The sequence below is a fragment of the Pungitius pungitius genome, chromosome 11 (genome assembly GCF_949316345.1).
Source record: "Pungitius pungitius chromosome 11, fPunPun2.1, whole genome shotgun sequence".
NCBI classification, from domain to species: Eukaryota; Metazoa; Chordata; class Actinopteri; order Perciformes; family Gasterosteidae; genus Pungitius; species Pungitius pungitius.
The window spans coordinates 16526879-16595953 of NC_084910.1; the positions used below are offsets into that span (position 1 = coordinate 16526879).

A 69075-nucleotide genomic window follows, 5' to 3' on the forward strand; every position below is an offset into this window, starting at 1 on the left:
TTTTTTCTTTTCTCTTTAAAAAAAAAAAAAAAAAAAAAAGAGGGTCACACTCTTGTCTCTGAGCTTGTTATCACAAGGGTCCACGTGCGTGTTGAGCGTTGAACTTGTTCCGGCGAGGAGGTACGTGGCCAGCGGGGCACGGCCGATGCCTCTCACCCCAAACTGTTGATTTAGTCAACAGCTCCCAGCCGAGGGGGAGGGAGGGGGGGGGGGGGGGGGGGCGAAAGGATGGAGGGACAGAGGAGAGGAAGTGCAACGGTGTCCAACGATTACATGGGCCTTGAGCTGGTGCGCTGGGGGGAGAGGGGAGGGGAGGGGGGCAAACAGGAAGCAGATGAGTGATTTAGAAGGAAAATAGTCAAACCGGATGTTTGTGTTTGCGAACTAATGAACCAATAAATCTCTGTTCAACATTTGTAGCTTTGCCTTTAGAATTAAACTGAATAAAGTCCTCCTGAACCTTAAGATGTCACAGCTGTCTAATCACTAACAATATTTCCTTTTTACGGTCCAATCACCTTCCCAGAGAAACCTCTCCTTCGGCATGGTCCTGCATGGATGCTGTGAGAAGAGTCAGTGGACATTTTAACCCCTGTCCAGATGCTCCTCAGAGGAGCAGCGGGCCACCAACTTGACATGCACTTCTCCTTTTACCTTTCACATCTGCTCTTTGCTCTCTTTTCCCTTCTGGCCTGTTTGGTCCTGTCCTCAGTATGCACTGTCAAGTACACCTGTGTGTGTGTGTGTGTGTGTTGACTCTCAACCTCAGCGTCACAGCGCCCACCAGCAGCTGTCTGTGCAACCGTGTTATTATGTGGATTACTCTCCTCCGGGCTCCACCTTAATGAGAGGGAGGCATCTAATGGCGCAGGCCTCCACTGTTGGACACACACTCACTCACAAACACACACACACACACACACACACCAAACTCTTGTGAGGAACATGGGCACCGTGCAGCCGAGCTCCTGTTTATGTCAGAGAGAGCTTCGTTGTGGGAAAAGCACGAGCGGAGACTGCTTTGTTGACGTGTTACCAAAAGCAGTTTCTCTGTCATTATGTGGAGGCTTTACAATTGTTTGTGGTTAAGAGCAAGAACCGCACACATCTCTGCTCGATGTTTCACATCGACACGAACGCCAGCGAGGGGCTTGTGTTTTCCCTTCATGCCCGTGGGAGAGTTCAGTCTCGGAGGGCTGTTTTTATAGACTGTGAGGCCCGGGGGACCCTTTGGGAACTCGCTGACGTCACGCCGTGGGTTCATTTGGCACCTAGTTGGCGTGTTGATCCTCGTGGGAGGGTAAATAAAACTGAACATATCTGTTCATGATACATAATCAGACCTTCTAAAGCCCCACTGCCGTCGTTTACCCCGTCTCGCTTTTTTGAACCTTTGAACGATTGAACGATTGAACCTCGTCGTTGTGCGTTCAAGAAGAACACAATCGACCAATGGGAGTTGCGTTGGTGCCGTTAGCTCTTCTTCATCATGAGGTCTTCACGTGTTCTTTGAGGCCAGCGGCTCTCGAGTCGAGAAGCAAAAAAACACTTTTCTTGTTTTCTTAAGGGGCTTATTAACTGCAGGCTGGAATACAGAGTCCTTTGATGGTCGTGTCGGTTCATGTGGGACAAAGGTCCCAGTGTGCAAGCGTGAGTGACAGCACGCGCTGTGACCGCCGCGCAGACAGAGGACATTTTCAAACTTTTCACCATCACTAACGGAGACATGAGTATGAGTTTAATGAAGTCCTTTTGCTCACGTGACGCAAAGCCGATCGCTAAAAAATCCAACTGAAGACCAGCTTCACACGACACGCAATGATGTCACACACTTGGGCGACGTGATAATAGGAATCCTATAAAATGAAGATGGAGATGTTCTAATGCTGCCTAGAGGTGTTTGTGCATCGAGTCAAATGTTCACCGATCCATTAAAGAAATATATAAATGAATACAAGAACCTCAATATGCAGTCGCAAGATCTAGTTTAGCTGTTCACCAGATGTGAAGCAGATGTGTAATACATTATTGAAAACAGTCCAAGGCAATAATTCACCTTTGCTAATGCCAACAAATAACTTCCATGTTCATGAAGCGTTGCTTGTCTTGTACATTGGAAGTATTGTTAGTGTTGTTAGTGTCTGCTGTGGAACACAAACAGTTAAGCATTTTAAAAAGGATACAGTGCCATGTTTGTGATTAGGTCGGATTTATGTGTGTGCTTTCGGAGCTTTAAAGTTGCAACACGTGAAGCTCAGGGGCCGGACCTCAGTGGGAGAAGATGTTCCCTTCAAAGTAGATCTCACAGTGGAGTTTCATGTCTCTATACTTTGGGCTCACCCCCCTGAAGCTGAGGATTCAATCACCAGTGTCAACATGGTTAACACCGTGTCCGTGTGACCCGATGTGCCATGAAGTTAATTCAATTAAGATGGAAAATATCAAAGGCCACGAGAGGAATCGGAGCTGAGTTGATCTTTTTCTTTCTTCTCCTGTTGGCCAGTTGTTGCACTGAAGGATTTGCCGTTGTGCATCTATTTTTTCGTGTCTAAGTGTCGTAGCGCCTCGACCCAAAGGGAGGGGGGACGCGTGCCTGTAGGCCAGGTCAATGGTGGAGGCAAAGGGGGGGGGGGGGGGGGGGGTCACAAAGGCTGGGGGTCAAAGCAGCAGAATATCTGACCAATGGAGTCAAAACATTGGGACAGTCAACAGATGCTCTCTCTCTCTCTCTCTCTCTCTCTCTCTGCCATTCTGTAAAAAAGAAAAAGAAAGAAGTTGTAATCCTCAAAAAATGCTTGCTGTAATTTTTCCTGCGGTGGAAGCCAAGCATCATTCTATTCAGATTTCTGCTTTGGAAATGCACACATACCAGCACATCCGTGACTAGAGAGGGACTCATCAGCAAACATAAACATTTCAGAAAACTCATACTACACAAAATGACTGTAATGGGGAAATCTATCAGTTATGTCTGATTGGACCAAATAAAGAGGACACATGTCAACCGGGATGACCACAAGACAAGCAAAGACACGACTCTTATTGAGACGATGGTTCAACATTTCAATGCAGAAATGAAAAAGGTCATTTCATCATTTCATCTGAACAGCTTCCCTGTTCTGGAACTCTCAGCATTACACGAAGCAAGACATGAACACGGTGCAACATTGTTCCTGCTTATTTTGGGGCATACACTTAGCATCATTCACAGCTCCCTGTGGAAGAAAGCCCGTCATTATGCCTCATTTCTAAATAGATGGTGCTGCTGGCAGAATGGACCTGAAGTGGAAATAAATATTCATTATCTCGCAGCCGACCGTTTTTCCTCTGGGCCCGGTTGGACTGACTCTCTCTCTCTCTCTCTCTCTCTCAATTAACGTGACTGGCTGCTGTAATAAACTTGTTGTTCGGGACTTAATCCGAGTTCACAGAGGAAGCCGCTGCAGGGCTTTGCCGCTATATCCTCTGTATCCAGCACCTCAAGGGCGCTGCAGGAAGCTGGTCAGTAACGTGCTCGCGTGCAGACAAAGAGCTTTTCTTAAATATGCAAAACCACACGGGTTCATAAAGGAGTCGTGCACAGCTTCGGCAAATAGGAACATTCTTTGCAATCGTGCAAGCACAGTCTTCAGGGAATGCAAGATGAAACCTGACTATTTAGATTTAATTTAATAACACTTATTAAAGCGGAAAGGGGAGGGGGGGGGGCTATGTCACTGAGGCGGCAGGACGAGCCACGACGAGTAGCCCAGGTGTCCTACACTTTTGCCTGATAGAGTGAGAGTCGCTAGGTACTTATCCTCCGCCCGCATTGGTGGGGACACTACTGCCTGCTCTGTGGATGGGGGGGGGGGGGGGGGTCCAAAATCCTCAGAGTGAAGTGACTGGATTTCTGGTCCCGACGGCCACCGCGCTGACAACCTCAATCCGGCAGAAAGCATTTCGATGTATTGTGACTCGTTATTTATGCACGCAGAGGAAGTGGAGAGTCACAGCAGGATGGAGACCGGACCCCCCCCCGCCCCCGATACAAGCACTCGGGGGTCCCACGTGTCCCATAAAGAAGCTACAGCAGGCAGATGTGCCTACAGTGAGGTTTTTTTTTAGGTGTGTGTGTGGGGGGGACAAAAACAAAGGGTAGGATTACCTGAAAGGGAAGACAGGACCCATCTACATTCACCAAGGAGACCCCCTTCCTTGTCTGCCTATTTTTCTTTTTGTTGTTTGATAACTATATAATTAACATTGACGTAATGCTTCTTAGCAACATGTGTTTACAGTTGGATACCTCGGCATGCTTCGGTTTGAAGAGGCACAGTTCTCCTTTCATAAGATATTCATTTACAGATGAGTCATCAGCGGCTGGTGTTTGAGCGAATGATTCAGCATGAGTTTTCCGCGTCGGATTAGCAGTTTTCTCCAGAAAAGGAAGCCAGTGGTCTGTGATCCGTTTGCTTCTTTGCGTGGTGACCAAACGTCGGCCTCACAGCAGCCTCCTGAGGCCCAGCGTGGGACCCCTTTGGAAAAAAAAGGAAAAACATATGCAAAATCGGAATCTAGGTTAAAGATTCCCCCGGGAACCTGCTCAGAGCGCGTCGCCTCGCTTCACGCCGTGTGGGGCGAGTGCTATCTTGTTTAAATATACCCCCCCCCCCTCCGCACACACACACACACACACACACACAAACAAGCACCTTCACCGCTTGTTTGATCCATTCCCACCTGCGGACAGACCCCCCCTCCACATCGCAGCAGCTTACTCTGATAGAGATCGTGTATTTGCATTGACCTCCACTCGGGCACCATGGGGTTTGTCCGACAAGATCCAGGAGAAGACGCCCGTGGAGACACACGTGTCCTGTAATTAGACGGCTCGTGTTTTCACCTCCTCTCACCATCGTCCACCTTCTCCTTCCTTTCTCTCTCTCTCCCCACGTGTCTCCCTCCGCTCCACGTCTCCTCGTCGGACCCAAACTGGTTTGAATGAGCCTCGGGGACGGGTGGACCTCTTCCAGCCGGGAGAAGATCCAGGCAGGAATGTGATCACTTGTAGAAACGTTCCTGGAATCCTGGCCCTTTTTGGGTTGGAGGGATGATTCAGAGTGATGAAAAACCAGTCCAGCATTTCAACTGAAGTGAGTCAATCAGAAGGCAGCACGCCGGCTTCACATGTGGGATGGAGACCAGGATGTTGTCTCAAGGCCCCAGCAGGGTGTAGCACAATAACACCTCCGCTCTATTCGGGTTGGATGAATACATCGAATGCTTGATTTCAGCTTCTCTTCCTTCGTCACTGTGGCTACGAGCTCAATCTGCTCACGGCGGCGCTTGGTGGCCACCAGGACTTACGGCTGAGCGACACATCCGGAGAAACGTTGGTCGTGAAGCTGTTTGCAGATTATAACACGCGCCCAAATTTTAAAATCGTTCCTGCAACTAGAAGAATATAACGTTTGTTGTTGCCTCAGTTGTCCGGTCGATCATTGGTGCGATCTGCCAGAGGTGTTTTTTTTTTTTTTTTCAGCCTGCAGCTGTTAGCAATTAGGATGTCAACTCCTGCAGCATGGGAGCTGACATATCATTGAGATTACATGTTTGCTGTGTTTTGTGTGAGGCAGCTTCACCAAAACCATATGGCCTCAGCTTTATAGGGGCACACGCCAGCATTTCTGAATTGGAATATAAAATATGAAACTTAAGGGATTGCATTGTGAGCATCATGGCAGCAGAAACGTGCTGTAAAACAATGCATCCTTTAACATCCTGGCTAAGCTGTCACACTTCCTGTCAGCACGACGTAGTTACTGTTGCACAAACATTGACCCGGAGATGAGTAACCGGAGTGTCAAGAGAAGGATAAATGACAAAACCGCGGCGTTATGAACTCTCCTGTAAAGGACATATTCTTACTTATGACAAGAGTATGTCTCATGTAAACATATGCAGCTAGCCTAGCTTAGCATAAAGACCGGAAACCGCCACAGCTACGCTTCTGTTGTCGCTATGACTTTTACCGAGAAAGAGATGAGATGTTTCTGCACTTGTTGTAAAAAGTAGGCTTTCACACAGCAGCAAGCCTCAGCTGCACATGTTGTTGTTTTCCCGTCACACTGAACCGCGCATGGAAAAACCGGAGACATTTTGCCTGGAGTTGCTCCCGGCCGGTTTCCTTAACAACAGAGGGAAAGAACCCTAACCTCCCCCCCCCCCCCACAACACACCCTCACACACACACACACTCCTCCCTCCCCTCTTCCCTCGAGCTTGCCCTTTTTAGGCTGTTCCTTTTTTTTCCATTTGAAAAGGGGGATAGAATGACAGCTTTTCCTGCTTCTTGTGGGTTGGAGTCGAGCGAGAGAGAGAGAGAGAGAGAGAGAGGGGGAGGGAGGGAGGGAGAGAGAGAGAGAGAGCTCTGTTACTCACCCAGTCTCCAACTTTGCGGGGAAGTTACCACCTCTTCCCCAGACTTTGTACACACACACACACACACACACACTCTCATCGGGGTTTTACCAAAGCAGCAACGGGGAATAGAGAGCCAGGACCGCTTGTGATGCTCTGTTTCTTTCTGGATTTGGAGGGAAAGAAGGTTCCGCCCGAAGCTTTCTGTGTGGACTGAAGCGTTTCAGGGGGGGGGGGGGACATTTCTTTTCATCACGGACCGGTGAGTTTGACAGTTTTCAGCGCATGTGTAGTGCCACAGAAACACATTTTGTGTCTTGTAGTTGGTTTTGCGTCTCATCCACTGCAACGTTAACTCGGCAGGCTTGTTTACAAGTGATGTTTTAGACAACTTTGATATCTGGTTTTACATTTTTACTTTTGTGATTGCTTACATATTTTCATAATAATAATAAGTGCGGTTCAACATGCAAGTGTTAAAAGCAGAGTAAACTCCTTCAACAGGGCCCTTTGACGAATGCTGTTATGGAATCTTAACCGAATCTTATGATGCTGTAACACACTGTTAAATAACATATCCACATAGGTCCAAGCAGTGGAGTCCTCAATGTGTGTGTTTCCTGCATGCATTGGATGTAGCGCAGCCGAAGAGGAGCTGATGCTGCAGGCATAGTGGTGACAGGATGCCAAAGCCCTCCTTCTTACCTCGTACCGATTCATTGACACCCTGCTACACCCAAAACCTGTCGCTTTTTGTGTTTTTCGTGAAGGCCAGAACGGCCGTACGTCATCTAATTGAAAACAACTTAAGGATGGGAGGCCACATGCACCATGTGTGCACATGTGTCCACATGCAGCATGTGCACATGGCACACATGGTGCATGTGGGTCTGTTTCTGACTCATAGAAACATTAACGGACAGCAGGTGGCCACATGCTCCATGCACCCGTGGCGCCCTGTCTCAGCTGGACGTTTGTGGTTGGCGCCTCTTATCGGGGGCCAGGTGAGGGAAAAGAGGGAGGTGATGGGTGGAGGCTGCATAGGCCTCGACCTCTCTCCGGGGTCAACTTTGACTCACACGTCCAGGTGGGCCGGCAGCACTTTAGCTGCGCTTCCTCCAGTCGATCAGATAACCTCCTGCAGGATGAGTGCTTGGTTAAGAAACAAACGGGAAGAGGTCACCTCTGGGTTAAATATGCCAGCAGACTTTCCATTTCCCAGAACCCCCACCGACCCAGCTATCGGTCGGCTTTTCTTATCAGCCCCAAGGAAGGGTTGTTTTTTTTTACGCTGTTTACCCAGAGGTCATAAGCTCAGACTGATTTGAACTGCGTGTCCAAATTCCAACGGTACCAATCGGTGCGCAGCGGGAGATACCGAAAGTTTAACTAAACAAAGCTGAGATAGTTCAAGAGAAAATAACCCCAAATAAACACCTAAAGTATATCCTTCTTAATGATCTACTTTACCACTAATGGGAGGATCTTCTACTAATGAACATCATGCTGATTGATGGACGAATATCCAGGGTTAGGGTTTGGGTTCCAGGGCCCAGAGAGGGTGTGTGACGCCCTAAAAGCTGGCGGGTTCATGCTGTACAAGCAGGTAGCTGGACACACACAAAAACTGACTGTTAGTCACAGTCTGGATGCAGAATCAAACCAGACAATCAACATGATTCCACGTTCGAGAAGATAAAAAAACCAAACTGCTCTGATAGCTCTGCTTTTCTAGACTGTATTCTTGCCCCCAGCCCCACGAGCAAATAACTAACACATGACATTCCTCAGCCCCCCCCCCCCCCCCTCCACCCAAAAAACAAAACAAATGACAAAGTGTTAATTCTATCTCTACATCAGCTTCCCAGGAGATACGGTACCGCCTGAAAAGACCCACGAGAAACCATTTCTGTTGGAGAAAATATGATGTCACTACAATGCAAAAGAAAATACTGACTTCTGGTCCCCATTAGAGGTCATTAGAAGTAATGCAGGTCTATCAAATAGCAGAAAACCGCCACCGTCCTTCACTACACAAGAAAATTCAAAGTGTCAAATAGAATTTCTCAACCTCCCCCCCTAAACTCCATAGAAGGAAGTCTACGGACCCGATGGTACAAAGTGCACAGACACACGTGTTTGGTGTCACGCGGTGCTCCGTGTGCTGCTGGATGGTGGCCCGGATCGATGAGAAGGCTGAGATCATGGCTCTGTTTTTTCCTAGCTCTGGGGCTTTAGGACAATGCGAAGATGACGACGGCGTGAAGATGGAGCGTGGGATGTCTTGGATACCCGAACACATCTGGGTGCCATTAACCACTTGCCCCAGCCCCACCGCACAGTCCCTTATCTCCCATTACCTGCCACGGTCAACGCAATGTGCTCCTCACAGGACAGGCAGCGCACCGTGGTTCACTTTTTTTTTATGAACTAAAGACAAACAGGGACTCGTTAGGGCCAAGGGTCGCAGTGACTCTAAAGCCAAGCCGGGTCACGGTGGATTTACAACGCCAGCCCTGCTGAAAAAGTCTGGCGTGTGAAGACAAATAATAACTTGCAGACGATGCTCGCCTGGTGAGATGCTTCGTTCGCTCCTCGAAGCGCTTTTGTCCTTGAAGGAGAAGCTGTATAACAAATAACAAAAGGTTGCTCTCGGGCACTGTCACAAACACTCCACCATGTTCAATGCGTTTTGGCTTGTCAAGGTTTGAATTGCTGCACAACCGGCACGGGTTTTGATCTCGATGGACCCAATCAGGAGAAAGCTTCAAAGGCGTTGGGCAGGATTTGAATTCATTGGAGCTCTCAGCTGCTGGCGTCACGCCGCAGTTGAAACCAGGGTCAACTGTGATCCGATGTGTGTTTGAATCATTGCTTTCACCTGCAGCGAGTGCTATTTTTCACATCACGATAATTGAGGGGTCAGAGTCTAAGTCCGATGCATCCTGTTTCCTAACGTGCCGTCGACAGCGACGCTGTCTTCATTTGCAAACGCAGGAGCGCATCATGGACTTTGTGCAACCTGGGTTAGGGGTTAGGGTGTAAAAGACAGGAATAAACCGTCCTTCACTTCCGGGCGTTTTAACGCGGGCAAGGGTTAGCATCACCCAATTGTTGTGACCTCTGTCTGGAGAGAAGGGAGGAGCTTCTTCAGCTCCTCATCTCACATTGGAGTGTAGCCACGTCATGGCGGGCTTCCACGAGGACGGTTCGCGCAGCTTGAAACCCGAGAGCTTTGGACGTGAAATGTCTACAAAAAATGTCCATCGCTACCTTCTTGGACAACGCGTACCGAGGGGAAAGTAATGTCCGTCCCCTCTGCTGTTCGAGGGGACTGTTTGGAGGTCCATTTTTGATTTAGTGAGCGGACGCCTTCTTCTGGCTTGATAGCAGGTGTGTGATACACGACTCGCAGAGACAAAGACATCCAGCAGATACTTTTGTCGTACAGTTTGAGATTCTTTAAGCAGCAGTTTGAAGGTCGCTCTTAAACTTTTATCAGCTTAGTTCTCCATTATGTCACAGAATAACTGCGCCAAGGCCGTGGTTCAGTACGTTTATTTAGGCGGAACATGCAGAGTTTCAGAATTTGCTCTGCAAACTGAAAATATTGAATGAATTCCCCAGATTGGCTCGTTTGATTCAGTGCGTCATTGAGTCCTGGCTGGTTAGTTTCAGTGGCCACAGAATCAGAGCAGGGACATTTGAATGAACACCATCCCCGAGCAAAGACATAAAAGATAAATACTAAATGGCTGCTTTTGTGACCTCCACCAGTCTGTGTGTGGACTTTTAGTTTTACGATGTGATCAAAATCAATATTTTCATTATGCGGAACGGAGAAAGGCCCCCCACGCTGGGCCGAGAATCGCTTCGTCTCCACTGAAATTCAAGGTATTTAAAATATTCCTTTCCCAATGCGGCCTGGCGTGTGTCGTTACAATGGGGAAATAACGCCGGCCTGCTGTAATCTGAACTTTTCACCCTCGGGGTATTAAAAAAAATGTGTGGCTTGACTTTGTGCGTCGAAACGAGGCGCGCTGGTGTGTGCTTCTATTCTGTCGGGAGGCCACTCATCAATCAGCCGCAGAAGACAGCTCGTTCATTCTGACTTTGCGCACTTATCTCAGACAGCGGCAGCGACCTGACGGAGGGCTTTGACCCGGATGTTTGGGAAAAGAGACGAACCCCGTGGGAAGGACATTGTAATTATCTCCAGTATCTCCAGTACGTTATAGTTTGGGGCTTTTCTTCAGCTCCTCAAACCAAAACAAAGCTTAGACAGAAATAGCCTTTGACCTCTTCTCAGCCACAATGTGTTTATGCTGCCGGCGGCCTGGTCACATTCTCTCCTTTGACCTCACATAAATAACTCACCAAACCAGCCGTTTCTTGGCTGAGATGACTTTTTGTTTTCGATTCAAAACGAGACGAAGAGCTTTTCGACTAGTGCGTTTCCTGCACTTTTCAAGGCATGTCAGGATGGGTTCAGAGATTGTTTAATAGGCAGCAGCTTGAGGAAAGGAGTCAGGAAGGGGATGGCCGAGGGTCTGACCTCAGGATGTGAGGCCCGGGAAAGACGATAAGCCAGCAGGGACACGAACATTAACGTCACGGAAGCTCGGCGAAGGCACAAAAGTCACGTGGCGCCACTCGTGAAACCCGGTCGGTTGGAAACGGTTTGTTTTTCTTTCGTTTTCGTTGCGCTCAAGGTTCTATTAAACATCATAAACGACGCGCTCCAAACTATTTTTGAGAACTGCAGGGTGTTGGTTTTTGCACTCGACATTAAAGTAAAGTGCGAAGCTTTGATTATTGTTGTTATATACTGTATATATTTATGCCAAAGTAACGAGATCACCAAATATCACATGGGTTTGTTCTTTTTTTTTTTTAGTCGCCACGGTTAATTCATGGTTAATGTCAGTGTTGGATTACTTCCGGATCATTTGTTAAAAAAGATGTCTGGTTTCATTCATAATATTTACCAGGCATTTTATATTGCAGCTTAACTTTTAGTAAAACAAGATGGAAATAAATTCTACACTAAATTGCGAATGCATGTTGTAATTGAGGCCTCATTGTCAAGGCCGTAGGGGCAAGGCAACATCTGCAACAGAACATCTGCAACAGGAGGAGCAAACGGGGTCCCTTGGAGTAAATGTCTGAAAGCTGAGTCACGGGACACCAGGCGCCTGTTAATAATTTGACCTCTTGAACAAAAAAACAAATACACAACAAAAAAACAGGGAAGGATAATTAATGTTTGGATTGGCTTCAGTTCTCCAGTCGTCATTAAAACCCGGGCCCAGTGTTGATGAGGACCGGGTCGGCTGGGTGTCCCGTCATTGAGCCGTGACCTTGGCTCACGCCGTTCAGGGCGTTTTTTTATTACCCGCGAGACAAAAAAAGTGGGGACAGGTCTCTGTGGGAGACGAGGAGATCGGGATAGCAGGGAAAGGAAGGAAGCTGGACAGGAAGTCTGTGCGTCGGTCCATCCCCACGATGCTCTGCAGAAACAAAAGGCCCACCGTCTCGCTCCTGTGGGTACGTGAGGGCTGGGGGGGGGGGGGGGGGGCTGGGCCAGGAAGCATGTTACCATAGTGACTCCCCCCCGTGTCGCTCAGCCCCCCCGCGCTCTGTCTCGGGTCAGGCGCGTCGCAGTGTACACAGAATGCGATGAGGTCTAAATCCGCCCTGCAAAGCACAGAGGCTCCGTTAAACCAACCGCAGCTGGCAGGGGGGGGGGGGGGCTTCTTTCTCCACAGGGCGATGAGTTCAAATGACTTTTCACAGCCCTCGACCACTCACCTGAGGCGTAAAAGCACCAACCCGCCAGCTGTTACTAGTCCTTTTATTAGGCATGTGAACGTGATTCAGGGGCTGGTGGAACAGGAGCTTCAGACTGAGCTACTTGGGATGATTCCTCTAGTTTTACTAAAATGACAGAGAACATATAAACAACCAACCATGCCACTGTTGCTTTAACTGGACTGTTCCCAAGTTCAACTTCTGTGGAGCCCTGGTGCGTGTGGCCTGGTGCAGCCCAACACAACAACGCCATTAACATTAAGTTTACTGTCAACAAAGACAGGTTCTAATGCCAGACTTTGCAGTAGTGTTGGATTGCATTCATCTGCATTTGCGTCCCTACAACGTGGAGAGCGTGCATTCCTTTTTTTTTTACCCCCACACAGGCTCAGGGCGGCACAGTGGAACCAGTGAGAACTGAAAAGCCCCCCCCCCCCCCCCCCTCTCTCGTCTCCTGCCGGACGCGTCCACAGGGACGGCCGCTGTTTGCATTGCAGACGCCTCGCTGAGCCTGGACCTAATGTGGCTTGACGTCCGGTCCGTGTGCTGTGTTTGCTCTCTTCTCAGGGCCGGCCAAATGAACGGTTCAGCCTGAGGGCCGAAGACCGTCGCGGGCCCTGATCCAACAGCGAAGGGAGAGGAGGACAGAGAGGCGGGATCCTTTATCTAACTTCTCTCACACCGCCAGCTCCACACGACGACGGGCTTCGAAGCCTGATTTTGTGGTAAGCTTTTTTTTTTGCTTTTTTATTTTTTACATGTTCACTTCTGCTTTTGCATGAGAATGTTGTGTTTTAAAGTCCATTAATGGGATTACGTGGGTTGAAGTGTGTGGTGTTGTGCTTAAATGTAACCAAAAACTACAAATAAGTGACATGCTGCATTAACCACCGAGGTATTTGGGTGCAATTTGGAAGTAAATGCAAACACAAACATGCGAAGCTGTGGAATTTGAGGACATCCAGATGTTGTAATGTGACATGTGGTTCGACTTAAGGAGGTAAAGGTGCTCACGTGAGAGCGTGGCGGCTTTCAGAGTTCACCATCATTTCACCATCAGCTGCAGCGACTGAAGGAACTCGCCTCGTTTTTGTTTTCTCCCCTGCTGCCCTCCTTGTGATTCACGGTGCAACGGCGTGATGTCATCACGCCAAAAGGGGATGGAAAAAATGTTCACTAAACAGTGGAGGAGAGCAAGCCGAGGAGCAACGGAGCAGGAGGCCTCGAAGGAGTGTGCCCGAGCGCGTTGACGACGGAGCCGGTGCTTCAGGAGGTCACGGGGCAGCTTTAGTTGGACACTCGGAAAGCCTCGTCCCGCCCGCACTGCGAAGAAGCGTCGCGGAGGGGCGGGTCCCACATGAGGTGGCGCCGGAGGAAGGGTGCTTTGGGCGACAATCAGAGTATCCGTGTTTGTTGTGTTCCAGGTGGGAGGGATTTCAAAGTCAAGGTCGCCATGGACGTGAAGAAAAAAGAGATGGACCTCTTGAGCAACAGCATCGCGGCGTATGCACACATCAAAGGTACGCGGCGACCAATCGTGTCATTGATGTCCAAAAAGTATGAAGTAGCGAACCTTTGCTCTTATTTACGTGCGGTTGTTGTTGTTTTCTCAGCAAACCCAGAGAGCTTCGGCCTTTACTTCGTGCTCGGGGTGTGCTTCGGCCTGGTGCTGACGCTCTGCCTCCTCGTCATCCGCATCTCCTGCAGGCCACGGACCAGCCTCGCCGCCGCCCCCGCCGCCGCCGCGCTGGAGAAAAAGCACCACAAGGGCCTCGGCGAGGACGAGGAGGACGAGGAGAGCGACGACGAGGACGAGGACGAGGGCGAAGACGGGGCCGACGTGGATGCGGCGGCCGCCCCCCCGCCCTGCACCGAAATCCCCACGGCCGGCCGCGGCGGCCAACCCAACGGGGCGCTGAGCGTCAACGTGTTCGCCTCGGCCGAGGAGCTGGAGCGGGCCCAGCGGCTGGAGGAGAGGGAGCGCATCATCCGCGAGATCTGGAGGAACGGCCAGCCCGACGTGCTGGGCTCGGGGACAGGCACCATCGGCAGGGTGCACTACTACTGAGACACGCCGGGGCTTCCAGGGGACGGGCCTCCCCCCCCCCCTGCCCGCCAACTCCTGTGAGACGTCGCAAGGAGGCGGGACACACCTTTTTGAGGTGTGAAAACGGGTAAAAGTATGAACCCAAGAGGTGTCTCTGAGGCTCATTGGTCCACGTGGACACGGTGCAGTGGGAATGCGGGAGCTGACGGACACTCGAAGCAATCGGTCCGTGCGAAACGCACGCCGCTCAGTGGCGGACGCCCGGGTCGGGTCGGTCTTGGTCGGAGGTGGGAGATGAAAAGCGGATTGTTGGGACAACGTAGGTAACGTTGCAATGAAGAAAGGACGATCTCCTCCTGGGAAGGGAAACAGTCCTTTTCCTTTTCAGTCGGAAAGGAAAAGAGAAGGAAGTTACACACAAACACATATTATTCATCGTGGGGAGTCAAATTACGTAATTTGACGGGAAAGAAAATTAAAGTATTAAAGTATTATGCTTATTAAATCCTTTGCTGTTGTTTCTCTTCATATTGCTTGGGGCCATAGATTCATAATCAAGGCTTAAATTTGAGCGTTGGAGAACAGACACGCACGGCCCCCAAAAGGGGCAGACATCGCCCTGGCAACCGGGAGATCCCCCTGGCAACCAAGTCCAATCGGATGGAATTCAGATATTTAGTGATCCTAGATAATAAATGTATTTTTTTTCATGGACTTTCCCCACTTCCTGACTTGGAGTCTTTTTTTTTCTCACTTAAACGGAATCTTCCGGATATCTGCTGCAGCGTGTGGTTGGTTTGAGATGTTTTGTTTGGAGGCACAGACCCACGGTTCCGTATTTTGAACCCTCTTTTTCATTTGACGGGACGCGATTAAGGATCACAGGCAACATGTCTTCGGCTCGTTGCAATTATACAGTTATGAAACAATACATCAGTAAAAAGGAAGTGAGCATCATCAGCTTGAGGGAACTCCAGCGCCACAGGGTCATGCTTCTGAACCGCACCACATGGTGGGAAACGTCTCTGCGAAAAGGCTCAGACGTTCTTTTGTGGCAGAGAAACCAGGCTTTACAAAAAACACCAGCTGTAGATAGATTTATCACATTTGTCCACTGCTTTAATTCATCACAGTTGATTATCAAGGCCTAATTTAAACTTGAATATAAAACTGCACACGCTGTGGGGTTAGAATTCCCCTTAAACATGTTTTTCTTTAATATGCTGCAGATTTATCGGCGCGTTCCGTGAGGTCAAGAAAAACAAACCCTTCATCTTCCAGCTGCTTTCTTTGACAGAGGCGATGTGTTCTCCATCAGCGCAGCGCCTCTTTCTCTACTTCTTTTTGTATTTGACCTCTGAGCTCCAAAATGCCCCAGTTATCAACGCTCTGTTTTCACTTCTCCAAACAGTCCCAGCTTAATAGTCTTTCATTCCAAATATATCACACTGCTGTAAAATGTAAGTAAACGGTGTACTATAATATATAAGCCCCTTGAATAAGCAGCATCCATCATCACTGACTGATTCAATAAGTTAGAGGTCCCTCGTTGGATAAATTCTTCACTGGTTTTTCCAGGTCCAGGCATTTTTTTTCCCCACAACTTGCAAAAACTCTGCGATACCAAATGACCTTTTGTCTGGTTTAATCTATTTCACCCCCCGTCTAAGCGGGAATGTGCCCTTAATGACCGTTACTCAACACAGATTTCAAAAATAGTTGGTTCCCAGGGAAGTTTTAGAAGCACCCGGACCCGATGAGTTACAGCTGTGATCCAGATGTGCCTCTCCTCCACCAAATCTATACTTCTGACTCATTCGAGTTAAATATCTCCCCCCCCCCCCCCCCACGGTGGGTGAGAATTATGTCTCTCAATTCTCTTCCCACCTTTGCATTGATCCGAGTTCAAGGGTTGCAGAGTGAATTTTCTACTCGACTGCAATAAATGCAGCTGGTCACACACACACACCCCCTTTGACTCCTGAAGTGTTTAAAAAAAAAAAAAAAGAAAAGACCTCCACCATTAACATCAGTGATTTGCTTACGTCTTAAAACATTTCTACTTTTAAATTAAATGTGTTTTGAGTATGGTCACTTTCAGCATTCACTGCAAAGTTGAACCCAGCTCTTTATGTAGAATAGTCACGGCACCCCCCACTGGATTAATGCAGAGTTACATTCTGCTGGATCAGCTCCATGTCAAACCATTTGTTTCACAGTGAAGGTATTAATGACATTCAAGAATCAAAGCCCTTTTAGATGACTTAAAACATCATTTTAGGTCTTTGCAACACGACATTTCATCCTATGGACCGCTGCAGAGGCATGTGTTAAAACCCCCAGTGACCATAAAAGTGAAAATGCAAAATATAAATTTACAACCCAGACAAAATCTCATAAGAACCGACATTTGTCATTTCCAGCATTTGAATATGTAAAAAGAGCCAACCAGACCATCATTTAAAAGTCTTTGATTATTAAGTTTCAGAGTGCAGGGTGAGGACCGTCCTGTGTCCAACTGCACCTCGTACTTCAGGCTTCGCTCATCTTCTCCATCCCGACTGCACACAACCCCCCAACACAGGCTGCGACTGCCATTATTCCTTCCTCATGTTGTGCACTTCTTCCTGCAAGGAAAAAAAAAACATGTTCTATTCAACAATCAATTTCACCGCAGTCACGATCTTAAGAACCACAGCTTCCGCATTATTTTCTCTCTGGCAGAACGCCGAAGACACAAAGTATGATGGAGGGAAGTCGCTGACCTGCAAGGCCACTCGTTTGTTCCCCTCTTCGCGCAGCTCTTCTCTCACTTCCTGCATGTCTCGGCTGATGGAGAGAGACAGAAAATAAACCACGAGTTTGATTAAATGGGTCAAGCTGTACACTACTAGTCAAGTCAGATGAATAAAGACACTAGGAACTTATACATTTATAGTAGCATCTAATTAGTTGGAACTAGAAATAGCTTTTATATTCCCTCTCTCACTCTAATTAAGCACAGGTAGAAAAAAAGGCATTTGGAACATCTAAAGTCTACATTTTTTTAGGCAATACCATTCTTTTTTTTTTTTTTTTAAACACCTCTCAGGTCATAATCGTACCCACATGCCTACACAAGAGAGCACTCACTCGTGTTGTCTCTGCAGCAGCTCCAGGGACATCTTCAGCTCCCTGATCTCGGCCTGCAGGCTTTCCACGGTTACATCTTCTCTGAAGGTCACACCTTTGGACGCCACAGGGACTCTGGGTGGCGGCGGTCGAGCCGGCAGCGTCGGCGTCGTCGTCGTCAGCGGCGGCGTCATCTTGGGTGGTAGCTCCGGCGCCGCACCCTCTGCACCCTGGAAATGCATTTAGTCTCAACTTCAAGTGGCCATCTCCAGCAGTGAGCACGGGCCGCGTGATCCAGCTGCTGCCCCAGTCATGTGCTCATCACGCGATGGAGCATGCTTACGGTGACCAGGCCCGATGGCGGTCTCCTGTGGGGGGGTTTGGCTCGGTTGGCTGTGGGATGGCAGAGCTTCTCCGTCTGCACGTCCACGCCGTCAAACCGGTCGCCGCCGTCGTCCTTCTCTTCCGGCGAGACAGAAGCCGCATCCCCGTTGGTGCTGCTGGATGCAAGAGTAAAAAAAACACAGCCATTCATGTTGGAATCCATGTTCAGTAGAGTGCGACGCGCTACCCAGCAGTCGATGGACTTTTGAAAGGAAACGTTTGTGTTTTCCAGCTTTGAGCAGACAACGATTGGTTCAAATGAAGACGGCTCTCTTTAGCTAGTTCTCCACACGCAGCCGGCTAAAAAAGGCAGCGGCCTTTCTGCCGCTTTGCTCAGGAAACAGGAAGCGGGCTGCTTTCGTCTGTTTGGGCCCGATCTGACTCATCCCAGAGTTTCCACTGAGCTGCTAAAAAGGTCAGGCATCCTGGCATTCTTCTTTTAAAAAAGGACACCGTGGCAACCAAAAAAAACCTTTGTAACATCTAAAAAGGCTCCGCTTCAGAGGAAGGGGGGAAAGTGTTCCTGACGTTACTCTTTTCTTCTTCCCCCCCCCCTTCCAACAGAGAGGCCTTTCACTTCGGAGAGGTTCGCGAAAGGATGGCTAGCCGGGTCCCTGGTTCGGGAGGCGGATTCCCGAGTAAGTCTTTAGCGGCATCGAGTCGTCACTCACTTGGAAGAAGCCTTGGCGGGTTTGTCTTTGACTGGAGGCGGGCTCGGCTTGTTGAAGGACGGCAGCTTGATTTTGTTGGGAGGATTACTTCGCAGGTCCTTAACCTGTTTATCATCTGTAAAAAAAGGAACGCATTTAAATTATCCCACTGTAATAGAATAATTTTTTGTTAAAGCTAATTATATAGCATTTATACCTTTTATCTTTGCAGGTCCAACTTTTTCCATCGCTGAGCCCTCGGTCGTCTCTGAGAAAGTAGAAGTGATTTGTTATCACAAAGCCTGCCCGAAGGCACTAAATACACCACCCAATGAGACACGGGATTATAGTGACGTCACAGACTCCATCAGTAACTACGTTTGAGTGGAACTACGAATTAAGACCATGATGTTGCGGATTGGCTTATTTATCAGGCAAATTATTCAAAACAGCAATCTAGATCATGAGCAGTGGCATGGGGGGGGGAAAGATGGAGCACACAAGGTCACAGAAGGCCCCCCCCCCACCACGTGCCGCAGCTCAGTAAAGTCCACCAGAAGACGTGGAGGAGCCGTCTACTGCCCTGCTGCATACGCACTGTGAAGCACACTGCTCTAGTGCATGGCCCATAGGACACATGGTTAACAGCACCACACGGACCGCACCAGGACACCGGAGGCCTACCTTGTGTGTTCAGAGGATCTCGAGGAAACAATCCACACAGCAAAAGCGGCTCGAGTGCCGCTTCTCGTTCCGGTTGTGAAAAATCTGACAGAGCGCTCCTCCAGCCCCCCCCCCCCCCCGCCTCGCCTCCCTCCCTTCACCAGCCCCTTGTTTCCTCCAAGACTCCTGAACGGCGTCACATGACCACTCTAACCATCCCCCACCTCGCTGTAGTCTGAGACTTCCTGTGAAATCTTGTACGGTGTGGAAAAGCTGCAGTGTTTGGTGTAAAGTGGTGACTTTTAGTTAATCCAGCTTGGACTTTCTCCCCCCCCCCCCCCCCCCAGAGGTTTTGATGAGCATACATGTTGAATCTCCAATAGAGGAAAGAGTTGAGAGCCTAAAATTTGGGAAATAGACTTTCGTTAGGTTGCTACAATAATGTGCAAAGTTTGCAACCTGCAGCACAAACGCACCCACATCCTCCTCCGTGTGGTTTGCAGATTTTGTCTTTTGTTCATTTGCTCTATTTGGCACCAACAGTGAACAATGCTTCTTTAGAATTTAAATCTACCACTTATAAATGTGTTTGTTACATTTATTTATTATGTTAACATAATGGCACTAAATAAGAAATCACATATCAGCCAAAAGTTAATCTGTTTTTGACGGCCACTGTAATATTAGGCCTTAACCGATGACACAGATATTTTGTAAGTGCATTTGATCACCATCACAAACAATGACCATTGTTCAGTCTCTCGTCTAATCAGTGAATAAACAGGGTGTGAACCTCCTTTTATTGGGCCAAACTCTTCTGATAATGCGGTGGAGCCCGGGTGGAGGGAGCATTTCAGGCCTATGAGGGTCATAAAGTTTACTTTAGTAAAAGACAGCAACACCACTGTGTAGAAAGACTTAATTTAGAGGTCAAGAAAAGCTTGCTTCTCAGCTCCGATGGGTCAGTCACAGCATTCCATGGTTAATGATTGACTTAGTTCTTCAACAGAAGATTTCTCTTAACTGAGAAAATATGATCATTTAAAAGTAAATTACAGTTTATGTACAGCCAGTCATTAATGACCGGGTGAGCTTCTACTGCTGGTAGAGGTGAGGTAAGTTGTAATGTTAAAAGATTGTGTGACTTTAAACATTTTGTCGTTTTGTTTCTGTTACATAAATGCAGTAGAATGAAAAGTAAAATATTGGCCTTCAAATTGAGATTAAAGAAGAAAAAAAAAAGCATGAAATGTAAATATTCCATTTAAGAGTGACGTGATCTCAAAATGAGTTCAAGTTTCTCTTTCAGGCCACTCGCTGAAAATGGCCCAAACATCTGCTAAACCAAATGTCCACCGCAGTCCAAGCGCTGTGCAGCCAGGAGTCACGTGTCAGAAGAGGACCCTTAAACGTGTCCTACCTGGGACTTTGGTGGAGTGGTTGCGAGCAGGCGGTTGGTTCAGGGTCCCGGACTAGAGGAAGAGAAACGAATCGTTCAGCAGGTTGGCGAAGCACGTCCCCTTGTGAGTTAAAGGCGGCTCTATTTTGCACACCCTTTCCACAAAGGGAATTTTTCAGTGAGTAATTCAGAGACGATCCTGACTCACTGCAAACTCGTTAAAGGAACGCAAATACCAACCAGATGCAGAAAAATCAAACAACAAAAAAAAAACAGTTCAGTGGAACTCTTGGAAAACACTCCACTCACTTGCAGACTGTTCATCGGCGGTATCAACATGACGAAGTTATCGGGAAAGAAGCCGCAGCGTCCGTTCAGCTCTCCTTCCCACCAGCCTTCATCTTCGGTTTCCTTCAGATGGAGATTAAAGGCTCCTGTTAGAAGCTCAAACGGGCCCCTGTCCCCTGGGACGCCAAATCGCTGCAGACTGAGGGTCACCAGGCGGTTAAAAGCAAGGCATAGTCGTCTTATTATCTACTTCATCACGTAACGCATCACAGATACGTCCGGAAGGGAAACTGAAACGCGTGCGTCACTCCGTGGAAGGAGAGACGCCCTTCGACAGGGACTGGTTTGACTGGATGGACGTCGCGATGCTCCTGCAGCGATTTTGAAATTCAAGCGCAGCCCGAAATATGTCATGACATAATAGGGTTGAAACAATGCCAGAACGAGACCACGAAATGTGGACAAACCTTTCTCAGCACGACAACGAGGTCTCCCTTTTTCAGCGACAACTCGTCATCCGTTTTGGCCTCGTAGTTGAACATGACTTGGCAACACTCCACCACTGAGGAGACGAGAGGACGAGGGTTTAAACACAGAAAACTCGCCATGAAACAAAAATAAGAAAAAGCTGTAAACTTTGATCCCCGAGCGACGTGCCACCAGACTCCCACCACCCAGTCAGGTACGACCGATCGTCAGCATCCGACTGACCGTTTTTAATTTTGCTCCTCACACTGGTCCTCTGAGATATCTGCGAGGGGACAAAAAGGCACGTCAAGTCCAAAGCTCCTCCGACCCATCAGCTGAGAAGGCTCACTTCTGCTGTGCGTACCTCCTTGCTGAACACCGCGTTGGAGAGCTTGGGCCTCGTCTTGCCCTCGCTGTACTTTCCGTCTGTAGGAAGAAGAGGAGACATGGAGTTACGCTGGTTCTTTTCAGAGAGCCCATCTACCGCCGATAAGTTCTGGATTTACCTTTAGGGGTCACGAAAATTTCTTTGACAAAGTTGGAGGGAAATGCCCCAACTTTGCCGTTTTTCACCCCCATCCACCAGCCGTCCTCGATCTGTTGAGCGGATCACATGGCTGAATAAGCATCGTACGAGTGCACCCTTTACCACACGGCCAAACAAAACACCCAAACAAACCACAACGCTTCCGCTCGTGACCAAACGGTGCGCTGTGGCCTGCTCTCTGGTTATTTGAGTTGAGGTGCCAGCCTTTGAGCGGCGGTAAGAGGGGGACTCTACCTCTTTGACGATCTCTATCGTCTCCCCCACAACCAGCTGCAGCTCGTCTTGGTTCACGGGCTCGTAGGAAAACGCCACCTCGCACATCCTCTTGTGCTTCATCTTCTTTGCTGCAGAAAGAGCGATCGTTAGCGGCCACGACGACAGCGTGATGACCTGAAGGACACGATGGGGCAGGTCTAACCACTCAAAAAGACTTTAGAAAGGAAGCGGTATAACATGCATTTACGGCTCGGCTCGCATTGTGTGAAACATGCCGACCACATGTTACAATTGATGGTGTTGAATAGCACAAATATTTCCATGCTTTACGGAACACACTCAAAAAGAAGAGTTTAATTAGACTCAGCGTTGTACTTTGTCTGATGCTGCGGGGTTCCCTCTCGCCGCTCCCGATCAAATAGACCGGCACCTCCTTTCACCAAAAGAAAAAAAAGGAGGCACAGAGTAAGACAGGTGGACAAAGTGATGCAGAAAGGACGGCGCTGATGGCCGCGTGCGGTCAACGGACCTTGGTGAAGTTAGCGGGGAAGATGCCTCTCTTTCCCCTCAGCTCCCCCTCCAGCCACCCGTCCTCGGAGGCCTTGGTGACGTTCGCCACCACGTCCCCCATCCTCACTGTGAGCTCGTCTCCTGCGTCGCCCTCGAAGTCCACCAGCACCAGAACCTCTGCAACGGGGCAGGAAAGAGAAGAAAAAGAAGAAAAAAAAAGAGATCCTTCACAAGAGATGTGTTGTGACATTTCCAAAGCAAAAGGCCAACTTGGGAGCCAGTGGAGGCTCAGTCACAGGTAACCTCCATCATCATTCCTTACAAGCAGCCACACGTTTAAGAGGTGGTGTTTTCCGGCAGCGGTGGAGAACGTATCATTAGCGAAAAGTCAGCCAGCGCTTGTAGGATTTCCTAATATCTGGGTACATGAAACACTTTCAAATACAAACACTATGAAATAGTAGCTATGCAAAAGTACCACTGATTTAGTTTTATTTGCATGCAAAATTCAAATCAAATCATGTGACGCTGGTATGAAAACCTTTGCTCTGTCCATTACTTTGCAAATATGTTCTGATCATTGAACCGTCCATCTGAAAACAGTCCAGATTAAAACATACATTTTCCCCCGTGTATAAGAACAATAAAAGCGACTCACCCATGTTCTTTAGTTCTGTGTTTCTCCCTCGGCTTTGAGTGTGTCGTTCCTTCTCAAAAGCACAAAAGCAACCCTCGAGGAGAAGGAGAACTGAAAGAGAGCGCTTGCGTTATCTCAGACCGTAGAGCCAGTCGTCCTCCTTGTCAAACATTAACATTGGGCAGGTTTCACCGAGGCGAGTCGTGACGAGTCAACAGCGAGGAGGGGAATGGTCACACGGTGCAGAGAGGGAGGGGTCGAGCGACAGGAGGAGAACAGGTGAGACAGGTTTGCTCGTCAGAGGACAGACGCTCACAAGCCAGACAAAAACAAAAAAACTTTAAAAAATGAAGAGCCCAAGTGACGTTCATTATGTCACAACGATTAGAATTTCACAAGGAGCCGCCGCACTTTGTGCTGCGCTCAATGTGATGAGTCACGAAGTTATTGCTCCTTTTTCCTGTTCGATGTTAGTAAGCAGGTCCTCTTGATCCAAATCAGCCACGTTGCATAATAAAGGATATTGTCTTTTTTTAAATCGTCATGTTTCTCCTGGACCTCAGTCAGCAAGTAAAAAATGACAAAAAAAAGCAACAATTTACTTTCACCGTTTATTTTGTTTGCTGAGGAATTTACACAAGAACACACTTTACACATTTTATTATTATTGTTAGAATTGCACGCCAATCTTTAATTGGTCGAGCCAAACAAATGAAGGTTAAGGTAGCCAAATGTCTACCTACCTGAAGAAACAGAATAAACCAAACGACGTGCATCCTCCTCTAAGATTTATTCGGTAAAACAAAATACAGAGGAGGCATCGACCAACAACCTGGTGTTTCTAGGCCCGAAATGTAAAACGGACCACAGACGCACCTTGCCCTCAACCTCCCACCACAAACCTTCACCGTACACATCCATTCAAACGGATGGGCCCCGCCCAGTTGATTGACCGGCACAGGTGCGACCCAATCACTGGGATTGAACCTGGAACGAGGGGGGGGAGAGAGAGAGAGAGAGATCCAAAAGACGGGTCAAGGGGAGTAAGGGGTCTTGATTCACTTCCTTTTTTACCATAAAGGTACCGGGACTCCCAGTTTAAGGTGATGGGGGCGCAGACTGGTGCAGATAGTCGGACGTGAGCTCTCCCTCTTTTTGCTAAATGAGATCATATTTATTTGCTGCAGTGTTTCTGGGAGAAAATAAGTCTGTTAAGTGACATTTAAGAGCAGCAGTTAGTGTTTGTTCACTAGATGTGCGGCACTTTGTCAACTTCCTCTTTGGTAAAACTCTACAAACTGGCTCCCCATTAATGATTGAGCTGTATTTGTCTTATATACCATTAAGAAATCACAGTAAAAAAAACACACCTCAAAGAAAACATTGATGTCAGTGTCTCTTTAATTTACATTATCTAGTAAAAGAAAACAGTAAAAACAACCATTTAGAAAAGCAATATTTCCCCTGCAGGTAACCTTCAAACAATAAAACGAGAATCTTAATTTGCAGGCCGGCAGCACGAATAAGACCAGCGGACCTGCAGCAAGGCACAGGGACACGTAATGCATTGTGTGGGCGGGTTAACCAAACAGAGATCATCCTAATCCTAATTCATTACTCAGAATGATCAGATATATGCACTGAAAACACACCGAAGCCCGTGCTCTACAAACCCGTGTTGTGTAAACAAATTGCAAAATGTTCTCTCTTCTATCACAATGGAAACACAACTGCAGTTACACAACTGGTTTAAACATTACAGGGGGAAAAGTTTGCAAACGGCGAATAAAAAAACTCATCAAAGTCAACGGCGTTTATTTGCAGACAACAGTCGCGTCTAGCCAGTTCAAAAATATATATAATCACCATCAACATTACACATTGATTAGTGGTTTAGAAGATCAAGCAAAGAGCTACTGTGACGTTAATTGTACAGGTTATCCTCGTAGTAACAGTCTCATGTGGTGTCAGTATTGTAGCTTAGGTTAGATTTAGCCGAGGTTGACCTTTGACCCCGTACAGTTTGGTCCCGTGTCAGATCGGGGTCTTTTGTCAAAGTGGTGCATCGGCCAAGCAGCGATGTTTTTACACCAGCGTGGACTACGGTGTGCTCCTTCTAATCAAGACACAGCTCAAAACAACACGCCTGCTTCTTCTAAAGTGATTTCCCTCGTGACTCGTTTGCATGAGTGAAAGGAACAAGCTCATTTGATCTTTGATTTAATATCTCTCGCTTCTTAAAAATGTCAAATTTAGGTAGTCATTTTAATTCCTGTGAGGAAGGCGTAAAAATCCCGATCCAACCATTAAAAGCAATAAACCATTTTAATGTTAATCCAACAATTCTAGCTTAAACAGTGCTTCTACTAGTTCATGACTTCCACCCCCAGGTGGGAAATCGTCCTGTCACGTGAGAGCGGATCTCCTACACTGACATAAAGGCAAAAAAAAAAAAGAGTCTCGATTGGGATTCATGAAACCCTTCGCTTCGGATTCCGTAACGCAGGAGAAAAACGAAGATTTCCACAGCTTCGCCCGCTCAAGTGTCCCCTCCGTCCTCGTGGTCCCGCTGCGTCTCCTGGCGCGCGTCGCCACGCTCCCCGTTGACCCGGAACTTGTCGTCGGCCCACTTGGGGGGGGCGCCGCCGCCGCCGCCGCTGCGGACGATGAATTGCGCCCTGCCTCGCGGGAGGCTTCCCCGTCCCCGGCTGTCCGCCGCCGCCGCCTTCCCCTCGGCCCCCCGTTCCCTGTCGTCGTGCTGCAAAGAAAAAAAATTTAAAAAGGGAAGGGGGAGGGAGAGGTTGAAGCTCGACCCCCCCCCAGGAGGCGCGGTGAATCGACCTTTACCAAGAAGTATTTCCTTCTCCTCTCGGTGTGATCTGCGTCCCAGTCCTCGTCTGTGGGCTGCGGCGCCGCGCCTGTCATGGCGTTTCTTTGTGAAGAGTTGCCCTGGTAACTGCCTCCGTTCCAGCTCCGCCCACGAATACGAACCTGCTGGGGTCCAACAGGGGGGAAAAAAAGGGAACGAGGAAGTGAAGAGGAAGTGACGAGGAAGCGAGGCGAAGTCGGCGGTTGGACATCCGCGTTAAACTTACAAATCCTGCAGGCGGCCTTCCCCGCTCCGCCGGCCCCGTCGGCTCCGTCTGACCCGGTTGGGCCCGGTCGCAGCCGTGACCTTTGGGATCAGACGAGTCTTCCCTCTGGGACTTGGAGGACGAGGAAGACGAGGAGGAGCTTGAGCGTGGGCGCTTCTTCTGACTTTTCCTACGAGGAGAAGTGGCACAGGATTATTCATGGGCATTGTGGGTAATTCCCGGGTCAGATGGGACGCGTGGGGGACAACGAACGGGCGGTCGCACATACTTTGACCTTTCGCTCGTTTTGGACAGCTTTTCCGAGGATCCGTCCCTGCTGGAATCTGGGGAATCTCCCACATCTCCTCCCAGATCCTGATTGGAATCTCTGTCGTGGACGGAGCATTTTTTACGGCGCTCGATATCCAAGCGAAGGTCCATCGGATCGCCGGTTATTTTTTCCCCGCCGTCCTGAGAAAATCCCCAAAAAACAAAGCACAACGTCGTGGACGGACCTTTGGATGAGCACGTAGATGCTATCTATCTGCTATCTGAGTCGAGCTGGTTCCTAAAACTGCAGACGGCTCTGTAAATACAAGCAAGCTTTGCCAAACCAGTTTAGCATGTTTTAGGATGACCTTGATCTTCTGAACTATTCTCCAAAGCAAATGTTTTTAGATGTTTTTTTTCTACCTTCAAAGCAGCTATTTAAACATAGTTTAAAATGTCAAAGGGCTGTTTAGAAGAATCAAACGGCATTTCTCATCCCTGCTCGTCTTCCACGTTACATTACGTCCTGCAGCCACTGCATGTGCACTGTGCACTGGTTTCAAGCGAGTAACTGTGAGGTAACTTCATGCTGTACTGACATCAACTGAAACAAATAGCTGCTTATGAGGTGGTAAACCAATCTAGAAACTGTGAGGTATGCTTTGGGAAAGGCTCATACGTTTGCCAAGACTAGTTCTTTAACAGCAGTGAAGAGAAAGAAGATGACGCGGTTAATGCCAGTTAAGTTTTAACTCACTATAATGTATTTTAATGGTATTTGCCCCTTGTGTTTGACCATGTGTCCATGTGCATTAATAAAGTGTTTAATTGGAGAGTTAATCACGTAACATGAGCTCATAAAGTGCGCTTGTGGTTGGTTAATTCCGTTGCTTTTTTTTTTTTTTTTCAAAGAATACTTACGAAGACAATTGCTTAGAGTCCTTCTGACCAGCTGCGGCACAGTGGCTTCCGTTTCTGAACTTATACGATTCGTTAGCCTCGGTCAGGCTTGTGCCCACATTCTAAGCAATTTGAAGGCGAGATACAACCAACGACAAAGTCAAAGTGCCTCATTGAGCGCTTGAATTTCTTAGACTTCCTCAGAGTCGGCCTAAAGGCATCTGGGCTCGCTCGCTCGTTTGCCGTTGTTTGTTTTTGTTTTGTTTTCCAACGTACTTCATTCTGCAAAATGTTCAGTCACCTTGTAAGTGCCATCCTCTGAGTTTTTCATCGCCTCAAAAAGTTGAGAGTGTTTCTGAAAAGCTCTCGGCGAAACGTCAATTCTCCTGCGAGGGGGAAACACAGTTAAGACGAGATGGATGAACTCACACGGCAAAACGAAGCACGTCGACGAAAATAAAACTGACCTCCACCGAGCACGGGGCAAAAACATAAGCCGAGAGGGTTTTTTGGAAAGGTGAGAGAAATACCTGAAAGCTGTTAAAAGAGGAGGTGAAGCCCCCCGGCACACCGAAAGGTGAGAGGGTCGCTCTACCTGTGAATCTCTGGGCTTTTTCTTGGCTTGGCCATTTCCTTCTCGGCGGCTCGTCTCTGGTACACGGTGAACCGCTCGTTTAACGTCATTCCGGAGGATGGAAAGTGCTGAGCTGTGCAGGGACGGGGTTTAAGAACAGATGTTAAAGGAGGAACTTTTCAAAACCAGAGTAAGCTCTTCTCGTGAATTTATTTTTCCCTTAACTGTTATCAAACCAAACATGGAGCTGTTTACTAGTAGAGACAGCAGGAGAAGTGAGGACCGACCTTTAACATGGTGGACGATGGTGACGATGTGTTGAGCAAACAGCTCGGAGGGACTTTTCTGCAACGGAGCAGCTTGAACATGTTGGAAGATCGAGCGAAACTCCTGATCTTTTTTTGAGGACTGCACAAGATCTTGAGACAGCTGTCGCTCCTCAGCTAAAATATCTGAAGACCTGAATGTGACAAAAAAAGAAGAGAATTTTGCTTGTTAGGAAGAAAAGAAATGTATCCAAACTAGGGCTGTCAATAGATAAAAAATGTTTTTTTGTTGCACGATGAAATTCATTAATCGCGATTAATCGCACTTATCGAATCAGTAATGAGTCATCACTTTAAAAAGCATGTATTTGGGACACTGTTTAATTGTTAATGTTGTTTTAAACACAAAACTATACACATTTAAAGTTAACAAAGGTACTTAAACTACATTAAAATATTTTGTCCAATTAATCTCAGGCCACATTGACCAGAAGGATTAACGTGTTTAAGCCCTAATCCAAACACATGAAACCACATCCAACCAAATAGGTAATACACTTCTCCACGGGGGTCCACACACGTCATGCTCACCTCATCAGGCTATCTCCAAGGAGGTCCATCCTGACGTTCAATTTGATTTCTTGCTTCCTTGACGACGTGAAGTGTGAGTCCTCCCCCCATAGCTCTCGGTCGGAGCTCCTCCTTGGCGGTGGCGTAGAGGACGGGATGGAGGGAGATTTTGCCGTCTTCCTGGCCTTGCCACCCACGTCCGGGGACAACCTCTCACATTTTCCCGCCACCTCCCTCCTGGCGAGGGCGGTCGCTGCCTTCCCCTGCTTTCGAGTGAGGTGAGCGTGGTCTGCGGGGTCGGCGTCGCGGTCGACCACCCGCGAGAAGGTCACATTCTGCCACTTACCGGGGCGTTCGTCAAAGACCCCCCCGGCTGACCGGGGGACCTTGATCTTCGCCTTGAAGGACTCGTCCCCGCTGTGCCAGTCTCTGTGAGGCGGCTTCGGGTGAGGCTTGATCACCGCCTCCCCGTCTTCCTCCCCGTCAGCGGACAGAAAAGGAGAAGCTTTCAAAAAGCTCCTCAGGGACACCTCGCCGTCGGTGTCCTCTCTAAACCTTCTCGAGTCAGAGGTGATCGTGGATGGTTTGCCCTTCATTCTCCCTTGCTCCATGTCCACGTCATTTGCTTCGGTGTTCTTGCCATTTTCAAAAGCTTTAGCTTTTTTTTTTTTTTGCTCCTCCAAAAACCTAAACAATGACAAGAAATAAATAGTTGTATCTAACTAGTCGTGCGACTTGTGAGACAACTAAATAATCTGGCATTTAGAAGATCCGGGTTGAAATTTGAAAAAATGTCAAACATTTTTAATCCACTTAAATAATATTGAATTGTAATCTGTTACATTTTCCTGATATGAAATGACAGAGAAAAGGTCTTTAAGGCGCATGACCAAAGCAATGATTCATCCCATATACATTTATGGTCCTATAAAGCAATAAGAAAAGGCTGAAATCATTCTTACTCTCTGAAGGCCACGGATATCGCTGTTTTATCTCCATCCAGGAACTCCTCGTTGGAGAAGAAGTCGTAGCTTGAAAGCATCGGATTTAGACCTTCGTGTAGTTTCTTTTTGGTCGAGGGTGAACTACTACACGCCATTTTCCAGGAGGGGGCGCCGTTGCCGATGTCATTTGTGATTTTAGGGGAAGGGCTGGACTGCCTCGTCGTTTGGCTGTTCGGACCAACGACAGCAGCACAGCTCGCCCCGGGACTCGCTCCCTTTGGACTGCCGGTGCAGTTCCCTTCTTTGGCTTCTCCCGCCGGCCCGGCGAGCTCCGCTGGCTCCTCGCCTCCGCCTCCCCCTCCCCCTGCGTCTCCTCCTGCTCCCTTTGGAACCTCCCCGGGGGCACAGAGCGCCTCTTTCTCCTCTTTGTCGCTCTGGTTAGTCAGCAGTAAGGTCGGCTTCCATTTGGGAGAGGAGGAGTGCGAGGAGGAGGAGGAGTGCTGGGAGTGCCTGGACAACGGCGAGGGGGATCGGTCGGAGTGGTTGGCGGGCCCCCGCGGGGGGGTTCCCGAGCGCCCCTGGGGATTGTGAGGCCGTCCTCGTGGCTGGCTCTGCTGCTGCTGTGGTTTCTCGGGGTACTGCTTGTAATTCTTCCAGTTGGGGCGGAAGTTGTGGTTGTTGTTGCCGTTGTTGTTGTTGTTGTTGTAGCCGCCACGCTGGTAGCGTCCGCGCGGGAAGAAGCCCCGCCCTCGGCCCCTGAAGTTGTACGGCCTCCGGAAGCCGCGGTGGTATCCCCGGAACTCGCGGCCGTTGTGGTACCCCCTGGGATACTTCTTCTCCCGGCTATGAGACGGAGAATGAGACCTGGACCACGACCGAGACCTAGAGCTGTGAAAAGGAGGCACATGGATGTCCCTTAATACACAAATGAAGGTTAATAGTTGAGCTCATGTGATCATGTAACGCCGATGATCACATATTTTGTAATGACCTGGTCCTTCGGTTTATTAAAAGAAAGAGGTGTTGGCTATTTCTACAGTAAAGACAGATGGAGACTATAAAACAAGGAACGCCACTAAAGCAAAACGCACGACCGGTGTGTTTGGAGAGCAGAGAGCTCACGTTTAGATGCAAGGTCCCACGAGGCCACACGGTGTCTCTGCTGCGCTTGTGATAAGAAACCTCGTGTCATTCTAGATCCCGAAACTTAAACACAAGCTACGGAGCACACCCCTGATACGGCAGGTCAGTCCAAAATGCCCCTTTTTAACCGTTTCCACGGACGTCATCGAGATCAGGAAAGTCCCAACGCGACTGCGGTACATCAAAGACGTTTTCATTTTTTCAATTACAATCTTTTAATGCAAAGACTTGCTGAACATGTGAAAGCGCATTTAAACACATACATTCGAAAGTGCAGAGCAGTATCGCACTACATGCAAAGACATTCCAAAGCCATAAAAAGGTTCAAAAAGACTCACCCAGCATGTGTTTGCATTGGAATACAGATTGAGGAAAGAAAGCGGCGCACTGAGCCACACTGCACACTCACTTTGAGAGCTGCAGACACACAGTCTCCTCTGGCCAACTGCAGCGGAGCACAGAGTCACATGGACCATCTGAGGGAGGAAAGTCTTCTACTCCAATCCTCTCCTACTCCAAGACTCCATGGCTGCCAGCTATACTGGCTGTTTAACCATTCACTATGCTTACTGTTACCGTAAAGTCCTACGTGACTTATCTCACCCAGGGGGGGGACTCACTTTGTGTTTTGCTGCAGTTCGCTTCAGTGGCCTAATAGAAGACACGGTAACAACGGAAGGGTTTGTTATTAGTCGGCAGCACTGTACGACATGTGCAGAGGAATAATAAGTGTGAATGTGTTCCTGCAGGCTTGCACAGTTCTGTGTGTCCACGGGCCAATTTGCACACGAGACCAGGAGGGGAGGAGGAAACCATTGGATTCCTCCCATGTCCCTTCTTTGGTGCTAATTTCATTAGCAGTTCATTAACCTTCACTTCACTTTCACATCCAGCAGATATCCCAACAAGCAGGACCTTTATGTTCCGAGCAAACCAGCCGGCAACAAAAGCCGCCCTGTCCAATGTTTTCAAGGTCGACAGATATTTAAATGTTTTCACACGAATCGCAACCTGCAATAGTGTTCACTCTTACTTACAGTAAATGATTACAGCCGAACTGAGCTCTTCCTAAAACATCAATTTCCTCCCGATATCGAAGCTGAAGTCTGGTGTTGGAGTCCAACCCAAATCCATTAATACTCTTCACGCTGCACCTGCTCTCAGAGTTAATGAGAAGCAAAGTGATAAAGTCCAGGACAAGAATGTCTTGCTGAATCAACACACATGTCGCCAACGGGACACAAAGTTGCCAACGCTGGCACAGTGGATCTACCTGTTATTTTGTACACGTCGGATCTTTTAGATCAGATTTACGAACACTGACGTCTGTGCGTAACCAGGTCGACCCGCTGCCAGTCCCTCTTTTCTTCATCACACTCATTCGAGCATTCGTACCAGATACTTTCAGCGGTCTTCTGCTCTCTGACTTCACAGTGAAGTCAAACTCGGAGGGAGCACGGAGAGAAAAAACAAACAAACACACACACACACACACACACACAGTTCAGGTAGGAGGACAGTTCGTAAAGACGGGACTCTACCGGTGGTGACGCTTCCTGGAGCGGGATCTGGAGCGACTTCTGGAGCGAGAGGTGGAGCGGGACCTGGATCGGGACCTGGTGCGGCTCCGGGACCTCGACCGGCTGCGGGACCTCGAGGCGGATTTTGTGTCTCTGGACATCACTGCGTCCTGCCCACCTCAAACTGTCGCACAAAAGAGTGGTACAGCCGAGTTAGGAGGATAATATCATGTCTATTACCATTTCGAGGCTGCATAGAACAGACAGCAATCATTGACTGTGACCCTTGGAAGAAACATCTAAAGAGATGAGGTGAGGGAAGAGTCACAGTAAAGTTGAGTCATCCGAGCTTTTAATGGAAAAGCTGAGTGAAGAATCGCAGCAGCTGTGAACAAGGAAGAAGGGCGACAGTGCAAAGCAGCTTTATTCGGTCGCTGCTCATTTGCATAGAGGGCCGTCGTATGTGCGTCAGCTGACTGCTATCAGTTGGAGATGCCATATTTTAACCCCACGTAGTGCACGAAAACGTTATATTGGGTGATGTTGAGAAATGAGAAATGATTTGCACGTAAACAAGAGACATGTCTCTGCACTCCGAACCTCGCCACTTCTTAAAGTTCAACACGTGAACAGATCTGGCTCACGAGATTCTCCACAAAACCACTGAGCTGATCATTTTACGGAGGTAACAACCCACCTTGTGGTTATGCCCATGAAGTAGCACGCGCGGCCGATAGATTACAAGAATTTAAGAAGGATTACAGATTTGTAATCTTGTTTTAAATTCCTTGTTCTTTGGGGTTAGAAGCACCGGCGACTGTTGAACTCGGCTCTCACGGGTCCAGAGTGAAACATGGTCACCTCGCTAGATTATTTTCTCTGTGGCCTGTTTACAAAATAACATTTGCATGTGGTTGGTGAATCTACGACATAAGACCCCAGTATGTGGCGTGCCAGGGGTCAAATAAATGTTCTTTCATTATGAGAGTCCTCTCCAGGGACTTTGGACGGAGGAAATTGCCGCACATGACAGGGATTTAAAAAAAACAGCCCACGCCATCGCTCGGGGGTCCCGGAGTGCAATCGCAGCTACTATTTGGGAGAGCGCTGAGATGCATCCACCCTCTTCACCCGCCTCCACCCCAAGCTCTATGAGCTTCCCACCCTCCTCCTCACCGGCAGCTTGTTGTTTCTGGCTTCCACGGGATCATTTCCTGAGGTTCCAGCCTCAACAGGCCGTCGGCTGAGCTGCACATTTCACCCCCGACGTGCCCCCCCCCCCCCCCTTTTCCAGCACATGGTGGCGAAAAACAGTGCGATGGAGGAATCCTACCCGTCTTCATAATGTTGCTTTATGGAGCAGGGGAACACGTTAAAGGAGCAGTGTGTAAGATTAGAACTTATCCCCTCGACCTAAGTATGGTTTTTGGAAGCCATTGTTCCTTGAGGACTCAGTACTCGTGTCGCTTTGTCAAAACTCAACACGTTTGCTCTCTGACAGTTCGCAGAGGGACGGGTGCTCGATCGGTTGAAACGTGCGACTCCACCACTAGATGCCACTTAATCTCGTGGACCCTTCCTCTCGTTAAATCGCAACGGATTGTTCTGCATTCCTCGGGATGGTTGAAAATGAAACATCAGCAGAAAGTGTAGCAGGGTTAGGTTATGTGGTTAGGGTTAGGGGTTAGGGGTTAGGGTTAGGGTTTAGGGGTTAGGGTTACTAAAGCGCCTCCTGCATTCGTTGTAGAAGCTGGTTGGTGGTACGGAGCGCCGTTTCCTCTGACTCCTCGAATGATAACCAGGTGCAGCTGTGGTGCCGCCGCACGCTGTGTGGGCTCATCCCCGAGGTCTGAGCCTCGGCCTTTAATCTCTCACCGCGCGATTTGCATCCAAAGGGGCCGCCGCTGCGCGCGCGTCTCAACTGTACACGCGGGGGGACTTTTAGTCGTCACTCATTTCGGCCTTCTCTCCTTCGCCACATCCGGAACCGTTTAATACATGGCTGTGTATTGATTGTCAGTTGACCAAAAAGGATGAACCTCCCTCACAAAAAGCATTGCCTTAAAGTTCTTGGTATCTTAATTAATGGACATCCTGTTCACCTGGTCACGTATTTAAAAAATGGTGTGGTGAGTTTAATGCTAATGCCTAGAATAGAAGTTCAGGGACACACACTTGATTAAGAGCCCCCCCCCCCCCATCCCCTTTAGCAGTATGGAGCGACAGCTGTATAATCCTCATCAGCTGTTTATTTCATGCAAAAGTAGCTGCGATCAACAATGGTCCAGAAACTCGATACAGAGCTCAAAGCGAATGAGAAGAAACACTCCACTCGTCGTTAAGACTTGGATGCCACAGAGGCAGCTGGAATCACACTTTCTATCTATACGTGCCCCCCCCCTCCCCCGCCCCTTACCCCCCACACACACACTCACTATTTCACACAGCAACTGTCCCTGGCACAATCGTGGGTTATTGAAATGCGGCGGCCCCCTCTTAGTGGTCCCCCAGGACCCTTCCCCGAGGCACTTAATGGATAGCAGAGCCGCTGGGCAATAAACCCTTTAAGCTTCCATCGTGGGGTGATTGAATAAAAATAGAATCTTATTTTGGAGTGTCAGAATGAGTACGCGCTGCGTTTTGTTTGTCTTCAGGGAGCCACTGTGTAACTGCCAGGAAGACAAACTGGATGAGATCACTGTTTGCTCGTCGTCCAGCGATGACAGATGAGGACACCTTTTTCCTCACAACCTTCCTCTTCCCAAGCTGTTTCTTTACAAGCAATTTGTGGCGTTTTTATCGTCGTTTAGATGCATTTAAAAAAAACATTAGTTAAAGGGCATCGTCTGTTGCTGAGGCGCACACACACACACACACACACACATGCTCCTCCGCTGTCTGTCATCACCACGTTTGTGGATCTCTGCTGCAGAGGAGAGGGAACTCGTCTGCTTAATGTCTCTCTATTTCGGTAGGAGGGGAACAGCCTTCCTCCCCCCCCCCCCCGATGACCACGGGTCATACAACCAAATTTCCTAAATGCGCACAATTGTTTGTAATGTCCAGCGTCTTTGAGTCTCAGCACCAGGGATTTAGAAACAGTTCATTATCAGTGACATGTTGTGCAATCTTTCATTTCCTGCACTGACCACTCCCGATATTAAAATGTTGTGCATCCTGGCACCACTTGTGTTAAACAATCCAAGCAAAGATCTCTTTGTGGCTACTTCACTCTGTGCAACGTGGGCACACCTTTGTGTGTCTACTTTAGTGCGGCTGGTGTTTGTTTTACAGAGTCAACCGAGACCCGAGACCCACGGGAAATTACAGGACAACCTTGTCAACTTTTTCTTCCTTTTGTGGATCACCGGACAAACAGAAATAGTTAAATTTTTAACCGTGGAACCTATTTAGATGAGTATTTACAGGAAAATCTCAAGTTTCCCTGGAGTCTGAGACACAAGCTGCTGTGATTGACACGTTGGGCCCGGTTCCAGGTTCTAGATGTTTAAGGTAGGCGGAGGGACCACATGGAGAAACCTGCAATCCCAACATTTTGAATAAGCACTAAAAACAACTGGCGCACCGGGTTCCTCCTTCAGTCCTCAGGCATGAACTTTGAGTGAGACTTTGACTTCCGAGCTTCCAGCTAATTATTTGACTACTTCACAGATATCTTCATGACGAAGGAAAGCGTGTGAGAGCCAGTGGGCTCATGGGTTTGATTGGCAGTGCATCCTCCTGTAGTTTCCTCACGTGCATCCACAGACTCCACTGTGCATCTTAATGCACAATGACGCATTCATCCGGACCAAAGTTTGATGATGAACACGCGCGCACAACGTCGGGAGATCACGCAGAACGACGTGTCCCTCTGAGAGACAAACTCGTCTCTATTTTGTGCGGAGAAACGTAATTTCGAGGCAGACTTTCCCGGTAAATAAATAATGTCCCGCAGTGTCCGTGGCCGTGGACGATCGATCCTCTTGCTGCGCAACGATCCTTTTTTCCAAAACACATGATTGTGTTGACATGCCCCCCCCCCCTCCTTTTCCACCATCACGTAAACGAATGTAATGAATGGAGAGGACATGAACTACTCACCGTTGTCCTTCAGTGTCTCCACGTCACATCCACACAGCGCGGCGCAACAATCATCTCCCTCCGTCCCTCCTTCTGTTGTGTGTCCGCGCCGATGCGCCGAGCGTATGTCGTGAGCGTGGACGTGCGTGCGTGTGTGTGCGTGTGTGTGTGTGTGTCTGTGTGTGTGTGTGTGTGTGTGAGAGAGGGGGGGGGAGAAGGAGGAGGTGTGACGGCTCGGAGGTTCGTGTTTCCTTCCGCGTTCACAGGGACCGGGACTGGAGTTCAGCGTGTTGGAAAAACACAGCGGCGCGTGAATCGATCCCTTGGTGACGTCATCTGTTGAAGCAGCTTCGGGTCCCTGATGCAGACTTGTCACCTACCTGTGGTACCTACAGGGAGAAGAGCAGTGGATGCAGCACGATCTCTTATCCTAGGGTTACTGTGATATTCATTGCTTATAACAAGACCTCTTTTTGAAAGATGAGGAAAGTGAACACACACCTCAGTGAGTGTCAACAATGGTTTATTCAGTTTATGACTTAACTGACTAAACTATAAGGTAACTATAGTTTGTGACTAGTTTATGACTAAGTGGGTCAACACGATCCATTCAACTCTCTGAATATTTAGGAATTACAAATCATCCATGGCTTATTTAAAGGAGTGTTTATGGTTATTTGTTTTTATTTTCTATTAATGTGCCATGAATGCCATCTGTTTTTTTTAATGTAAATTTCTCTTGCAAATATATCTTCATTTGTTCCTAAAGGTAATTTTTTAAATATTCAAAGCACTGATACAGCAGCAAGCAAGCGATTTGCTATGTAAATATATTATGTTGCAATAGTCGCCTGAGCAGGCAGAGAAGTCCAGAATTACAATTAAACCTGCTCATTATTTTTGTGTCTAATTTAATGTTTTCTTATTGGCTCACAACTTTTATGGTTCATTTCAAGTCAAATACTTTTGAACTCTATTCATTCAATGGCATTTTTTTATTTTATTTGACTTGAAAAGTATCATTATATTCAGAATTAAATAATAGAACATTGTTGTGCTTAACAAAAATATCATTGGAGAGTCACCCGAGGCTTTGGCTTGTTTTCAACATTAACAAATACAACAATTTAGCACATTCTGATGGACTATTTTGTCCATGCACAATTTTTTGCAGCGTCTATTTGCATTGGAAATAGATTCACCATTAAATGGTTGCGTGAGCACGAACCACTGAGGCATCCTGGAAGTGCAACTGAAGTGCTCATTTGATTCATGTGAAAACGAGAGTCGGCCTGCGTATCGGCTTTCTGAGTGTGTGGCCGGAAGATGCAAAGCAGGTTCGGCAGGAAGTAGCATGCTTGTGCCAAAACACGGGAAGCTCAGTTTGAGGGGGGGGAAAAAACACACCAGGATCTTACTGGTAATGTGTTTATAAATGAGAATATACCTTTCTAATCATCGCCTTTAGACTTTACTGCTAATAAGCAAATATCTTGCGGCCTACAATTGGCAGCGTTGTTTGTTTTTCCAAATCGGGTTTAGGTTTATTCCTCCGATATGAAAAGTCACAAACCACAACATTTATTTAGCTTACAATCACATCCCCCCCCCCTCCCGAGAAGAACAACAACTATTTTCCTATCAACCTTGACACCATCTTTGCTGGTGCCGGGCTGCAGCCCAACGGGAGGGGGCCTCCCATCCATCTCTCTGTTAGCGCTGCATCATATCACCACTGTTCACACAGGCCGGTTATTTCGGGCAATCCCACTGACACCACTTTGGTTCCTTTCCACCTGTTGGAGCTGTCCGTCTCTGCATGAACGCTCCAGAGCTCCGGGCATTATTTCTAATTACTGCACTCATAATCCCCAACGCGCTGGTGGACCTTGAGCCACTTGCTGCTGCTTCCTTCACAGAGACTACGCAGTAGAATTCACTGCTTGAATGTGCGCGTGTGTGTGCGTATGTGCGTGAGTGTAGCAGCTTGTTTTAGCCTTTTGTTCAGCTGGATGTTGGCGCTTCAAATGTGAACCACAATGAACGTTAGAAGCGGTTTTATGTGAACAAAGACGTAATGGCAGGAACAAACAACTGGTTGTTAGGCCCTTCTTTTTGCATCTGGTTGTGTTTACGCCTTGAAAAGAGCCAAACTCCTCTTAGTGCGGCTGTTGTTCGCTGAATCGTCGTGACATTCATCTTCAGGGCACTTAGGTGGCAATTTCAGCGGTTAATCATTTCAAAATAAAGCTTTCATTCTTCTGAGGATGGAATTCCATTACAAAATCAATATTGAAATAGGCAGATCTCTTTTTACGCCATGGTGTTAAACTGTCTCCGTTTGTGAAAGCACATTTAGTAGAATTAGTACAACAGAGTGAGTTCAATAGCATTCAAAATCTTATTTAATCAATTATGCACAAGTATTGTCAGCTGAATCGAATTAAGAAAGTGGAGAAAATGTGTCCGAACTGTCGACTGTAAAAACACTCCTTCTGCAGATAAACGGTTTTATCCTCCAATTGTCGGTACTGTTTTAAGGTTGTAGCCGTTGAGGTGGGGGGCGCTAATGATAACTACTTGATCCAACGCTCTATATTCATATGCTCATTATATCTTCTGTCTGAAATGGAACTAGTTACTACATTGCAGCCGTAACATTAACCGCGGGAGTAAAAGACGGCGTCGTTGGCCTCTGAAATGTAAAAAGGCAGAATAAAGGGGAGACGGTAAAAGCAGCACCCACCCTCCGGCTTGAAAAAACTTCAGGACACCTGTCCAGCACAAGATGGATGTCTCCCTTGTCATCTTTGATGTCAACGCACCGAGCAAACTGGGTCTGATGAGACGAACCAGACAGCTGCTGGTTCCCCCCCGGGGGGGATCAGGGCCCATCAGCACCTACTAGATGTTTCTGCAGGGAGGTTTTCTGCAGGAACCTCACCCGTCAGACCTCTGCGTCAGCAATGGGGGGGGGGGCACAGGTTGGGAGTAGTAGCTCTGTTGGGTTAAAGCCCCGGCGTGATTAGTTTTACGAGTAATGAGAGACAGACGGTAATAAAACTGGTACCCGGCGATACGGAGTAGCAAAGACATTTTGTCCCTGGAATGCTTTCGCTAAAAGACGTTGAGGAGAAGAGGTACAGTTATATATAGATATCTTCAAGAAATGGGCATATTAAAACAAAATAAAAAAACATCTTTAGTCTTTGCTGTAGTTGATGTGACGAATATTTGTCACACCATGAAATAATTTCCATTAATATATTTAGAAAGAAACCATTAAGACCACTTATATTGGGATTGTTGGTATCTTTGTTATAAGAGTAAGGTCACCTGTGTTAATGTCTTTAGCTTCTAAATTCTTCTTTTTAGATATTCTCGCTTTTATTTGGTTAGATTTATCTCATAATGACTATAGGTGTCCATGTCAATGCTCACTGGCACTGATTCACAACAATACAGTACAATAATTCCACTACTGCTGAAATACAAACATTTAATGTTGTTAGGGTGGAAACGTTTGCAGTAGTGCGTCTGTTTCGTATTATGGGATTTATGGTCACGAGACTCGATTTTCAAATGTGCAGCAGAGCATGAAACAATATGTTTTATGAACAAAGAGGCCAGTATGTATAAAAAGGCACCGAATCAAAAAGAGATCTGTAGCCACTCCCACTGGGATTCATTTTGACCATTTCTTCCTTTCTAAATTGCATATTGAATGTAAAATAGTTATTGTGACTGGCATCCTTGTGGATTATTAGACACAGGATATGAATCACCATATCAACCAGAAACAAAGCTGGAAAAAAGACCTTGGAGTTTCTTGCCTTTGTGAATCACTCAATGTTGTTGTTGGTTTTTTTTTAACCAGCAACCTGTCACAGATCCAGAAACCATATTCTGGGACAGTTACTGCACGCATCTCCAAATGTAGGTAAGTAACTCAAAATACTGCATGCAGCCCAGTTTATATTCTCTTTGTTTCAACAGATAGTTGCTTTATGTTCTCCATCAGATTCTCCCTGAACATTAACCCCCCCCCCCCCCCCCCCCCCCTCAAAAGAAGAAGGAACGGCCCACACTCCTTTCTCCAGTGATCGGTGTCAGCAGCGATCTTCTTTCAACTAAATTTGGTCCTTAAGCCCCAACTTAGTCCGTGCCAGCGGGCCGAGACCTAAATAGACGAACCCGTATGAAGCAGCACAGCAGCCTCATGAAAGAGCAACTCTTCCTGTGCACGTTGCCCGCGCGGCAGCTGGGTCAGTTGGAGTTACAGCGCGACCTGCAAGTGGAGGGTTGGTTGGAAGGGGTGAGGACGGGCGAGGGGGGGCGGGGGGGGATCAAGGTTTCCATTTATATGAGGTTTTGATGATGAGACAAGGACTTGAGAAATGTTGCGCTCAGAGTGGCAGCCAAAACGCTGGCTGGCGCATCCGCGGGGTCTCCCTCTAACGCCATCGGCTTCGCGGCGTTCGTGGCCCGTCTCTGGAGGAAGGGGGGACCGCGGGCAGGTTAAGCCAGTGACGGCTAATAAAATGACAAGACAGTCTCCGTGGGGGGGCAGGGGGGGGGGGTCCAGGGCCACGCGGCGCCTCTCGTGGCATCGCCGCGAATACTTTGCGAGCTGCAGAACTGGATCCAGTTTGTCAATCGCCCTTTGCTATTTTACAGCTTCTCGGGTTTGATATTCCATCAGAAGGGTTGGTGCAGAGAGCCTGGCTGTCTGGGCTCGAGGTGCTTATTATGCTCGAGGTGTACTAGGTGACTATGGCAACACGTAGGCGAGTCTGACACCTAGATAGTGCAAAGCAGATGTTGTGGTGGGGTCTCTGCCCCCCCCCCCACCCCCGTAGCAGCTGACAATTTCCACCCTGTCAGTGCTGACAAAAGACATCGAGGAGGCATCACACCTCGCAAATTCCAAAACCATCCTAAGTAAGCTTGGACACAGGTGATATAACAGTGGTGATGGTAATTGACCGTCACTAAGTTTGTGCACGAGGAACAACACTTGAGCTTCCATCCCGGCTCTGTTTTCTTAAACCCTGAAGGAGGCAGCTGGATGGCCACAGGATGGGCTTTGTTTTGGAGAGCAGCTGAGGCTGACACCGCCCCCCCCCACCCCCACCACCCGAGGCATCTCGGTTTGTTCTGCTACGTCAATGAAAAACACAAGAAGTACCTTCTAGCTGACGTCTTCCGTGGATGAAACGAGCGCCTTGTGCAAATCCAGCCAACCTTCGGTGGCCCGTCTTTTGGGAGCTGTCACTGCTCATGGCGGGCCTGTCGTCAGGTTTCGCTTACAGTTAGCGTTCTGATGGATCGCTGGTAACCCGAGAACATCAGCGAGGAGACAGAGGAACAGGCTGCAGATTCCACCATAAAACGTGCATGTGGCCTGCCGACACCTTAGAGGCTTTATAGCTAACTTATTTTAACCTTGCGGTGGCCTGAGAGTTAGACGTCACATTTGATTTACTTCTGCAGCAAAAACTGACGCATGTGACAAAATCAAAACTTGAGTAGGGGCTTATGTAATTATGAGGTTAAAATACAGACTATGCGAAGAGAAGTATGTTTATTCATTTACTCATTTACAAGTGTGAAGTAATGTGTTGATCCTCCGCAGCTGGTATTTATGGGTGGCTCTTATTTTTCAAAGGTCATCTCCTTAGCTGTAACTCAATCATAGCAATGAATGAATGGATGGCATATTTGATGTGCTAGCGGTAGGGGAACTAGTGCCAGACCCTTGGGCTCGTGTTTGCAAAGGAGTGACGTGGTGACTTCGACACCGTTGTTACATAGATGTGAAGAACTGCTCACTTAAACCACCTCCCTCCATATCTCCACAAACCAACATGCCAAACCCCTCATGAGGGAACTTTTTTTTTTTTTTTGTTACTTGAGAAGATTGCACAACCTGTCCAAAAAGGACCATCTCATTTGACTTGATCATTAACAGCAGTTATGGGGAAAAGCATTTTTAAAGGAGCAAAGAGTTACATGTTCTCGTACCTTGAGTTTTTGTTTATTAACTAAACATTAGCTCCTCTGCACTTGGATAAACTCTGGCTGATAATTTAAATTAAAAGCTCAAGAACACCCCCTCTGTTCTGTTTTGAGAAATAACACATCATGTCTGAGGGACTTAAATTGAAGGTTTGGTTCATTAAGTGAAGGCAGATGGGGATTCACATCAACTGGCACAACCACCAGTGGAAGGAACACAGGGGTAAACAACACAACCAGTGGTGAAACACATTATTGGATTCATACTAAAAAAAAATCTGCTTCATTTAACTAACTCCAAAAAAAAGGCCTTTGGGGAAATGGTGAGCAGCCGAGGAATGCTGCTGAAAGACCACAGTGAGTCATTTTTGGTGAAAAGACTGAACATCCTGGCATAAGACTTGTGTTGAGACAGAAAATTGTCTGAAAGGAATGGCAAAAAAACATTCTGTCCATTTGCAGCCTGATGCCGCTGAGTCTTCGTCGTGTGAACGCCGTCGACGCCGCCCTGACGTTCTAACGCACGGCGACAGAAACGCCGTTTGTGCCGCTGAAACGCTTCCCTCTCTCAACATAGTAGTGTTTGACAAAAGAAGGTCAGACCCGAAGTGCCGAATCTTCCCGGGTTGTCGCGCCTCGACAGCTGGCACGCCCATGTGACAGCAGTCACCTACCAGGCGAGTTCGGATGTTTGTGGGCGGGGCTAAAATGAGCCGTGAGTTTCTATTGGTGGGTTCTACTTGGCTCTTGGCACACAAACGGCATGGAGGTGAGGTTCCACTAAGCTGCTCTGTTTTGTCACAGTCATTTGCCCTTTGTTGTCACGTTGTTTGTGTGTGCGGCGTTTCATGCAGGGCCGCTGCGCTGACACGAAGCCTCAATTGGTGTGCACAAAGTTGCTCTTTCTGCAGAGTGCATTTAGGCTGTTTCCACCCATTGCTAGTCCTCGGTGTTGCTGTTCCATTTACTTTGGCTACGGGAATGTTGCACGTGGGCACCCAAAAAGGACGGACTGACCTGAAGGCATAAGTGGTGTGTGTTTTTCAGCAGCAGCCATTACAAAAACATAAATAAGGTGGAGTGAATAGGAAGGTACTGTGTGTTCCAGTCCACACAACTATTTCAAGCCTGTCTCCGTCTTTCGATGTCACTGCGGATCAAAGCTTCTGGGGTGTTTTTTTTTCTTTTTCCGAAAGGCGTGTCCACGGTAGCAGGGGCGAAGGAGACGTTTGCAGCCAGTTTAAAGATTGAAACCAGCGACCAGCTGTTCACGAGCCTGCTTCTCCAAGTCGACAGGCCCTAATGGGGTGCTGAGTGACATGCCAGAGCACCGAGCTGCCGCTGCCGCTGCCACCCTGGACCACCTCAGTCCCGGCTGATTGGATATTGCAGACTGATTGTGAATGACAGATGTACTTTATTTTACCTATAAAAGAAAAACCATTACAATGTAAATATTTAGTTGTTTCTTAGGGTAATCGTTGCACTGCAACTCGTCTTGGCCTCTTTCGTCGGCTGGTTGCAAACAAGGCACCAGCTGCGTTTCGTAGTAGTTACAGGAGGAAAAGCAGTAACGTGAATGGAAGATGTGCAGTGGGCACGCGCGGCCCCAACGGGTCCGTCCAACGGAAATATCCATGGTTCAAGATTCTGACCCCTCGCGCCCCCCCCCGGTGAGGGATCCGGCGTTCATCGGCGAAACTCCACCGAACCGCCGTTGGTGACGGTTGGCTGCTTCAAAAACATCAGCTGAGGGGAGTTTGTGAGTTGTTGCCAAAATGGGATGCGCCGACTTGTAATTGTTTTTCAGGGAGCGTGACCCCAGGAGAGAAGCACCGACGCACGATGAGCGAGGTCTGTGGGGAAATCAGCACGTGTCAATCACACACAACAACTACAGCTGAATACATATACATGTTTTGCATCATGTTGTCTAGTCTCTTGTGTCATTTTCAATGTGTAATTATTTTGTTAAGTTGGTAATAAATAAGGGCGATAGGGATGTGTCAAGCCTAACCCTAACCCTAAATAGTAATAAATCATTCAATATGCAGACCTTTTTAAGTATATTAACAAATGCCAGTGAATCAAATGACATGATTTCAGTTCTTTTGCATGAATGTTTGAAATGGAAATTGATTTTGTTCACACCTCATAACGCTGGCGAGTCCTTCGCTCAATAAGGCGCATACGCGAAGCTCTTTTTGAACGAGAGGAAGCAGAGACTCTGCCGAGGAGGAGGAGGAGGACGAGGAGGAGGTGCTCCCGTCCCATGTGACGTGCCAGAATCCCATGTGGGTTTGATTCCCTCTCACACTGTGTTACTTTGTGGTAATAATTGTTTCCCAGAGAACTCAAGCCTTCACTGAAAGTACACACAAATGGTCGTGGAAAAGAAGCCTTAATTTGCATCAGATGTAGTGTAATTACAAAACATTCAGTCAACACACTTATTCCTCGGCTGAAATATATTGTTTTTCAAATTAATTAACACCTAATCTGGTCTTAACTGTAAGTTTTAATCATTAAATGATCAGTGCGGGAAGCTTTTTTTTGTACATTTCTTTCTGTACGAATGGCAAACTTGGATGTTTAAATGTAACTCGCCTCGTGGTTTGCAGGAAATGGAAAATGTCAAACATTGGAAATATATAATTTTGATGTAAACCGAAAAGAGTAAGAAGTGGATGCCAGTTTATGATTGTTCTCACGTGTTGGTTTGGACACAGGCCTTTGTGTACAATGGCCTCTGTAGATTAGTGTGGCTGCCGAGGTCAGTTTGTTCCACGCGACTCTGCTAGCGGGGAGAATGGCGTCAAAGCGACCTCCTTCAACCACGTGTTTCACGGCGTGTTCATTTTTCAGTCTGGTACCGTGCTCGTCGTGCCGCTCCATTACCTGGAGAGGTTGGAAGGACGTACACACACGTTTATGAATTAAAACCCTCTCGCGCTAACATTAGCATTAGCTCTCCCTAACTACACAGTCCTCAATCTCACTGTAGAAGTGTATGAGTCCGAGCTTGTTTCCTCTGAGAGTCCGGGGGGGGAGGGGGCGTCCCAGAAGGGAGGCGGAGGGTCCAAGTGGAACCCTAGTGTGACTTTTTTAAGGAAATAGTAAAAATGTCCCCTACGCTTCCGAAAAAAAGAAACTCCTCCACCAGAAATTATTCAGCTCCAACTCAAACAAACTTGAGCTTCTGGTCTTGAACCCTCATGGCTGTATTATGACACTAGAAGACACATCAGGCGGGTGGTAAATTGCTTCACATTTCTTTCTCTTTCTTTTCTTTTTTTTTCTTTTGGTGCGATGGCAAAAACCGAGTGATCTCATTTTAAACCCATTCCAAGTGCTGCCAGGGGAAAAAGCTTTGGTCTGAATAGACCCACTGTTCTACTCCGTTCTGCTAGACGCCTACAGCGCTCGGGGATGCTGGATCCAGACCCACTTTTGTGGCTTTTGGTTCTCCTCCTAGATTCAGTGAAGCTGTATTTCCCCCCCTTTCCCCTTCTCGGTGTGATCTGCGCTGCGGAAACATGCACAGTCTGAATATGCGCTTACCCACAATGCAACAGCCATCCGCCATGCTTTTGGCCCATTTGACCCATGCAACATCACACACAGCGTCCTCGCTGGCGGGTTCGGGGGCCGAGGGAGGCAGAGCAAGCCGTTACATCCCAGGCTGTAGGGATCTTCTGGTATTCAGGAATAGCAGCAGCGATGTATATTATACATTATTATACCACGTTGCTCGCTCTGGAATTGTTCCTGCGGCTCCTCAGCGAAGTAAAGCACGTGCGCGATGATTCTAAATCGAAAGCCGCGACATCTTTGAGTTTCTTTTAATTTGATGTGCTCCCATTTGGCCAAGAGGAACCAAGTCGTGCAGCAGCACTGCTAGCAGTTCGAGAATCTGTCCCGGTGGGGGGGAAATTGAAAAGATCTGGGTTTTGTCCACCAGATGTTCCTGGTCTTCGCCCAGCTCTGAAACGTGGTGTGTGTTTCCCTCGGCCCGATGGAGGCCGAGATGTTCTCTGCAGCCATAGCAAGTAGTGTTTGGGACATGTTTTGTCATCATTGTGTGCAAAGCGGCTTTGGCTTGGTCGGTTCTCGTGGAGGAATTAAAAAAACAAACAGATGTTTCTTGCAAAAAGATGCAACGATACTTGATATTGATGAACATCGATTCAGTCATTTGGACTACTTTGTAAGACCAGGTCTCCCTGACTTTGATGTACGATGCCAAGCGACTGCGTCCGTGTAATCCTTCGTATCTGCACACGTCCCCTCTATGTCCCCAAAGTAAGGAACTGCTAGAAGCAGAAGCTTGGTGCATTTCTTTTGAATTGTTTTTTTTAAGGACAATCAGATACACGTGGGAACACGCTGTGCTCCTCACTGTGTTCCACTGCAATGTGCCACATGCCAATAAAAAATGTTTAAAAAAAAAAAAACAGGTTCCCAGCAGATTGCGCCTTTCAGATTTTGGGAAAAAAACAAACACAAAGCTTCTCTTGAAGCAAATACTCGTGTCATAATTGACTCACAGAGCTTCCCAATAAAATGCTCTCTGTATAAATAAGCACATTGCAGCTCGTTATGGTGCGTTGCTTTTTGGAGTTATGCAAGTCCACAAATTAAAGTCCAAAATTGTTTTAAAAGTAACAACTCTGCTACCCGCCATGCCAACCGCACAGCTGTGTTGATGCCAACCATGGGCAACTATGTCCTTGGGAGGGGAGGGGGGCAGAGGGGGGGTGTTACAACCCTCCAGGACTCTTAAAACAAGCCCATTGTAGCTACTGGAAGTGTTTGGGTCCATGCAAGCTAACACGACTCCACCACGCGCAAAGAAAAGCGAGTGACGGTCAGAGGCCTGAGAGTCGGGGGGGGGGGGGGGGGGCAATGAGCACGTGGATGCCATTGGGAGAAATGCGCCTACTTTCAAAAATAACAAGCACAGGCTTCTGTTGGAGGCGTCTCGCAGACATCCGCTGTTGACTTTTAATTAGCGCCGGTCCGAAAGGTTGGATTACGAGACTCGCTGTGCCTCCTCCAATCAAAGCGATTGCCATGAAATGTTGTAGACGTGCATGTGCGTGGTGAGGACAAATCCCGCTGACGGCAACAGGAGGTTCATATTTGTGGTTTATTAATGAATCTTCTGTATGTAGCCCAATAACACAAATAACAACTATTGTGGTTGAAAAGTCTCAACCACAATTGGGTAAATTTCCATGAAATTGGTTGAAATGGTTCATGTCCTTGTAGATTCAAAGAGGTTTGGTGACCTTTTGACCTTTCAAGCTGCATCATCATAAAGATCAAAAATACCAGTTGTACAATATTTTGGTTCAAGGCCAAAAATCCGATCGGCTGTACTTTTCTGTTATAGTTAACGAGCAAATGTGAAATGCAAACATTACCGTAGACGAGCAGTATAACTACTGAAGATTGCTGTTTTTCATTTCCACACTGAAGTAACTCTGATTAGAACAGACACATTGGAGGCAACCTGCAATGTTGCCTCCAATGTGTCTGTAAAAGCTCGTCACTCTGATCGGCACCATGCGGTTGTCATAACGTCTCCTTCGGTATTTTCACGCTATGTCGGACAACCAGGGGACTCCTCCTCTTCTTTTTGAGATTCAGGTTTCTTCATTTGATCTGAGATCTAAAACGTATCTACGATAAGAGAAGACCTACTGATCCACTGAGGGGAAATAAACGGTATAAAAAACGATGAGATGAGCACATGCAAAGTCAGTGTATGTAAGCAGCGTAAACAGGACCAATATAAAATACGATAAGGATATTAAGTGTGTGTGATGTAATAAAAGTGTAAAATAACTTGTTATTAACATACTGTATAATGGGATATATGTGTTGCTTAACTGACACTGTCAGCCAGCTTGCCCCCCCCCCCCTCCCAACCTCTCCCCCCTGGGAATGAAAATGTTTTTTTTTAAAGGGGTTGCCACAATGATTTGCAAAAAGGGGACTTTCCTCTGTGCAGAGTGAGAACCAGCTGTGTTCTCAAATTGTTTTACGGAAACCAGGGTGTTTATTTTGTTTTTGTACTCGCTAATCTAATTATAACTTCACCACCCCTCGAAGACCAAGAGCCAATGTGCAGCCGTAGCTCGGTCACAGCGCCTCATTAAACTGCCAGGCGCATTCATTTGTTTCTTCTCGCTTGCAGTTTCAGGACAGTTTATGCAAACCATCCGTGCTTTTCTTCTTCTTCTTCTTCTCACTACCGAAGAAGAAGAAGAAGAAGACTGAAAAGCATCGCTTTGTTGAAGCGAGGCCGACCTTTGACCCAGCAGGCGGCTCAACAGAAGCGCCACTGCTTCCTCCCGCCGACTAAATGCTCTGACAGCGCTGACGACTCAGAGCCGCTGGTCCATGGCCGCTGCCTGGTTTCGCCCCCCCCGCCCCCCCCACACACCCTTAGCGTCCCGGACGGCTGCTCTCAGGTGTCACGCGAACCCACCCGGTGCCTCGGACTCATTCTCACACGCTGCCACACTCCAAAAACAACACATTCGTGTTTGCACACACATGAATTCCCGTGCAAACGGCGACAGTCCTTCTCCCACACGTTGGTCACACACACACACACACACACAGGACCAGGAGGATGGACACCTCAACTGCTCCGTCGTCACCTAAATTCACCAACCCAATTTTTCAAACTGGTGTTGTATGTTCTGTGGGGTTCATGGCGGGCGCTCGGCTCCCTCTGGTCACAGCCATGGTCGCGATGTTCCACAGCGACACATTAGTGGAATGAAGATAGTGGGAGATACCAGAGACCACGGGGTGGGGGAGGGGGGGGGGGGGGGAGGGGCAGTCCGAGAGTGAAGGGAAATCACTACACAGAGGATCTCCTTTCTGCTCTTTACATTTGGCTCCTCCCGTTACTCCTCACCACCGCCCCCTCCCTCCGGTCCAAAGGCCCTTCGTGTAGCGGGCGCTGTGAACTGAAAATAACCGGCCTGGGAGCTGGCGGGGGCTTCGAGGCCGGGACGCTATCAGAATCTTAAGCTCCAAATTAAAGAGGCAACTGAGCAGTGAAACCAAAACTGCGCTTAAAGCCAAATCAGAAGGATTCGTTTTCCAGGGATGATCAGGGATCGTCGGTCACTTGGTTTTCCCTCTTTGGTTCATGGAAATTTCCCGTGATCATTGGACAGATTCCCTTGATGATTTGTAAAAAATAAATCTTTTTTTAAAGATTTTGTCATCTACCAATTATACACATTTGAGTTTTCAACATACTTCAAAATACTATATTTGGAATTTTAATGGCTTTCTTAGACGTTTTATAGCGCAGCATTTCGTCTGACATTTTCTGTAACTTTGTTTTATGAATTTGTTTTTTTCTATTAAAATTTCCATTAAAACATTACATTTTTCAACATTAGATTACTTACTTTTTTTAAAAACATTTTTTGACCCAATATATTTAGAATTTTTTACAAACATTTTTTGAACTAACATATTTTAGTTTCGTAATCTCTTTTTTGAAATTACTTTTTTTCCATGACATTTGTCAACCTAATATTTTTTTACTTTTTATTAATTTTTTTTTCTAAACATTTGATTTTGACCCTTTTTTTCCAATTTTATATTTCAATTCCCAACATTGTGTTACAATCATCCATGAACCATTTCCATACTTTCACTTTTGTTCTTCACACTATTCCTGTACAAACTACATCTCCTGACCTACTTGCTGTGGTACGAAATCAATTTTCAGTTTGAAGATACGTATATATTGAAGGGCTACATTTTGCCCCAGCAGGCCCATCTCCATACCAAATAAATCACCCATAAGGTAAATTCCTTCACCGTGTCTTCACATATCGACCTTCAGCTCTCATCATGTTAACGCTGTGACCCCCACTAAGGTCACCCTCATTTGGTGGAGCATCGTTCTTCCGGGAAAGAACCTCAAAGAGGTTCTACTCCCGAACCGGTTGTGACAATCCAACAGCTGCCTGCTTACACTGAGCCGCGACCCCCCCCCCCCCGAGTGACCCCCCCCCCTCCCGACGTGACGCCAGGCCGCGAGGCTCTCTGGGAAACGTCCGAGGTCAGCTGTGGTATCAAAGCCCCGTCTGACGGGGAGGGGGAGGAGATGAAAGGGGGGGGGGGGGCCCTGGGCTCTGACAGGCCTGCTTGCGCCCGTCTCTCTCCGTGAGGCTGTCATTGGTTTGATGCCGTGTGACAGATGGAGTGAGCCTGTTGCTGAGCAAATAAAGACAGGTCAATGTGGGTGGTTGGAGGAGGGGGGGTTTGAATAGGCGCTAAGCAGAGGTTGGGCCGTGGGGGCCGTGATGGCTACGATGTATGCGCAACTGTAGCAGCAGCGGTTGTGACTGCCCGCCCCCCCGCCCTTCAAAATGGAGGCAGAGTGGGCATATTTGAGAGATTCCTCGCAGTCCTTCGAGTGCAGAGACTTTGGCGTGAAGCTCGTTTCCAGAGGGAGGCTTTGAGCGCTTCAAGGCCTCACGCCCTCACTAAATGTCTCTATTGCCCTCAACACGAAGCTGTCCATCCTCAGGGGAGGAGAGTAAGAATAGACCCCCCAGGAGATAATACAGCAGTCAAAGCTGCAAGAACAAGCACTTTGACGGGGGTTGGGGGGAAGGGGGGGGGGGGTTAAACCAGGACTAATCTTTACTGGCAGAAAGCACTTTTATTCACAGATGTGGGCCCCCCCCCCCTCCTGTCCTCCGCTAGTTGAACTCAAGTATAAATGACTTTTCAGCCCTCGTTCTGTGTGAATGTCTTGGCGGTGCTCGGTCTGTAACTTTGCACTGCATCGCCGACACCTTCCTAAAAATAGTGCCCACTAATCCTCGAGACCCCCCCACACCCCCCCTCCCCCCACACACACACACACAGGGAAACGTTACACACCACCAGGGCTGCTCCACTAGGCTGCGTCTAGAATTACAGACTTGCGGATTTGAAATGAATCTCTGGTTTTCAGCACGTCAACAAGCTCCATGGTGACGCGCTTTTGTGCCCGACAAGAGAAGGAAAAAAAAAAAAAAAGTGCTGAAACAAAGACTTTCATGGAACCCGTCGAGCATCGCCTCCGTGCTGCAGGGCTGCACCCTCTGGTGGGGGGGGTCGATGAATACAGCTTCTCACAGCAGGCGGCCCAGCGGAGTCCTGATCCCGGGAGATGATGCGGTTGAATGTCGCTCAGCGGAGGATTGGGTCTCTTTTTTTTCTTTCTTTTTTTTTTTAAGAGAAGCTAAACTGGCCGGTTCATTCAATACGGTTAATTTTCCCTGATAATCACGCCTCGTTATTTCACACGTCAAAAGGGAAAATACTATTTCAATACAATTACGAGGGACAGTTTGCACGAACTGGAAGGATAATACAATGAAGCCCGTTTCCAATGAAGACCACTTACTAGAAATCGTCCTCACGTTCATGCCAGGTCTCTTCAAGAATAAATCAGATCCCATCCGTCTTTCTCCTTTTCATTCTGATTTAAATATTCATTCATCTGTTAAAGCAGAGTCTGCAGGCTTTTTGCTCAGAGCGGTTACCTTTCTCACGCTGCTGTAAGTCATCTAAATCATCTAAATCATCACTTAACTTCAACATGATGCCTAAGCGTCGGAGAGCAGGGGGGGTAATAAATTGTGTTAGCAGCACGGGGTCGAAGCGGCACGCGCACCCCCCCGCTGGGCTCTGGTAAAAGGAGAGGCGAGCTGAGCCGACGCACGCGCCTCGCTCACCAAGACCAAGAGAGGACGAGACAGCGGACTGGACAGCTGGCCTTTAATAAGACTTGAGGTGCTCCCACTGACGTTAACAGCACATCAAAACAATACACACAATGCACAGCGTACACACACGAGTGTGTGATCAGCCTTAAAAATGACCCGTGGTGTCTCATTTGTGAGGTTGCACTCTCGCCGTCACGCCCAGTTCTGCGTGCAATCCATCAGAGCTGAAATGTGCACACACACATTAAGCCAGATTTCTCAATATAACTTTAAAAAAAAGAAAAGAAAGAAACGAATACAGGTAGCTTTATACAAACCAGGATGTAGGATACCTGTCTTTACTCGGAGCAGAGTGACTTAAACAGACACAGAGCTCCTTCGTCCATCACACAAGGTAATTTACATTATTCACAAAATGTACCCAGCCTTTTATATTCATCTTTCAGTTAAATAACTAAAGAACAAAAGAAAAAAAACCACTTCCAGCTGACGCTAACAATGACTCAGCTGTAATGCGCACAGGATGACACTATCGAGTATTAAGGTGCATGGAATCTATGCCACAAACATGTTAACACTGATGCACCAACTTTTCACCCATGTCGTCATTTGCTCTCGAGTCCGAGGGTCTTCGTCTTCTGTGTCTCCGCTTCGTCCTCGCAGGGACTACAGTTTGTTTTTCTGGGGGCTTTCGGCGCAGCACACAAAGGCTCGGGTGGGGGGGGGGGGGAGAGCACAGGTCACAGGACCTCTGTGGGGGGGAGGCACAGAGCAAAAGGTTAAAAAGGTCAGCAGCATTACGAGGCCTTCGATACGAGTGAGGAGGCGGCCTATAAACCTCTGACCTGTTGACACAACTAAACCCGGGGCACGAGCAATTAACGCAAAATGTAGCCTTTAAGTGACGGCAAACGAAAAGCTGAAATAAAGTGACATGTGAAAATAGTGACCCAACTCTCAAGTAGATATTAAAGCAGTTCCATCTAATCTGTCTCGCACATTAATAAAACTTTAGGTGATTTCAGGAAAGACGTCGGTGGGGCTGCGACTCAGTATTTGGGCTAACAGGTGGGGATGGTGCTCTAGCTGCAGGGCGATGCTGGCTGGAGGGGGGTGGGGGGGGGTGGTGTCTCCTCGTCCACCTTGGCTATTCTAGGAATCCCTCGCTGGGCGCGGGGCCCACGTGGCTGGAGCTGCTGAATGAAAGCTGTCATCGGTTTAAAGATACCCTCGTTCCTCTTCACTGCACCATTCCCTCCACATCTCATGTCTCCAGGCCACGCCGTCCTCTCCTCGTTGGGCAGTCGACCCGTGGAGCACGAGCTCGGGGTCCCAGGACCAGCGGCACTGACTGAAGGTACGTTGTGCGGCTCTGACTCAGGTCACCTCTCTAGGAGTGCATCTGCCTCCTTGGTGACACTAGATCCTCCAACTGAAAATGTTGTCCATGATGGATGTTTGTGCCAAATTTGAAGAAACTCCTGCAAGGTTTTCCTAGGAAATCCCATTTAGGAGATTCACCTGTCATCTATTCTCCATGTTAACTTTTCCATATTCCTGCGGATGGCTCATTTTTTTTTTTAAATTAATTAATAAACCTGAAATCCTTTTTGAATTAAGAAAGTGCTTTTTTGGAATATAAAAAGCTGCATCGTTTAGCCCATCTAGTTGGGCCACCCCAGTATTGATGGATCCTGAACAGAATCACATGCTTTTCCTGTGCGTACACAACACACTGTTTGCAACGGCGTACCTGCGACGTGATGAGGCTTCATGGGGCCCTGTTTCATGAAGGTCTCCTCGCTTTGGAACGCCAGGATGGGCTCCGTGGCCGCGCCGCCCTCACAGCGGCCCCGAGCTCCGTTGGCGGCGAGGCGGGCGGCGCCTCCGAAGCGGGAGAGCGCGTCTTCGGCGGCGGGCGGGCCGTTCCGGATCCCGTTGACGGCCGGCGCCGGGGGGCCGCTGGAGAGGAGGCAAGCGGGTGGTTTTAGTTGCGATGACTCAGGAGGGGGGTGGGGGGGGGGGGTCGAATAAGTCATTCTGTCGCCTTCACGGGAGTCCCTCGAAAAATCTGCCCCCCCCCCGATGAAGCGTATTCAGATAGTTATGAGAAACAATCCCTCCCAGGGCTTGTTTACCCAGCGGCTCCTCTGGTTTTTCCCCATGAAGTTTACAGGCAGGATTGATTTTAACTTTCTGGCACAAAGGTTTTCATACGACTCCCAACACGAGCTCAATGACGTTTACCTTCCTCTGACGCTCGTCTGTCCATTCTCCTGCTGGTTGACCTCCGGCTTTGGCTGATAATCAGCAGATACTAGAGGGATCAAAAGGAAAATAGTAGATCACACACACACTACAGTAAGTGATCAGCCTCCATTAATGAGCATCCTCAACCTGTAGACATGGCAAACTTAAAAAGGCAGGGAAAAGGATTCCAAATGGCCCTTTTTCCCCCCGTGTCGTGACCCTTTGTTGCATAAGCAGTAACAGACTGAATTAGAAGCTTTCAAAAGGAAGCAGGCTTTTTTTTTTCCACATGAGCTCCTCTCCAAGTCCTTCAGTTTGGACAACAAGCAGGCGAGCACACATGGGTCCTATTTTACTGTTCAGAAGACCTCAGACGGCAGCTGTGCAGGATGTGAGGAGGCGATATAATCTAATAATCCCTTTGTACAAACGGTTCTGGTGTGAGGCCGGCACAAATGGGAAATGAGGGAGAAAAAAAAAAAAATAATAATAAAGCACAGTGAAATACCCGTGACTGTTTATTTTAACACATGGAAAAGGCAAAAGGAGAATTTACATTTACGGGTCAACTAGTCAGCCTAAAAAAGTGGAAGAAGTCAAATTAAGTTTGCCTGAAATGAGTCAGACGCAATGAAGAACTAACCCGGAGCTGATGGGTTCTGTTTACTTTGTTTTAAATCCTTTCATGGATGGGACATTCATGGCAAATCCCCCCCCCCCCCCTCCTCCCTATCATGTTTTCGTAACGACAGATGTTCTGCTTACCTTTGCTGCTCTCTGCCTCTTTCTCACTAACGTTTATGAGAGAGGACTTAGTCTCTTTCTGTAAAAAAAAAAAAAAGAAGATAATTATTCTCATTGTTGAGTCAGGTTTGCTTCTTTGGGTTAAAACTGAACAGCAGATGTACCTTGTCGCCGGCGTCCGTCTTGCGGGTCCTCTTCATGATCTCGTCCAGACGCTGACGAAAGAAAGTCGGGGATGAGAGGAAGGAAAATACCTCGGACATTACAAATTGTGTTCGGTCTAATAACCCTTCTCTAACTGGTTTGCTTTAAAAACAAAAGGTTTTACATTTTGCGATTCATTTGTTCTCCTCAGCAGTGAAAAGGAGGTCATTGAGCTAAATATTAATTAAGCAAACTTCATCGCCGCTGTTACAATGACTCCAGGAGAGCTCACACACACACGGCATGGTCTTGGCATCTTTGCTGCAGACCTTCTGCCTCATGACCCTCTAAACCACCTGTGATCACTGATCACAAACGCCTCAAAAAGAAGGCCAGCCGGCTCGGTCAGAGCCTTCCACCCGTCGTCTGAGGACATGCCGTTCTTCTGGGACCATTCCAGCAAGCAGCCAGGTTTAATACCAGCCATTATCGCATTAATCAGAAGATGAGGGGGGGGGGGCATACTTGATGGACACAGAACACACACACACACCTATGTGAGAAAGATCTGCAGGGCTCCATTATTATTAAAGTTTATATATAGCAGTTTGAGCCCTCCTATTGAATCCTGGCACGCAGACGAACAATCCAGGATAAGCCCAAAACATCACTCATCTGGGTTTCAGGAACTCAACTTTCATGCCTGCTTTTGTCGAAAAGGCATACCACAAAAAGAACATGACACACCATCTAATACCTCCGCTGAGGGACACGTACGCAGTCGAGAGCAGAGCAGCGGCTTTTTTAAGCAATCAATATTTGCGTATTTTGAAGGCAGTTTCGCCCCCTAAACAACTGGCAGAGGAGTTTGGGAAAAGGACTTGGAATTAGACTAATTGTATTATTTAAAATTAAATTAGCATTTCCAATTAGAAATGGGTTGACCCGGCTCGAGGCAGATGTGAGGGGAGGACACATATGTTGCCCTACCTTTTTTCTCTCCAGCCTCTCCTGCTCCTCCTTGAGGAAGTGCTTCTCCCTCTCCAGACGTTGCTTCTCCGCCTCCTCCCGGGCTTTAGCCTCAGCTTCTTCCTTCTGAAACACACGGGCCAGAATCCAGCCACACGTTAAAGGCCGGCAGGAAAAAATGAAGAACTCAGCCAGAATACCTTTTATGTAACACAGGCGTGGTGGCTTCCTGGAATTATTGTTTACAACCGCAAAAGGAGAACTTTCCTGTGCTTTCGAGCCAGAAATAAATCTATTTTAGACGCATGAGGCCCATTCAAAGCGAAATACAATATGCAAACCGTTGGGTGGTTAGGGTCGGATCGCGTTAAACCGCAAATGCCACCTCTGAAGAAGACCACCAGAGGGCAGCAGAGCACAATCAACCGTCTGCAGAGGAGGCTACAGGATGAACAAATACTTGGGGTGAACATCCACGTGTCCCGGTTCTACTGACCCGCCCGTCCCTGGAAACATCAGGAGGAGAACAACATCCCGGCCCACGTAGAACATGCTTTTGGACCGACAGACAGACAACACACCTGCTTCTGCAGGCGCACGTTCTCCTCCTGCTCGGCCCTGGCCCTCTCCTCGGCCTCCCGCTCGTCCTGCAGGCGCTGGGCCTCGTCCCTCCGCCTCTGCTCCTCGGCCATGGAGCGCGCCTCCTCCTCCCTGAGCCGCCGCTCCTCTGCCTCCCTGGCTATCCGCTCATCTCTCAGGATCCTGCAGAGTTTCGGGGGGGGGGGGGGGCTGTGGGTGAGCGCTTACCACGAGTTTAAACTCTTCACCTCATTCATTGACTTTGACGGGACGTCTCTTTAGTTCACACCTGTCGAGTTTGACATTGACGGGAAACCAAACTATTCACGGAGATGGAAACAATCGGAAGTATGAGAGCCAACAAGAGATCAAACCAATTCCCGAGCTGCAAATAGCGGCGTCGGCTCTGGTTACGTGCAGCCAACAGGCCGTCAAACTCTAAACGCTTCCACACGTCTCCGGCAGCGTGTTATTAAGAGATCAAATTGTGTCATTTTACTAGTCCACTCTTTGTTCATCACATGGGAAAAGGCAACACATTAGGTTTGTTTGGCACCATTTTAATAAATCAATCTTTACTTTAGCTCAAATGTTTTAGGTCTGAGGTCTCTTGATGTTGCAAATTCAGTTCTGCACTGTTCTCGACAGGGCTCAGTGGTAATAAAGAACCAAAGCCACACAGACCTCTCCTTCTCCTCCTGTTGGCGCCGCTCCTGCTCGTCCTTCTCCCGCTGCACTCGCGCCTCTCGCCGCTTCTCCGCCAGGATGCGAGCCGCCTCCTCCTGGTTGTTTGTGCCGGCCGTGGGCTTGGCCGAGGGAGAAGGCGTAGGCGATGGCGCCGGGACGGAGGGAGAGGAGCGGGCCGGCTCCGGCGAGGGGGAGGAGGCTGCGGCCGTCGCGCTGGAGGGCCGCGGTGAAGCTGCTGCGATGGGAACAGATTAAAATACTTGCTCCACGAGGAGGAGATCTTCAAAATGAAGTTCAAGTTTGAGTCTTTTCCAGAAACATTGCGCATCAGAACTTTTCCCATCACTCACTCTTTCTTTGTTCGGGCGTCGCGGGCCGGCGGTGTTCTCTCTCCCTTTCGAGGGAGATGGGGGAGGAGGTGCGCTGGTCCATCTTTGCAGGGGTCCCGGCTCTTTTTGGTCGTCCTTTAGGGGTTGATGATGGGCTTCCACGGGCGGATGGAGGCTTGGGTGAGGCGGCGGGGCTGGGGGAGGCGGTTCTGCCCCTCGGCGCGGCCGGGGACGACGGCCGTTGTCTCGATAAAGGACTGGGGCTGAAAGAGAGAGGACCAATGAGATGTCCTGAAGATGCACACATCCCCGTCTAAGCAACACAGGGGAAACATCCAGTGTGCTGAAGAAGACGGTTTATTTCCTCCAGTCTTTTCTAGCTTTGAGGAATCAAAAATTAACTTTCTCCTATTCTATCAAATCTGTCACGAAGGGACGTGAGAGAGGAAATGGCCGCTTGTCTCGGGATCTTTTGTGTCTGGAGACACGCAGTCGTCACAGTGCAGACGTGAACATGGTCTGCGGCACCCAGCTCAGGGAGATGCACGGTTAACTTTTGTCATTATAATTAAAAGACTGAAAGAAAATCACATATTGTTTTAGTGGAGTTTGTAGCCAAATGATTACTTTATATAGTGCAGTTAAACGTGGACCTCTATGACTTTAAACTGCCACTAACAAATATTTCCATGATGGAATAATATGCTCTTTTTTTCATTGGCAATGTGAAAAATTCCCAGAATCAAAGCTGTAATCTTCTGAATTGTTTCTTCAAAGAAAAGTTGAGTTGAGCAACATTAAATGAACTGACAGGACGATGACTGATGTAAAATAACGGACCTGTTGCCATGCAGAGGGGAAAAGAGTTGATGCCTAGCATCAGTGGTAATAGAACACAGGCTTTGGTGAATGTGTAAACAGTGTATTTTCATTATCTGGTAGATTAAAATCAGCCACCTGGTGGATGGTAAATATTACAATAAGAGAGAAAGAAAGAAATACAGAAGTATGAATAAAGTGTTTTACCTCAGATCAGGTCTTTGCCTCATACTGGGTAGAGACTGCCTCTTCTTAAACACCTCTTTACTGATGGCATTCTTCTCCTTTTCGTTCTCCCGTTCCTTGTCTTTCTTTTCTTTCTTGTTTTTATCCAGCTGTGTGATAAAAAGATGAAAATGAACAATTAAATATGTTCATGTGACATTAAAAAAAAAATTACATCCAATCAGGATTCAAACAAAAGATAAGAACATCAGGCTGTGTCATCTACAGGTAGAGACAGGTGAACTGCATCCCAGCTCATAGAACCCAATGAGCTCTTTACTGATGTCATGGCTGTAACTCTCTGCGGCGACACTGGACTCCGGGACGAGGGAACCTAAAGGGGCAAAAGCTGCTCCAAGGGACTGACCGGCGTGGAGCTCCGTCTGCGGGGCCGCTGCGTGATGTCGGGCGTGCTGGACGTCACCCTCCAGCGCTCGGAGCAGCGGTGGTGGTGTTGATGGTGTTGGTGGGGGGGCTGGTGTGCGCAAATAGTGAGCGGGCTGGCCGAGGCCGACCGGGGACAGAGAGGGGAGTCTGTGGAGAAACAAGGGGGAAGGACGAGCGTTTAAAGCGCGCACACGACGGCATCCAGGCAAAAAAAAAAAAAAAAAAAGATGCCCCCCCCCCCTTTGTCTTATTCTTCAACTTACGGCCGTCTTTGCCATTGGGGAGGACGCTGGCGGCGCTGCGGCTCCTGGCGAGGAAAGACAGCGTCGGCGTCATCAGCCGGTCGACTATGCTGCTCTCCCACGCACTCAGCGCAGGGCTGCGGCCTGCAGGTTGGGGGGGGGGGGGGGGGGGGAATTAAAAACATCCATTAAAGGACGGGTCTCAAATCGCTGTCCTTGCTTGAACCAGGACTTTGCTTAAAGAATCTCAAGCCGATTTGAAATGTCTGTTGTGTTTTCATTACTTACTAAAGCCTAAAATGTCACCAAAGAGATATTTAAGTCATGGCTCGTGCAGCAATATGTCTAAAGGCCCGATCGTGTGCACAGAACCCCAATAAGACCCCCCAGTGCCGCCCAGGGAGATGATCAGAGAAGGAAAAACCAGCTCAGTGAGTCAGTCAGCGTCTACTGTAACTACGTGAGGAACACCGCCAGGAGACAAGCAGAGCCGAATAAGAGTGCGTTTATTTTTTAGGTGAAACGTCCTTTTTTCGTGGCTTTGGGTTCTCAGGTGGAGAGGAGAGAGGAGCAGAGGGGTCACCCGCTCACAACCTGCTCCGGGGGGCTTTTTACGGTCTCCTGAAAAAAATGCAGACTCACTCGCTGACTGAATCTCGAGACCTAAAAAGAAGAACTGCTCACGCCCACAGAACCAAGAAAGATAACCCAAAAGAAATACCTTTCATTTGGAAACCACACCCACCTTCAGAGAGTCAATCCAGATCAATCCAGAAAGCATTAAAGACAACATGAAGGACATCCCGTGTCCGATATATGTTGAAAATGACCACAGAAAGACGCGTGAAATGACCACCACCACACAACGGACCAACAGAAGGATAACAAAAAGACAGCACAACAAAATGTGAACACTGCGAACAACCCATAATAGAATGTGAGCATGCGGAACAAAAACCCCGACCCACATTCTGGAGAGTGAACAGAACTCAAAGGGCGTTGGAGGGAAGCCGTCAGCCATCGAGCCAAAAATCATGAAGAGGAGGCGCACAATGATGAAGGGGGTCGGAGGTGCTGGCAGAGAGATGGACACAGGAGGAGGAGGTGTGCGGGGGCGGGGGTGGGGGGGGGGGGGGGGTGGGCATTCCAGATGTTGCCTTACTTCTGCTGGGGGAGTTCCAGAGCGTAGCGGACGACTTGGACAGTCGCTTGCTTATAACAGAGTCCACGTGTTTGGGCAGGTTGACCGTAGACACAGAGCATCTGCCTAAGAAGCCGAGAGAGCGCCACACAGATGTTCACACGGGTCACATGGGTTCAGAGTCAGAGCGGGAACTTTGGGGGGGGGGGGGGGGGGGTCCAACGTGAGCAAACGTCCTCTTTAAGTTATAGCTACATCAACGCAGATGTGAAGTTTCCTTTGTCTATTAAATACAAACTATTAATCTCGCTCATTAGCACCAACGGTGCTGTTTTCATGATTCAGAAGATGATGAGAAGACTTCTCGTTGCCTCTTTCACAACATTGACTCGAAGACACGAAGGAAGGTCCAAGTTACCAACAAGAAAAATAAATAACTCAAGATAACCATTCAACAGGGATGTAGAGAGGAAACGGAGAGACGTGCATCCGTGTTATCTCTGATGAAGTCAACTGGGCCCTGGTAAAAGCTCCGTGGGACCATCCCTGAGGAATCCTTGCATCCAACCCGAATATACGTATATATATATACCCCATTTAACACCAAATAAACACCCTGCTGTTTTCCCAAATGACATCAGGCATGACCAGAGGATTATCACAGTGACGGAGGTGTAGGGATTAAAGCAGCCAGCATCAACTCTCAGCCGATCCACGGCACACACAAGTATTCTTCACCTTTCATCATCCAGCAGAGTTGTGATCAGACGGTCAATAATGACCCAACAGGGACGGAAGCATCCATCACGCTGCTCCGTTAAAAACACCATTTCTACAGCGTTACATTACAGTTTAAATAAATAAAAACATTCTTCACAAATCCGTTATATGCTCCAAAGACAAGCCCCTAAGAGCACTCCGGGTCGGAGCAGCGAACTCACCTTCCTTCCGGCTTGAGTTCTGGCTCAGGGCCCCCGCCCAGGACCACCGCTGCTGGCGGATCTCGGCCCACGTTTTCTTGGTTGACCTGTGGATGGCCGCCTCGTAGCGTTCCTGCGCAGGAGCAAGGTGGTCGTTAGTCTGGGTATCAACGCAAGAGAGAAAAAAAAAAATACACCGATGCACTGCCATTACTCCCTGACATGGGTTAGACATACTTTGTTCTTCTCCAGCTTCTGCTTCTGTCTCTCCTCCAGGGTGGCTCGCCGTTTCTCCGCCTTGACCCGCTGTCCCTCCAGCTTCCTGCGGCGCTCCTCCAGCTGCTGTTCCCTCAGCTGCCGGGCCTTCTCCTCCTTCTCCAGCCACTGGCTCTTTTTGGCAGCTAAGGTGGAGCATAAAAACACGGTGGAGCGAGTGAGACTTTGACTAAAAGAGCAGTGATGAAGAGTCCTTTCCTTCCTCTCAGTTGGAATGGGATACATTGAAACAAAGAGGTGTGTTGAAAAGCATCTTTTGAACATCAAGGTCCCTCCGCCCTAAATCCCTCTTTGTGTTTGGGGAAAATACATCTGAAGTGGCACTTTTATGCCGCGCTAATCGCCCGCGCAGATGCCGCTGAGCTGTTCAAAGAAGGCATCAAGAAGTGTACACAACCCTGCAAACTACAAAGCAAATCCACCGCGAGGAATGGGCCTCTGCAGGGAAGAGGGCGGAGCTCTCTTAATGCTGCCGGATCATTGCGGAGACGCTGGATGCTAGAGGGTGTTTTTAAAAAGGATTGGGACACTTAAGCTTTTTACACCGAGGCTCCGCTTGCCAGCACGTTGCAGCAAAGAAACAGCCTGCTGCAGTGCGTCGCATCCCGTCGCATGGAGCGACTCGAGGGAAGCCGCATCTGAACCCTGGCCGCGGATCCTCAAACGTGGAACAGTTCAGATGTCGTTTACCCAGTCAGTCATCGACGCATCTGTAGCAATGCGGTATCAACTCTGTCTTCTGTTGTCCAGCACAGACATGAAGCAGCGAGAACCTGCTGTACGGTTACATCATCATGAGCAGAGCGCTGCTCCAACCCTTGCACATCGAGTATATAGACTACTCCAGCTCCAGAGCTCCACTTAAGCGCGGGTTTCCCATCGTGGCCCGTTGAATACTAACTGAGTTCTGAGGCTGCTGCTGCTGATGGTCTTTGAAGTCGACAATGTAAACACTAGCTTTGGCGGGATCTAATCTTATGCTGGAGTCTGACTGTGGTTATTGGATCAGACCCGGGCCATCTGGCACGTCCTTGTGATCGCCCAATTACTCATCCACGCTACCAAGTGTGTCAAACTCATCTCAGTGCCCTCTGACGCGTGTCATGAGAGAAAATACGTTGTGATAAGGGGCTATAAATATATATATATATATATATATATATATATCGTGTTTAGTAAACTTTGTGGAAAACCATATGAAAGCCAAATAGAATTCAGAAAGTGCATTACAATTGTGTTTATTGAACTTTCAGTGGAGATAAATCTCTTTAAAACCTCCCATTCCTCCAGTGAGATGGTAATCCCAGTAGGTTTTGCGCCATTTGGTTCCAACGCGTCGGCTTTGAAAACAGAATCCAAAAACGTCGGGTGTCTGCAGATGCAACGTGTCGAGGGACAAAGTTCAAACAAACGACGAGCCGCTGATACAAGAGATTAAGCCCCGCCTTTTCACAACCAACACATTTGTTCATGGTTAATGGATCATTTGATGCCTACATGAGGTTTATGAAAGATGATCTCAGTGAGAATTAGTTGGAATTAAAAAGACCAAAAATTTAAAAAAATTAAAAAATCAATTCCGACTTTAAAGCAAGGAACAACATGTTTATTGAACTAACTTAACCAGTCTAGAGCTGGACAACATGAGCAAAAGTAAATATTGTCACTTTATTATCTACCTGGACAAGAGAGACCTTCCATCATGGCCGACTCATTATGTGCTTCACTGACTCCTAATGTCTGTATATTTATTGTCCAGCTCAAGTTTAAACTACTTCATTTAATTGTGACATCCAAATATGAAAGATTGATTTGAACAGGGTCACCATCACCACCATGAACACACAGGTGAGTGGCTTACCTTGCAACAAGCTGAGCTCTTCTGCAGGGGGAGGGGGGAGGGGGGGTTTGTGAAGAGTGAGAGAGAAGACAGAGGCAACTGTCAGACATGCAAAGCAGTGCACAACCAGCGCGTAGCCAGGTGACAGAGTGACAGCCGGGTGTGAAATAGAAAAATCCACTATCCACTATCATCTTAAACAAAACAAAAAAACATCTCACTTGTCATATTACACAAGCGACGAGTTGGGATCTGAGTTTCAATGACTTGACTTTGCTATTGCTAACATGTTTGCCAATGTGAGGAACATCTGTGTATAATTCAAAATATATCAACTTGCACTTTTTGTGGAGTGTGAGCGTTAAGCGTGTCGAACAAACAAAGCATTGTGGCAGAGCTTACTTCAGCGTGCATGAACAGGTGGCCATATCAGAAGTAAGTAAAGCCTGATAAGCAGTAAACTTAGTCAAAAAGGGTCCGGGCAGAAGCCTGAACGAGCCTTTCATCCTCTCGGTGCTGCGTGTGCAGGTGCGTGTGCGTGCATGCCATCTGCAAAACAACCACCTTTTCCACCCCGCCACTAGGGGGAGCTCTCCTCCCAAGTAGCAGGGCTTTTCCTCCAACGTCCTCCAACACCTCCCCCCCCCCTACCCCTCATTTCTTCAACTTACCAAGATATTTGGCCTTTTCCTCTCTCCGCTCCTTGGCGAGCTTCTGCCTCTCCTCTGCTTTAATGCTGTCTGAGGAACAGAGGGAGAGAATGTGTTACTAAAGGCGTCATACAAATCCAATCCATCCAGCGGATCTCATTCAGATACTTCATCACAATGCGGAAGAGCTTCAGTATGTCCAAAACAGTTACTTAAGCCTTAAAACTGTAAATGTGCATTAATCAGTTTTGTGCCATTGAACAGTTGTCCCTTAATGCAAATGTCACCCGATGCATCAACCAAAGCTCTGTCCTACAAACATCACTAAATTGATACATTTTTTCATTTACTGCCGTTACTTTTGAATATCACAACGAGGAGACATACGTCACAAGACAATGACAGGAAACAAGTCAACAAAGGGCTGAAACCGATCCAGAAGGAAACAAATGTTTGGGGGAAAAGATTCTCCGCGGGAGTCAAATGGACAAATAAAACAATGTGGATACGCGTTTGACTACATTACAAATATATCTCGTCTCTCTGTGGAATCTCTGATGCCTGCTCACACATGACATTCCTTCCAAATACCCCACATGCGCAGCAAGACTGCTGGACTGTACCATTACAACAGCAACATGAGCTTGGTCTACTTCCTGGGGAAGATATTCTCATTCGGACGTTCCAAAGACACCTTGAATGTCCTAAAAATACCTCAGTCCTTCATGCAAGGTCATCCCGCTCAATCTCCACAAACCAGATGCTCCTCACCCAACAACAAACGGACCTCGTCCCTCAGCGGCGTCTGATGGCGGGTTGCGTGAACCACAGACAAGAAAACAATCTGCCGTGCCGCCTCCTTTAAGAATAACCTCTGACCCACTGGGATATTTATAGGACGATGGCTCATGTGAAGAAAAAGAAAAAAAACAAGCTGGCTGGAAAAGCCCTGCAAGGTGCAATGTTCACGCACTCAAGATGTCAGCTCGCCATTACTCAGTTTCAAAAATCGGATTGCGAGTAGAACGAGAGCAGAGGAAGGTCTACTTGTGTGGTGTGACGCACGTTGTGCAGATATGAGAAACGAGAAAGAACGGGAGGAGCTAATCACCGCATTCACACATTCTACGCTTTTATGGTTATTGATTTTTAGATTGGACAAAGCAGAACTTTGCAGCCTTTCCCAACTGAACCGCAAGCCTCTCCCTTTTATTTGAATAATGAAGTGGCTTCAGAGGACTTTTCATCTTCATAAACTGCCTCTTTTAGCTTTAAAATAATTGAAAAACAACGGAAGAGGAATTTGGAATCATTTTGGAATCAGCAGGCCGAGGACTCCACTGCATATTTCTCTAAAACAGACCAGGCTTTGGGAAATAAACATAGGATGTAATACTCTTGATACAGTATTACTGACACAGGCTAAGGTCATAACAAGGAATTCAAACTGGAAGTATTGTTATAATTCTAAGAGCTGTTTGGGGGGTTTATCCCTGTCACCTCATGCAAAGGGAACAAGGACCATGACCGCAGTGGATGGATTAATGGTTAAGGAATAAAAAGGGGGGGGGGAGAAAAGAAGCTTACACTCCAAAAATCCTCAACCCTTTTCCCTGGTCGGGTGGCCCTGGGCCGTCATGGAGACTCTCGGGCATCCCTCATTTGACCACGACACATTCTCTGCCCATTTAATCCTGCCGAATCTTTGAAAAAAAATAGCTGTTGTGTGCTCATGCATCGACTTCTACTACTACTACTACTACTACTACTACTACTACTACTACTACTACTACTCAGATACTGAAGCGTCGGCCTGAACCGAAATCTATTGGCTAAAAAGGAGGTCATTTCTATTTACCTTTGCCACTTTTCGACCTGAGGACCGGGGACGCAGGTAAACCGGGCGATCGAGGCATGACGTCGGACTTTGTGGGCGTGGCCAATCTCCAATCCGTGTCCTTCTTATCCGGAGACTCCATTCTCTCGGCGTTCTCCGTCTTCGGGGGGCTGCTCTGCCCCTCCGGGTCGGGCCTCGTGGGCTTCGTGTTCGGCGCCGAGAGGGAAGCTGTTTGGAGGGAAGGAGACGCAGGTTCAAAACAAGCGAGTGAGGTGAATGAGGGTTAGACGAGCAAATATATGGAACTGAACCAGTCGTCCTTCATTCCTTTCCCCCGCTGGGCCTTTCGAAGGAGTTTAGTGGGGATCCTTACTGTCTACACGGGTGGGTGGGGGGGGGGGGGGGGGAGATGATCCATGGCTATGCTAGGTTTCCATTAACAGATCATTAGGTTATTTCCCTTATTGAATTGAACAAACTGAAAGGAGATCTTCTGCAGAGACGACACCGGTGACCAAACAGTCTGACGCTCGCCTCGTATCATGTTCCACTCTGACTGTAATTCATCGACAGAAGGGCCAGACTCCCTCGCACAACAAAACACACTAATGGCATTTTGGCATCGTGATTCTATTGATGTGAATTCAACTGCTTTGGAAAACAGAATCAGGCGGATCATCTGCGCTGAACTTCTTGACAACCACAACAACAAATAAAGAGTCAGACTGAGCCTGTGAGTCATTTTCTTACTCTGTGATTTCAAAATGTGTTTCTGATAAAAGGGACGGGTCGGTTTGTTGGGACGGCAGCTTCACTTACAGCACCGTGACTCACACTTGGCTTGGATCTCCTACTCAAACATTGGTCCCCCCCGGCTTTGACAGCCAGACAAAGACCCCGGTGGGAGGGACTCTCTCGGCTTTGTCCACTCAGCACCGTACGAGTATGGGACTGTACAGCCTCTTAAGCTATAAACAAGATAGCCATGAAAGCATGTTTTTTGTTGTTGTTTTTTTAAACACGTATGTATGAATGACTGTGGCCCACATAACAGACCGACTTCGTAGCATTCAGTGAGGTGTGGGGGGCCAAAAGGATGTCTAAGCTCATGTCCGGCACACGGAGAGGCGACGTCATCGGTCCGGAGGACAGTGGCGAGAGTCTATGAAAGAGTTCAAGACATTGTGTTCCCTCCCCCCCCCCGAGGCGCGCCACTATTAAACCAGCATTCCTCGGGCAGCGACGGGGGGGCCGTTGTTGCTTCATAGCAACGGGACGGCGGCCAAAACACTGCAGTGACAGCGGCGTGGGAGAGACACCGACAGCAGCAGAGGTGCAACCTTGAAACAAAAAGAGCCTCGGGATGCTTCGTCTCCAAGTGGAGCGCTTCCTTACGAAACCCCCGAGGGAGGGCGAGGCTCCCGAAGTAGGGTTCGCCCTGACGTACACGTGTGTGTGTGTGTGTGTGTGTGTGTGTGTGTGTCTGGGACACCTGCCGTGAATACCAATGAAAAGCTGAAGCTCTCTGGAGGACACTGGGACGGGAGCAGAGGGAGAGGATTCTAAATGGGTCCAAAACAAGGGCTGATTGATTCAGCGCTGACTGGACAGCCCAACGTCGATCGCGGGCAGATGAGTATAGTGCGGCATAAAGAAAGCACAACACCCTAAACAAACGTTTCAAGCCTTATAGCTGCACGTTGGTCAGAAACACAACTTTGTCTATTGTCTCCTTCACCACAAGAGAGAAGTCTGCAAAGTGTGTAATGGCTCCAAATGGGCTGGCCTGGCACAGAGATAAAAGACTGGTGCATTTGGAACAGGTTCCACACAGTGACCCTTACAGCAAACAGGGCTTTGAGGAGAATGCTTAAGTAATATTTGCGTAGACGGGGTGAGACGCCAAATTCTGTAATAAAGTTTAGTTTATTATTTGTGACAGACACAGAGCAGTAATACCTGCCTGATGTTAATGCAATATTTAAACAACAAATAAATAGTGGGGGTCAATAGGTGGATCAATTTCAGTAGCTGCCTTTTAGCGCATCTACACTAAAGGCACTGCAGCAAAGGGAAGACTGCAGCCCAAAAATAGATCAATGCACACCATCAAACTTCCTGAGACGAAAGGAGTCTCCATCAGGGCACAACATGGAAAAACACTTTGGCAGGGCCTATAGTTGAAGGTTATGGGAGACAAATACGCAGAAGAAACATTTGATCAGCGTTTCAAGAGCTTGAAATCAAATCGGTCCTTCTCTAGGAGGTCCAGAATTATTAATCTGCTTCGCAGTAAAAACGTAAACGCTTCCGTCCTCTTCACAATAGTTGCATCCACAATCCAAACATAAATGGTACAAAACAAGTTTTTGGGGGGTTTTGTGATACTCAACCATCAAAATGAAAGAAATCAACAACGTCTCCCGGAGGGTTCCACTCGAGCTGCAAGTGTCAAACAAAGACTTACGACCCTCAGTCAATTTCCTGGTCCTGCAATAGTGACACAGTGCATAAGGTGTGTTGACGTCTGCAGGAAGCGAAGCGGGTGTATGCACGCATGCACAAGCACAGCGCGGGAGCAGAATGGCAGGTGGACAATCAGCAGGTAGTCACAAAGGCTCAGTGCAATTCCCCACGTTGCAAAATCTAAATACATGTGCAGCTTCTAATGTTGGTTTGTAGAACTGAAACACAAAGCGCAGTCATTGTGCATTCCCGCTTTAAAGTTTGGCCGAGCCACGTTCAAACGGGAAAACTAGTAATGCGGTCACACAAAACGA

At 47.9% G+C, this 69075-nt stretch overlaps 4 protein-coding genes across 15 annotated transcripts in view; 1 reads left to right on the forward strand and 3 right to left on the reverse strand.

Moving 5' to 3' along the window:
• Window positions 1-6435: 6435 nt before the first annotated feature.
• eva1ba (eva-1 homolog Ba (C. elegans)) lies at window positions 6436-14906 on the forward strand. The gene is made up of 4 exons (XM_037454357.2): window positions 6436-6664; window positions 12781-12938; window positions 13638-13733; window positions 13827-14906. The coding sequence occupies exons 3-4, from the start codon at window positions 13667-13669 to the stop codon at window positions 14279-14281; spliced, it is 522 nt and encodes a 173-aa protein (XP_037310254.2). The 5' UTR covers window positions 6436-6664; window positions 12781-12938; window positions 13638-13666; the 3' UTR covers window positions 14282-14906.
• On the reverse strand, window positions 14842-24001 carry sh3d21 (SH3 domain containing 21). 4 transcript variants are annotated; one of them, XM_062565503.1, is made up of 17 exons: window positions 23877-24001; window positions 23155-23293; window positions 22516-22673; window positions 22362-22419; window positions 22005-22114; window positions 21730-21820; window positions 21588-21649; window positions 21467-21506; window positions 21223-21317; window positions 20777-20878; window positions 20489-20540; window positions 18623-18673; window positions 18427-18541; window positions 17715-17871; window positions 17393-17601; window positions 17026-17089; window positions 14842-16887 (listed from the first exon to the last, which is right to left on the reverse strand). In XM_062565503.1, exons 2-17 carry the CDS (start codon window positions 23156-23158, stop codon window positions 16858-16860), a joined length of 1398 nt encoding a protein of 465 aa, XP_062421487.1. In that variant the 5' UTR covers window positions 23159-23293; window positions 23877-24001; the 3' UTR covers window positions 14842-16857. The 4 variants fall into 4 exon arrangements, with proteins under 4 accessions (XP_062421487.1, XP_062421486.1, XP_062421488.1 ...); XM_062565502.1 differs by lacking the exon at window positions 23877-24001 and having other exon boundaries at window positions 23155-23538; XM_062565504.1 differs by lacking the exon at window positions 23877-24001 and having other exon boundaries at window positions 17715-17868; window positions 23155-23537.
• A 515-nt stretch (window positions 24002-24516) lies between these two features.
• thrap3a (thyroid hormone receptor associated protein 3a) lies at window positions 24517-36647 on the reverse strand. 3 transcript variants are annotated; one of them, XM_037454574.2, is made up of 11 exons: window positions 36499-36647; window positions 32416-32578; window positions 29750-30619; window positions 28809-29474; window positions 28239-28411; window positions 27973-28084; window positions 27679-27763; window positions 26497-26678; window positions 26229-26397; window positions 25981-26124; window positions 24517-25891 (listed from the first exon to the last, which is right to left on the reverse strand). In XM_037454574.2, the coding sequence occupies exons 2-11, from the start codon at window positions 32553-32555 to the stop codon at window positions 25673-25675; spliced, it is 2760 nt and encodes a 919-aa protein (XP_037310471.2). In that variant the 5' UTR covers window positions 32556-32578; window positions 36499-36647; the 3' UTR covers window positions 24517-25672. The 3 variants fall into 3 exon arrangements, with proteins under 3 accessions (XP_037310471.2, XP_062421570.1, XP_037310472.2); XM_062565586.1 differs by having other exon boundaries at window positions 25981-26127; XM_037454575.2 differs by lacking the exons at window positions 32416-32578; window positions 36499-36647 and adding an exon at window positions 31213-31375 and having other exon boundaries at window positions 25981-26127.
• A 15644-nt stretch (window positions 36648-52291) lies between these two features.
• map7d1a (MAP7 domain containing 1a) overlaps window positions 52292-69075 on the reverse strand; it is a 22425-nt gene continuing 5641 nt past the window's right edge. For 3 of the 7 annotated variants that reach the window (XM_037454035.2, XM_037454032.2, XM_037454030.2), the window contains exons 2-19: window positions 66317-66523; window positions 64480-64548; window positions 63830-63850; window positions 61930-62093; window positions 61714-61825; window positions 60794-60898; window positions 59653-59775; window positions 59370-59536; window positions 58985-59112; window positions 57980-58221; window positions 57627-57864; window positions 56945-57125; window positions 56385-56489; window positions 55415-55465; window positions 55272-55329; window positions 54504-54573; window positions 54010-54218; window positions 52292-53007 (exon numbers count right to left, since the gene is read on the reverse strand). In XM_037454035.2, the coding sequence (XP_037309932.2) occupies window positions 52997-53007; window positions 54010-54218; window positions 54504-54573; window positions 55272-55329; window positions 55415-55465; window positions 56385-56489; window positions 56945-57125; window positions 57627-57864; window positions 57980-58221; window positions 58985-59112; window positions 59370-59536; window positions 59653-59775; window positions 60794-60898; window positions 61714-61825; window positions 61930-62093; window positions 63830-63850; window positions 64480-64548; window positions 66317-66437 (2175 nt within the window). In that variant the 5' untranslated portion in view covers window positions 66438-66523 and the 3' untranslated portion in view covers window positions 52292-52996. The remainder of the gene's footprint in view (window positions 53008-54009; window positions 54219-54503; window positions 54574-55271; window positions 55330-55414; window positions 55466-56384; window positions 56490-56944; window positions 57126-57626; window positions 57865-57979; window positions 58222-58984; window positions 59113-59369; window positions 59537-59652; window positions 59776-60793; window positions 60899-61713; window positions 61826-61929; window positions 62094-63829; window positions 63851-64479; window positions 64549-66316; window positions 66524-69075) is intronic. The other 4 variants (XM_037454031.2, XM_037454033.2, XM_037454034.2 and 1 more) reach the window with 4 other exon arrangements.

Coding starts and splice junctions, on each gene's coding strand:
- eva1ba (XM_037454357.2), top strand. CDS start 13,667: ATGGACGTGAAGAAAAAAGAGATGGACCTCTTGAGCAACAGCATCGCG. Junction 13,734..13,826: donor GGCGTATGCACACATCAAAG/GTACGCGGCGAC, acceptor TTGTTTTCTCAG/CAAACCCAGAGAGCTTCGGC.
- thrap3a (XM_062565586.1), bottom strand. CDS start 32,555: ATGTCCAGAGACACAAAATCCGCCTCGAGGTCCCGCAGCCGGTCGAGG. Junction 28,085..28,238: donor CATCGTCCACCATGTTAAAG/GTCGGTCCTCAC, acceptor GTCCCTGCACAG/CTCAGCACTTTCCATCCTCC. Junction 25,892..25,980: donor GGAGAAGGAAATACTTCTTG/GTAAAGGTCGAT, acceptor TTTTCTTTGCAG/CACGACGACAGGGAACGGGG.
- sh3d21 (XM_062565503.1), bottom strand. Junction 21,821..22,004: donor CGATAGAGATCGTCAAAGAG/GTAGAGTCCCCC, acceptor TCCGCTCAACAG/ATCGAGGACGGCTGGTGGAT. Junction 16,888..17,025: donor ACAAACGAGTGGCCTTGCAG/GTCAGCGACTTC, acceptor TTTTCCTTGCAG/GAAGAAGTGCACAACATGAG.